The sequence below is a fragment of the Myotis nattereri genome (assembly GCF_964212035.1).
Source record: "Myotis nattereri genome assembly, chromosome: 9".
Classification (NCBI taxonomy): Eukaryota; Metazoa; Chordata; class Mammalia; order Chiroptera; family Vespertilionidae; genus Myotis; species Myotis nattereri.
Genome location: NC_138084.1, coordinates 22,736,955 through 22,809,043, shown reverse-complemented (window position 1 = coordinate 22,809,043; position 72,089 = coordinate 22,736,955).

The window sequence follows — 72,089 nt, the reverse complement described above, 5'->3', positions numbered from 1 at the left end:
TCCCCAAAGAGTAGGACTAGCTGGCTCTAGGCAAGAAGCAAATACAAATATCCCCTAGAGCATCCCTAATTCATAGCCTCAGGATTTCATATTTAAAGTTCAACCAAACATGATCTTTTACCTCAGTTAGAATTATAACTACAGAATAGAAAAAATGTATGAAAAATTCAAAGAACTAAAAAGACAGACTAAAAGAGAAGTAAGCAACAAAATACTATCAAAATGAGTCAGTTGGATGAAAAAGAAAAAGACCAAACCTCTGCTGAAAACAAAAAGAATTATGCTGAAATCTTCTTAAAGATGTTTTGTTTTTTTGCGTTGTTGTTTTGTTTTTTTAATTGAAAAGATAGAAAGGATTTGCAGGGCCAAAATCTAAGCTAGCACTTCTCAACTTACAGTCATCCTATGCCAGGAACCCCAAGACACATTCAGATGGTCTATGAGGTTAGAAGTATTTTCATAATAATACTGAAGTATTATTTTTCTTTTCACTGGGTAGATATATATATTTTTAATCCTCACCTGAGGATATGTTTTTATTGATTTGAGAGAAAGAGAGGAATGGAAAGAGAGGGAGAGAGAGAAAAAAAAAATGATGTGAGAGAGAAACATCACTCAGTTGCCTCACACACCTCAACTGGGATCCAAACTGCAACCCAGGTATGTGCCCTAACAGGGAATCAAACCCACAACCTTTTGGTGTATGGGATAATGCTCAAACTAACTGAGCCACCCAACCAGCACTGGGTTGACATTTGTAATGTTGATACAAAAAAAAAATGGGTGGGGGACAGGTAAACCACTGGTACCTTAGCCCAAATCAAGGTAGTAGCCTCAATAGTACTCAAATTACTGGCATTCAAAAGCCAGTTTCACTTAAGAATACCTTAAAATGGGGGGTAGGGAGGGTGCTAGAGAGCAATCAAAGGGCTTGTATGCATAACCAATGGACACAGACACTGGGGCGGTGGGGGCTTGCCGGGTTGGGAATGGCTGGGGGTGGCGGGGGTTCAAGCTGAGGGGAAAAGGAGACATATGTAAAGCTTTAGACAATAAATTTAAAAAAGAATACTTTTAAATGAATAGTATAAAAAGGTAATAACGTTTAGGATTTTGTGTGATGAAATGGGTGGAATGCATTACGCATTTTTGATGCATACTAAAGTATAATGTTTGCTGAGAGGAAAAACATAATGTGTTATTTGAGCTATGAGCTCTACTAACTGCTTTTTTGATGGATCGCCATTTTTACTTGAAAGAACAGATAAACGATGACTATTTGGACTTGGGTGTTTTCCAAGATTTTTCTTGAAAATGAATGAAACAAGCCTGTCACTTCAAGGAAAGCAAGTAACAGTATTCGTTGCCAATGATTAAACCTCAGATTTAAGCAAAAACTAAAATTTTGGAAAGCTTGTATCTGCTACCATGAGCTTGACAGCCTCTCTATACATAAAGATTTTTCTGTTATCAGTGGTGATATTAACAAATGCAATTTTAAAAAAATCATATACTTTATTTTTTGAGGGAATTTTAGGATTTAGAGAGAAATTGAGTAGATAGTACAGAGAGTATTTATATACTCCCTCTACCCCTGAGTGTTCCTTATTACTAACATCTTGTATTAGTGTGGTACATGTATAAGTTGATGAACCAATATTGATACATTACTATGAATTAAATTCCATAATAAATATTAAGGCTCACTCCGTGTGTTGTAGAATTCTGTGTGTCTGGACAAATGCATGTTAACATGTACCCACATTATAGGATCATGCAGAATAGATTCACTGCCCTAAAAATCATCTGTGCTTCACTTATTCATCCTTTTTTCTCTCCCCCAAATTCATGCTCTTTTTATTCTCTCTTTAATTTTGCCTTTTCCAAAATTTCACTATTGCTAGAATCATATAGTATGTAGATATTTCATACTGGCTTCTTTCATTTAACAATATGCATTTAATTTTCTCCATATATTTTTGTGCCTTGATAGTTAATTTCTTACACTATATATTACTCCATTGTCTATATATACCAGAGTTTACATATCCATTCATTTACTGAAGGATATCTTGGTTGCTTCCATTTTAGGAAATTATGAATAAAGCTGCTGTAAAATCTTGTGTGCAGACTTTTGTGTGAATGTCAGTTTCAACTCATTTGGGTAAATCTCTAGGAGTGCAATTGCTAGATTGTATGATAAGATAATGTTTTACTTTGTGAGAAACTGACAAACTCTTCCAAAGTGGTTGTACCATTTTTCACTCCTTCTTACATGGAATGAGAGTTCCTATTATACCACATCCTTGTCAAATTTTTAGATTATAGTCACTCTAATAAGTATGTTGTGGTATCTCACTGCTTTAATTTGAAATTCCTTAATAATATATGATGTGGAGCACCTTTTCATAGGCTTATTTGTCATCTGTATATCTTCTTTGGTGAAGTGGCTTTCAGATCTCCTGCCCATTTTATAATTGTTATTGCTGCTGTATTTTTTTTGTTGCTGAGTTTTAAGAGTCCTTTGTAATATTTTGAATATAAATTCCTTATCACGTACGTGTTTTGCAAACATTTTCTCCTAGGCTGTGGTATGTGTTTTTTGTTCTCTTAATTGTATTAATTGCAGAGCAGCAGTTTTATTTTTAATGAAGTTCAACATCAATTTTCTTTCAGGGATTGTGCTTATGGTGTCGTATCTGAAACCTCATTGCAAACAGGAGGTTGCCTGGATTTCCTACTCTATTATGCCCTAGATATTTTATAGTTTGGCATTTTACATTTGGGTCTATGATACATTTTGACTTAATTTATGGAAAGGATATAAGGTCTGGGTCTAGATCAGTGGTTCCCAAACTTATTTGGCCTACCGCCCCCTTTCCAGAAAAAAATATTACTCAGCACCCCCTGGAAATTATTTTTTTTTTAAATTTTAATAGCAATTAAACAGAAAGATATATGTATTAATGTTTCTACCTTTTTCGTAAAATATAGTAAAGAAAGGTGTAAATTAGAAACATTGAAGTTTGAAATTATGAAACTATTTATTGAACTCAGAATAGAAAGGTAATACAAAAAAAGTTAAAATAAATGCACCTGTGGCCATCACCGCCCCCCTGGATCACTTCAGCGCCCACCAGGGGTCAGTAGCGCCCACTTTGGGAATCACTGGTCTAGATTCCTGTTTTTACATGTGGGTATCCAATTATTCCAGCGTCATTTGTTGAAAAGATTGTCCTTTCTACATTGAATTGCCTTTGCCTTTGTGAGAGATCAGTCAAGTGTACTTGTATGGGTATATTCCTGGACCCACTACTCTGTTCCATTGATATATTTATTCATTATCCTATATAATAAAAGCCTAATATGCTAAGTGTCTGGTTAATCGGTGTTCAACCAATCAAAGTGTAATATGCTAACGATATGTTAAGGCCTCTCAACCACTCGCTATGATATTTACTGACCACCAGGGGGCAGACAGTCAACCAGTCACTATGACATGCACTGACCACCAGGGGGCAGATGCTCCAACCGGTAGATTAGCTTGCTGCTGGGGTCCAGCCAATTGGGACTGAGCAACACATCCTGGAGCCCTCCTGTGGTCCCTCCTTGGCTGGCCAATCTCCTGTGTCTCTCTCTGGCTCCAATCGTGCACCAGTGAAGTCCCTCAGCCTGGCCTGTACCTTGTCTCAATCCAGGACCCCTCGGGGGATGTCAGAGAGCCTGTTACAGCCAATCTCACAGGGGGAGCACTGCTCAATCAAAAGCCAGGCTCAGGACTGGTGAGCGAATTGCAGTGGTGGAAGCCTCTCCCACCTCCACGGCAGCACTAAGAATGTCCAACTGATGGCTTAGGCCCGCTCCTCGGGGGGAGCGGGCCTAAGCCATCAGTCAGACATCCCCCTAGGGCTCCTGGACTGCGAGGGGCGCAGGCTGGGCTGAGGGACCCTGCTCCCGAGTGCACCGGGACTCTAGTTTCCTATAATTAGCCCACCTTGATTACTAGGATGACCTTCCGAACGAAGCTGGGGCTGCGAGGGAAGCCAGGGTCCCAAGTGCCTGCTGGTGGCTGGAGGGAAGTCCGTGTCTGGTGCCAGAGGGAAGCCCATGCCGGCAGCTGGGGAAAGGAAGGCCTACTCTTACATGAATTTCATGCATGGGCCTCTAGTGGTTTTATAAAAAGTCTTAAAGTCAGGTCAAGTCAGCCTTCCAACTTTGTTCTTTTTCTTCAGCATTCTGTTGGTATTTGAGACTTTTGCCTTTCCATATACATATAAATTATTCCTTTAGAATAAATTTATCTAAATCTACAAAATAACTTCCTAGGATTTTGATTGGGGTTGAATTGATCTATAGATCAAGTTGGGGAGAAATAACATCTTAATAATCTTCCTATCCATGAACACGAAATATCTCTCCATTTATGTAGCCCTTAATTCCTTTCATCCATTTTCTAGTTTTCCTCATACAGATTCTTTACATATTTTATTAATTCTATGCTTAAGTGTTTGTTACCTTTTCTGGTGCTAATAAAAATGGTATTGTATTTTTAATCCAAGTTCAAATTGTTCCATTTCTGGTGTATAGGAAAGCATTGACTTTTGTATATTAACCATATATCTTATAACTTTACTATAATTGTTTACTAAACCCAGGAGTTTGGGTTGTTGGTTTTGAGGGGGTTTTTGTAGTTGTTGTTCTATAGTTTGTCAATACTTGGGATTTTCTACATAGACAACTGTGAACAAAAACAGTTTATTTCTTCTTTCCAATCTGTCTACCTTTTATTCCCTTTTCTTTTCTCACTGCCTTAACTTGGACAACTCCCCAATTATTTAGAGAGCATGCTCCAGGAATGATGAAAAATTGACTATAATGTATTTTATTTCTTAACCAGAAGAGATTTTAAAAAAGAAGTGTTACTATAGAAACTTAATCTTTTGTGATATTGATTTACTTTTGATACAGCTAACTGGAAAAGTTTACAGTACTAGTATATATGCAGCTATAAAGGAAGTTAACTTTAGGGAGAAGGAATTCTCTGTATTAACTTACAATCTAATAGGCTCTGCACTTACCTAACATAGCATCCCAGCATCTCCTATATGATCATACCCTCTGGTAACAAAATTAATGTCACCTAGACATTTAACATAATGCATTACATTGGATTAAATGCAGAGATGGTTTATACCGGGAACTAATACATATGTTTGGCAGCAGTTTTACTCGTATGGGAAGAAACAGCAACTGAAAAATATCAGTGTCAACTGGGTGACTATAACTATATCATGAGATCTCATTTCACAACACCAGAGGTAAAACCGCAGGAGGCTAATTCTGCAATCACAATTTAGGCAAAGCTCCAACAATGCAAATTGCTCAATTCTGTGTAAATAGGAATAGGAAACTCTGTGAGGGGTTTGGAGAAAGAAGGGGAAGCATGAGCCATTATTCCACCTTATAAAATAAAAGGTTTTCTCTCCTGAAAATCAGGAGCAGTCATTGAAGTTGTAGTTACAGTGTAAAGAATGACTTCCCCTAGGAAATCCCTCCTCTTTTTATTCATGAACAGCAGAGCAGTCTTGTTCTGCCTGCCTTATTTCTGTTAATTCCTTCCAGGTTACCTCAGTCAGCAGCATGGGCACTGAAGTATGAGAAACTAGACTGGCAGGCCACTTAGCTGGGTGATCCTGGGCAAGTTACCTAATTTTCTAATCCTCTGTTTCTTCATTTGTAAAGGTAGGAAAATGGGTGGATCTACTTCAGAGTGTTCAAAGGATGAAATGAGCTAATAATGCTTGTAAAATGCATAGTATGGTACCTGGCACATAGTAAGATCTATGTAATATTATTGTTGATATTAATACTAACATTACTGTTGGGGTTTTGTTGTTATTTTAATCTGTCACATTCTCCCTTTTTCTCTATCTCTACCTTGTTACAGACCTGGAGTGTCCATTACCTGGCCCACTCTGAGAGCATCTATTCTGTAGCCTTTCCCTCTGTTTTATTTTACACACAAACGCCAAGTTAATCTCTCTAAAGCATACCCTGTTTAAAACCTTTATTGGGGCCATAATGTCTACAGAAAAGAGTTTACACTTTTTACTCTGGCACTCAGGGCTTCCATAACTTCACCATAACCTTCAGCTCTAAATTCTCTACCCTGCCATGTATTTAAGTTGCAGCCAGACAATAGGACAGCCGAGCTCAGACTTGACTGAGCTTCATAGTTTCCCAGAATGGTCAGGAGGGAAGGCAGCCAGATGGGGAGTGTGAACTGCATCCAGAGGAGCATGCCAAGGTTTAAAACTCCAGAAAAGAAGCCAGATCTGTAGACAAGACCAAGGGCTAAATTGGGGATCAGGAATGATAAATAAAGCCAAGAAGGCCTGTGGGTAATAAAAGCAACCAGACTGAAATCAAAGAACAAAGACAGGGAAAGAAGTGAGTTTAAGATGTTTTATGTGACTACAGCTAGGACTGCCAAAATGTGCTTTCATTCAATTCTGTCTCTAAGATGTGAAGAGTCAGGGTAGTTCAAAATATGACTTAAGTAGGATTGGGAAAATTACATATTGCATAAAAAATTATTACTGTAACATGTAGCAATGGGAAAGTTCATCACAGTCCATTTTTGTAACATAAAACTGGAAAACATATATGTATATAAAATTACTAAGAGGAATATATTAAATGCTTAATATTGGTGATTGAATTTTACATTAACATATTCATATTTATAGATGTAAATATGCAAATATATAACATATTTATGTATTATATATTTATATATGCTTACACATAATATGTATTATATATAACATATGTTTATTGACTAAATATATATCTATGTATGTGTATATGCATGTACATTTAGATATAGATATAGAATAGATATAGATATAGATATAGATACATAGATATAATAGATATAAATAGACATGGATTTACCAAAAATATATATATTAGAATGTTAACACTGGTTAAGAGTAGTATAGGATTATAGGCAATTCAACTTCTTTTTCCATGTATGTAAGTGCCAATTTTGTGAAGGAGTCTGTATTAAGAAAAACAAAAACTGGGTAAACCAAATACCTGTGCCACATAATTAATCAGAAAGAAATTAGTAGTTGAAATTCCCAAATCTGCTGATTACATAACAGGAATTTAAGAAGCAGACTCAGTTACATAAAGAACTCTAGCTTCTGAACAAATATACTGATTCTTAAGTCAAACAGTAACAAATGAATGTGAGAGAATAAAAGACATTATCCCACCTACAAATTCAAATCCATACCTCATATGACTATTACTTCCCTTGGATATAGATACGCAATACGTTTAGAGCACTTTTGCAGACATAGATGCATTAGGTCACAAAGAGAAATTTCAGAGCAGAACTAGGTAACATACAGATATTCTTGTGACTAATATGAGGTCTAATACACTATATAGAACACTTAATTGCTTGGGACTTTTAAAATTTTTTAAGCCAAATAACATTTTATATGACATATTAAGAACATCTGACTGTTTTTGAAGACTAATTAAAAATATTTACAAAGATACTAAATTCTCTACTTTGATTGAGCAGTGTCACCATCTTCTAACAGATAAGGAGCCAAACCAAAACAAAGAACAGTGGCAGGGGCTGGGAAGGGGAAGAATGGGAGGTAAGAAAGAAAGTAAAGAAAAAATTAGTTTGTAAGCAGTAGAGATTCATTTTTAGAGAAAGAAAGGTATTTTTCTTCCTTCTTTACATGTTTTCGTACATAGCACTATCCACAAAATCCACTGTTAATATGACATAAGGGACTAATTAAACCAAGAACTCTTTAGAAGTATTTAAATATATTTTGAAGATAAAATTAAAATTTAAAAACTCAAAACTTTAGAACATGGGAAAAGCATGTGTAAGAGATATTGTACCCAAATATGAATTTTTGCATTGTCACTCGCTAAATCAAACTAGAGAATGTACAATAGAAAATGGTCTGAAAAAAGTGGGGGGAAAAAGGAGAGAGAACTCATTAGAATGGATTGATCGGGTTTGGACTCTGGTGAATTGCCAAACAAAAGAAAAGCAAGCAAGAAACAAGTCCCACATTCCATTTAAAATGATTTATTATTTATTAAAGGATTCTAGATATAGCTGAACCTTCTCTGATTTTTTTTTTTTTTTTTTTTTTTTTTTTGGTCCCTGACTTGAATCCAAAATTGCTCTGATAGATGGATCAAAAGCTATACTGTTTCTGGGCAGTTTCACTTCTATCTCTATGTACTGGGCTATCATTCTGTTTTATTACTCCTACTGTTTTATTGCTCCTTTCAGTAATAATCCTGATTGAATTACAGCAATACCCATGGTACCTTCCAGAGCACAGAGAACTGGGTGTGTTTCCCATATCCTCTAAACGATAAAAAAAAAAGGCCTGGCATTAAGACCAGCCTGAAGCTATCCATGCTGTAAAAGTGCCATGTGGGCTCCCTAAAGTGGACGTTCCATCCATAAGTAAAAACGACAAGCAAACTGTCTGGTTTTCTGCTAGATGACCTCCTATTGATCCCTGCACACATTCTGCCCATTCTCTTGAGTCCAGTTCACATCTCGCCCCTGACCACCAAAGCCCACATCTACCTCACATGGCTTTGAACTCATGTGGTATCTGTTCCATCCATTGGGCACTTCCCTCGTATTTGCCTTGCATTGATATTTATTTTTTCCTATGAACATATTTTACTATTCTCTCTGGACTAGTGTCACCAGCAAGAAACAGGACTTGTTAAGCAGCTTTCTATACAAGGCTCTGCTTAAATGGTTCTTACCTTATCAGGTAAGGCCTGTCTATGTCTGTCTATAACACTATCCAGAGAGGTCCTTTAAGTTATGACTTCATAAATACCAAAAAGAAAAAAAGAATGGTCGCTTGGTCAATAATTCAGCAAATGTTGATTGAACATTTACTATGTACCAGGTGTTGTTGATATGAAAGATTTAGAAGATACAGACCGTGCCCTGAAGGAGCTCAGACTATTGAGAAGGGAGTCACATAAGTAAGGATTATAGTAGAGGATATAATAACAGGGCACCCTGACACCAGGCTTTAGAGCAGCAGTTCTTAACCTGTGGGTCGGGACCCCTTTGTCTGTCAAATGACCCTTTCACAGGGGTTGCCTAATATCCTGCATATTAGATATTTTCATTACAATTCATGACAGTAGCAACATTACAGTTATGAAGTAGCAACGAAAATAATTTTATGGTTGGGTCGCAACATGAGGAACTGTATTTAAAGGGCCAGAAGGTTGAGAACCACTGCCTTGGAGGATTTGACTATATATTGTGACATAAAATGTATGCAGGGAGGTCCTACGTTAGAATCCCAGAGTCTTCTCAATAAAGGGCTATTGAAAAGTAAACCCTTAAGCCACGAGGATCTCATATTGAGTGGCTCTCCCATTGCTGAATCTCTTGTTTGGCCCCCATGTTGTTCTCATCCCATGACAAGCCACATAGGAGTGTTGCTTTCTTATATTAAGGCCATTATTGAAATTGCAGCAGGGATTTTGTTCTCCATCAAAGATTTCCAAAGTTCAGATTTAAAATATAGAAGCATTTTTTCCATGTATCATGTCTCTAGCTGCAACGGTCAGATTTTCTCTTTGCGTAGGGCTAGGTCTCCCCATCTCTCCCTGAGCGGGTTGTGTGCTGGGGCCATTCAGCCCCTCTGCCTCTGAACTTCAGATTTCTCCTGAAGTTGTAATTCCCAATGGAAGGGAATTATTTCATTCTTGAGGAAGAGGGGTCGATGCAGTGGTAGAGTGACTTCATTAGTGTCCTGGCTGCAAAAAAAACCAAACCAAAACAAACAAACAAAACTCTCCAATTCTCTAGAAAAATAAATACTAAAACAAATTCCTTTGTAATACTGGTTTATTTTGTCTTACCGAGCCCTCCCCCAATGCAGCCATTTGTGGGTATTTAGGCTCTTTAGAGATGAAATGATGGGAAAGCTTTATTTTAAACTTCTTTCCAATAACCCACTTTCACCATATCCCCAGCACCTACTACAGTGCATAGTCCACACTTAATAAATATTTGATTGACTGATTTGTAATTGTTTCAATGGCAATTTTCATGAGTCTTTAATGCAAGTTTTTATCATACAAAAACCTATTTTTATGCCCATCATCATCGAGTCCAGGCCTGTACTGGCCAATATGGTAGGCACTGGCCAGTACCTAGGGAGCATTTAATGTCATTAGGGAGCATTTAATGTCATTAGTTCAAGTGGAAATATGCTAGACACACCAACTTTCACAAACTGAGTACAAAGAACATAAAATATCTTGTGAAAAAATGTTTACATTGGTTACATATTGTATGTATGAGAATATTTTGGGTTAAAGTAAAAAATTTACTTTTTTAGTTTTACTGTTTTACAAACATCCTTAGTAGAAAGTTGAAAGCTACATGTGTGGTTCACATTATTTCTCGCCTGGACAGGTCTGGTCCAGATAAAATGAGATTACCTCTTTTTAAAAATCCAAGTAATTTGTTCATTTTTCACAGTAAGCCCCCAAAGAAAAGAATCCAGGTGGTATCCATCTGAAGCAACGCTCAGTCAATATATCAACATGATACAACATCTGGGGAAACTACTGCGTGAAGCCTGGGACCAATTAGGAAGAGACTGCAGAGTTTCCATGAGGATTTCTTACATCTCGTCTGCCATAGCTTTAGTCGGTATCTTAACATCCTGACTCAGAGCCCTACGGGAAATTGTGGTAGGATACACAGTCCTGTTGGCAGTGAGAAACACTGGGGCTTACAGCAGACATGGGAGTTGAGACTGTTTGTTGAGAATGGCCTTAAGTTACAATCACAAGAAATAGAACCTATTCAGTGAAGCAAAGTTAGAGGTAAACCAACTAGGTGAATACGAATGAAAGCTCTCAATAGTTTCAGATTAGCTTGAAGATAGTCATCAAGCCTATAAAAGCATTTATGTTTCACTTCCCTGTTTCATTAACTCATACTTTTAATATTAATATTTTTCATATTTTCCATTTAAAGTTATCTATTTGATAGAGAATTTTCTTGAGCAAAGAGGGAAAAAAATCCCTTCTTTAACTTAACAAAATATTTTGATAAATATGACAATTCATCCTTTATGTTAAACCATTACCCTCTCTTTCTATTTTTGTTGTTGTTAATCCTTAGCCGAGGATATTTTTTCCATTGATTTTTAGAGAGAGTAGGAGAGGGAGAGACAGAGAGAAACATTAACGTGAGAGAGACACAACAATTGGTTGCCTCCTGCACACCCCAACTGGGGCCAGGGAACCTGAAACCAAGGTATGTGCCCTTGACCAGAATCAAACCTAGGACCCTTCAGTCCAAGGCCGACACTCTATCCACTGAGCCAAACCAGCTAGAGCTCTTCCTTAACTAGGGCTCTTTCTTAACTTTGTTCATTGCACAGGTCATCTCAAAAAATGTAGCACTTTACCTTTGAGAAAATTCTAAAGTCTTGCTAATTATTTTCCAGAGTTGCATGGAACAATCACCTTAAAGTCTCTGGCACTGTTTTGTCATCTGTACAGTAAGTGTAGCAACGCTTTCTCTGTTTACATTACTCAGCCATCCAATAGTAAGGGACAGTCTCCTAATAAAAAAGAGGGGAGAAAAACATGGATATTTGAAAGAATTTGTGTTTGAAAGTTAATCCTGATATGAACACTGCCACTTTCTGACTTAGGAAGGTTACCTAACCTCTCTGAACCTTGGCTTCCTTTGTTTTTAAAAAAATGTAATAGTTATATATATCTTGCAGGATCCCTGGAGGATTGATTGAGACCATTATGTGCTCTTAATATAGAACCTAACCAGTAATAGGCACTCAAACCAAAGTAGCTGTTATTTAGAACCCATGTACTCAACAATGAGGCTGATATTCTGATATGTGTGTACACATATATATAGATAACAAATAGGTATTGATTAGGTATAGAGATAGATTAAATGACTGATACTATTCCTACCTCCAGTTAACTCACAGAAGAGAATTGCTAATGGGTCTAGTCTCAATGGCATTTTTTTCTCTTTCACTTAAGTATAAGTAAATTCATTGTAAAACATCATGGGTTAAATGGAACTTTGTGCATAATGCTAGATTTTCTTAAGTGAACTTACAATTGGGAAGCACAAAGGTAGGTCACTACAAGGAGCTGCCAAGAAAAATGTTCACATTCCCTCTGCAGGATTCTGGGCAATGCCCTAGAGGAACAAAAACTTTCACCTGGTTAAAACTTTTAAGAGCCACAGCGTTAATCACATGGACCTCTCCTGGGCTTTCTGAATTAACCAGAAAGAGGTTTCAGTATCACCTCGACTCTTAGGGGAAAAATCACCTCTCTCATGAATACATTTATTATTGTTTCTTAATAGAAAAAAATAAATAAGGAAAGAATAAAAGGATGAAGGAAGAAAGGAAGGATGGAAGGTAAAAACTAATCAAAGATTCCTTTGCTGGGTCTCTATTCAGACATTTCCTATTGTCTTCTTCCTTCACTATGTTCATCAATGACAGTTTAGAGCACCTTAATCAGAATCTGTGCTCTCCCAGTAACATGTGAGTTTTAAAAACAGGTCATTGTTGTTGTTTTTCAAAGGCAGTTAACTTGTAAAGAAATTTTTAAAAAAATAATTAAAAATCCAGCTTCCATGGTTTTGCTTTATCCTGCACAAATTTTTATAAATATGTCCTTTATTAAATTTCTTTAAATTAACCTGATTTGAATATACATCTCCTTCTTGCTGATATCCGAACCAATCCATGGACTAAGTAACCAGCTTTTATATTCTACCTTAAAAGTCTCAATCTGTCACCAACCCTACACCAGTGGCCCAGTGGCGGCCCACTGGGCCATTGCAAAAATTACCCAACTAGTCTCCCAGGCAAACTTTCCAGTGAGTCCTATACCCAATAGCCTGATTAATCTTTTCAAATGACAAATTTGATATTATTTTCCTCTTTAAAGCCTTTAATTTATACCTTTGACCACCTTCTTCCAGTTATAAGATAAATAGGTACTGGGGAAGTAATGTACATGATTATAGTTAACACTGTCACATGGCATATTTGAAAGTTGCTAAGAGTTCACATCACAAACTTTTTTATAACTATACTAGTGGCCTGGTGCACAAAATTCATGCACAGGGGGTGGGTTTCCTCAGCCCAGCCTGCACTCTCTCCAATCGAGGACCCCTTGGGGGATGTCTGATTGCTGGTTTAGGCCCTTTCGCAATCTGGGACCACTGGTTCCTAATCGCTCATCTGCCTGCCTGCCTGATCGACCCTAACTGCCTCTACCTGCCTGATCGCACCTAACTGCCCTCCCCTGCTGGCCTGGTTGCCCCCAACAGCCCTCCCCTGCCAGCCTGATCTTGCCCCCAACTGCCCTCTCCTACAGGCCTGATATCATCCCCAGTTGCCCTCTCCTGCTGGACTGATCTTGCCCCCAACTGCCCTCCCCTGCCAGCCTGATTGCCCCTAACCCCCTGCCGGCCTGATCTCGCCCCCAACAGCCCTCCCCAATGGCCTTATTGCCCCTAACTGCCTCTGCCTCAGCCCCCACCACCATAGCTTTATCCAGAAGGAAGTCGGATGTCTGGAAGATGGCCGGTCAACCCAGTCCAATTAGCATATTACCCTTTTATTAGTATAGATAGATTATATAGGATAAGACTGCTTAAATGGGAAGGGGGGGAGGGACCTTTTTCAGCAGGAGGAGGTGCTCTTGGCAAACAAAAATACATAATCTCTATATCTGGACTGATAGCCAGCCATATGCACTATACTGCCAAACCGGTCATTAAAAAATTGAACCACTTTCTTACACCTTACACCAAACAGCTGTTGCCCTTAAAACCCCTCTTCAGCCCCCACCTTAGGTTCTGCCTTCGCAGTTCACCCAGATTTGGTTCTGATTTGTCGGTTTCTATGCCAGTCAGCATCAAAAGCTCTTCCTCCTAGGCAGCCATATTGTGATGGCATGATGGAGTGAGGGTTAATTTGCATATTACCTCTTTATTATGTAGGATGAGATAGATTACCTTATTGTGTTAATAATTTCAATATATATATCAAGTCATTTTGCAGAACTTTAAACTTATACAAGGCTGAATATCAATTATAAAGATCCTTAGACACTACAACAAAGCCTTTAGTGACATCCTATCTCCTTCAAGTTGAAGTCCATGTCTCTTGCTCGCAAGGCCACACATCTGCCCCTTCATTTCCCTTCCACTTCCCTGCCCTCTTTCTGAACCTACCACACACTTCTGAAACAAGGACTCAGAGGAAGGTGACCTATTTGGGAGATGATCCCAGAAGTGGAAAAAAAGAAGAACAGAAAATTGAGAAAATTATCATAAAATGTGCATTAAAAATTCAGGCAGCTGGGGTCAATGCCACTGGAGAGCTCCTGTGAACATATGGGGATTGTGCCTCAGGATTTCCCCACCAATGGACAGACAAGGGACTAAAGCACTAACCACTGACTGCTGTCTCCCACTGGTAGAGGGCTGCTCCAGGAGTTGTTACCTCTCCTACACTCCCAGGTTGCACCAATCTCCAAATGAGCAAGTGTCTCTGTTGCCAGAGAAAATCCCTAGGCAGGGAAGCAGAGAGACTTGGAATAATATCTGCAACAGCTTCAGGTGAACACAGAGATGAACTTGAGAATATGGGTTGAGGCATTACCAGCATCTACTCTACCCTCTGCCCATACCTTGCAACAACACAACCTGTATTCTGGAAATGCCTAACTACTCCCTGTCTCATGCCCTTCCACCTCTGCAAGAATATGTTCATTCCATTCCTTTGATTAAAGTCCTCTACTCCCACCTCTTTCTCACACAACTCCCAAAGCCCAAATACAATATTACCTATCATTTGTTTATGATTCTATTTTAAAATACAGACACATAAACTATGAGCTTTACATAATATTTTATTCCTCCCCCACTGTATTTATTAAGCTGGATAATCTTGGCTTTAGTAACATACTTGACCCTCAGTTTTTATATCTGGAAAATTAGAAAAATCCATTCCCCATATGTGGGGAAAGTTAAATGAGTGTGCACAGAGTACCCAACACAGTGTCTGGTCCATTGTAGAGGATCCAAAACTTCTAGTTCTTGTCACTCTAACTCTTTTCCTTGATTTCATCTTTGCACTTCAAACACCTAGTACAACCCCAGCATGCAGTAAACACTCACATAGTAAGAATAGCTCAATAGCACTAAACACATGCATTCTCATAATATCTCTGTTATAGTCAAATTAAGGATGATGCATCTTGAAAAAAGTTTACATTTAAAATAGTAGGCAAATGAATATTTTGTATAGAGCAGCAATTGTCAACCTTTTTCATCCCATGGCACACAAACTAATTATGAAAATTCTGTGACACACACCAAAATATATATTTTCTGCCAATCTGACAAAAAAAATAGGTTTAATTTTCATTTATTCACACTGGATAGCAATTGTTGTGAAGGCTGTTGTCATTTTTTATTTGACAATCTAAAGCAAAAAAGGTCAGTGCTACCAACTAAGTATTTAGATACCTATTGCACATTTTAAAATTTCTTGTGGCACACTGGTTGAAAATCACTATATAGATAAAAAGAAAAAAAAAGCAATACAGAGTGTTCCCCAAAATGCATACATACTTTTGACCCATTATTAATTCCAGTTAAATTTGAAAAGAAAGAAACATCAATTGAGCTATCATCCATTAAAGTGTGTATACATTTTGGGGGGACACTCTGTATATCTGTAACATTTGTAAATATAGAGTAGAAACTCTTCTACAGAGAATTTCAATTAGCTGTAGAAATAATAGTCAACTGGATTTCAGGAGTTCTGAAATGACCTAACCTGTGGTGAATTGTTTAAAATATTTTTTTCTTTTAAATGCTCACTTCCTCCTTCTGAGAAGCAATTTCAAGTACAATATGCGTTATCCAAATGGCATACATTTAAAATAATTCAATATAAATATATTAAATAGCTCAGATTGAGTTTCCTTTGCCCTGAGAGTAGGATAAGTGGACATAATGACCTTTTAAAAAACTAAGATTTCATAAAATTTTTGTTAGAAATAAGATGTGACCCCAGGACCTTAAACCATCTTAGAGGAGAGAAACCAAAGGCATCAGGAAGGTTTCAGGAGTCACTGTATTTAAAATACAGCATTTTAATATCATGGCAACCTGACAGCACTCCTAGGATTGTATTGTGTGATCTCTGCTACCCTCACCTCTGAGGGTATCACCTGAGGTTCCCTGCAGCAACCTGGGAGCAATTTGTTTTAGTGGAGAATACAAACGGGGTCTTAGGAGGCCTCAGCCTTGTTGAATGAATGACAATGAAATAAAGGCATTAAGAAAATCATCCTTGACCTTCATGTCTTTGCAACTTAAGGACAGGCTTAGAGGATGATCTCTAAGGTACTCTCAAATGTATCACTTTAAATCCATATCTATGTCAAGTAGACATGACAAGTAGAAAGAGTCTTTCTGTCACTCCAGGTGCTTCTGCCTACCATTGGGAGAGAGGAGGAGGCAGGGATGACTTTTTCTTTCTACAGAGTAAGATTTATTCATGGATTTTGAGGCAAAGATGCTTATCCATTGAATTAAAATCAGAATAAAGCCTGGCCTGGGTGTCTCAGTAGTTGAGCATCAGCCCATGAATCAGGAGGTCACCTTTCAATGTCCAGGTTGCAGGCTAGATCCCCTGTAGGAGGAGTGCAGGAGGCAGCTGATCCATGATTCTTTCTCATCATTGATGTTTCTTTCTCTCTCTCCCTCTCCCTTCCTCTCTCTGAAATCAATAAAAATATTTAAATAATAAAATCAGAACAAAAACAAAGTAAATGATAGATAAATGGAAGTCTGTGTACAGGGCGTAGAATGAACTGACTACACTAAAGAATTTGGTGTTTGCAGAGGATGTAATCCATCAATTACTTATCTAAACAAGTCCCGAAGAGGCAGAAACGCACAGCTAAGCTGTGTTTATGAGAACAGGTTTCTAACTACATCCCTTTGGGTAAATTCTGATTCTGTACCTATTAGCTGGACTGCTGTTAGCAACTTACTTGAACTCTTTTTTAAAAAAAGTATATATTTCTTTATTGATTTCAGAGAGGAAGGGAGAGGGAGAGAAAGATAGAAACATCAATGATGAAAGACAATCATTGATTGGCTGCCTCGTACACGCTCCCTACTGGGGATCAAGCTTGCAACCCGGGCCTGTGCCATTGGCCATGAACTTGGGACCCTCAGTCTGCAGGCCAATGCTCTATCCACTGAGCCAAACCAGCTAGGGCTACTTGAACTCTTTAAGTCTAGTTTCTTCTACTGTAAAATAAAAACAAAAATAGTATGTTATCTAACAGGATGCTTGTGAGTATTCAACAAGTTGACACATATGAATTGGTTAGAATGGTAGCTATTATGTGATGAGTCCTTAATAATGACTGACTATTATTATTTCTCGTCTGGTATCATTCAGCTTCCATAAAGCACAAGGCAAATAAATCACATCAATTTTTAAAAATATATCAGAAGTGATCAATGAATTCAGACTTAGTTGGAAGAATGTGTTTGAGAGTCAACTAGTTATAAATTATTATTATTAACCTTGATGATAATGATGATGATAATGACCATTCATGTATTGCCTGCCTCATCTTATAGGAGCTATCCAAGGAATTTCATAATTGCATCCTACCAATAAACCTACAAAATAAACTATAATTATATAAATTAAAAATGTGAGGTTCAGATATGCTAGTAAAATGTCTTGTAGTTATAAAGTTAGAATATTGAAGAATCACAGCTCAAAACTATTCCTAAAGGATCTGGAGCTCATCCTTTTTCCATTTCAACATACAGAACATTATTCCCATGAGATTAAAATCTAACTAGATGGGCTTCAAGAAAAAGCAATACAGAGATTTTTTTTTTTTAATGTAGAAAATTACCTGATGGGTTAAATATTAAACCTCTCTGAGAATGACCATATATATATATGGGGATATATATATATATATATATATATATATATATATACATACAAATGGGGATATATATATATATATATATATATACACAAATGGGGAGATATATATACATATATATATATATATATATATATATCTACACTAATAAAAGAGAAAAATGGTAATTGGCGTACGACGATACCCTTTTCATTGGCTAATCAGGGCTATATGCAAATTAACTGCCAACTATGATTGGCAGTTAACTGCCAACTAAGATTGGCAGTTAACTGCCAACTAAGATTGGCAGTTAACTGCCAACAAGATGGTGGCTAATTTGCATACATAGGCACAATGCAGGGAGGTGAAAGGGAAAGCAGGAAGAAGCCCCCTGCCACTGACAGTGATCTGAAACCCAGGGGGGAGCTAAGAGCTGGGGGGAGAATCAGGCACCTTTGCCCCTCTGGCCAGTGATAGCAGGAAGTAGGGGTGGAGCCAGCGATGGGAGCTGGACACGGTCGAAGCTGGCAATCCCGGGAGCTAGGGGTCCCTTGCCTGGGCCTAAAGCGGAGCCCACGATCGCGGGGCCGCTGCAGCTGCGGGTCCCCGCAGAGGCCCCAGCCAGAGGCGTTAGGCCTGGGCAGGGGCGGAGCCTGCAACCGCGGGGAGCTGGGGGTCCCCTGCCCAGGCCTGACACCTCTGCCGGAGGCCTCAGGCCTGGTCAAGGGGCCGATCCGGTGATTGGTGATCAGAGGGTGATGAGGGTCAACTCCTCTGGCCGAGGCATCAGGCCTGGGCGGGAGGCTGAGCCGGGGATTGGGGGGATATGATGGTCCCCTTGCCCAGGCCTGAAGCCTGGATCAGAGGCGTCAGGCTTGGGCGGGGGGTGGAGCAAGCGATCAGAGGGAGATGGGGGTCCCCTGCCCAGGCATGATTCCTGGGCCAGAGGCCTCAGTTCTGGGCGGGGGCCAGAGCCAGTGATCGGGGGGACATGGGGGTCCCCTGTCCAAGCCTGACACCTCTGGCGGAGGCGTCAGGCCTGGGCAAGGGGCCGATCAGGTGATCAGAGGGTGATGGGGGTCTACGCCTCTGGCCGAGGCATCAGGCCTGGGCAAGGGGCAGAGCCAGCAATCGGAAGGGTCTGGGGGTCCCCTGCCAAGGCCTGATGCCTGGGCCAGAGGCATCAGGCCTGGGCTGGGGGCAGAAGCAGTGATGGGGGGAAATGAGGGTCCCCTGCCCAGGCCTGACGCCTCTGTCAGAGGTGTCAGGCCTGGGCAAGGGGCCGATCCTGCGATTGGAGGGTGATGGGGGTCAACGCCTGAGGGCTCCCAGTATGTGAGAGGGGGCAGGCTGGGCTGAGGGACACTCCCCCCACACACACACACCCAGTGCACGAATTTCGTGCACCGGGCCCCTAATATATATATATATATATATATATATATATATATATATATATATATATATGTATATCCCAATTAAAGGGGGCGGTGAGGGGAAGGGGGCTGGTTTTGAAGAGCTTACCAGTTACTCCTGTGACTGCAGTGTCTTTTAACTGTGAATGGTCAACACAGTTGGAAGAGACTTGAGAAATACCACTGGATCAAGGGCACAAATGAAATGGGGAACAAAAGGTAGAATGAAAATAGAGATATAAGATGCCTCAGGAAACTAAGGAAAGAGGGTGGGGAAGGAATCTAGCTGGAAGCCAGAGTCTCTGCATCAAATGACTTAATTCCCTAATTAATCAGAGTTTACAGGGAAGTCAATGACATGTGACAGTGACTAGAGTTAGCGTTTTTGCAACAAAAATGTTGAGAATTTTCATATTTGGAATATATATTTTCCAAGTAAATATGCTACAGTTCCACCAGTTATCTATTACAATGTAACAAATTCCCCCAAATCACAGTCTTAAAGTAACAACTATTTTTTTGCTCAAGATTCTACAGTTTGGGCTGGGTTCCGCTGGGCAGTTTTTTTGTTTTTATCTCTCCTAGAGTCCCTCATGGAGCTGTAATCACCTGGCAGCTCAACAGGAGCTGGATGGTACTATGTGGCCTCAGTCACATTTCCATCCATTGGTTATCTGGGGCTGTCAGCCAAAGAACCTTGGTAAACCTTCAGCAAAATAACCTAGGCTTCGAACATGGTGGTAACAGCATTCTAAAGGGTAAGCCTCAATGTTCCAGTACTTAGCAGGTTGTGGGACAGGATAAAGATAACATTGGACTCTATCATGACTGAAAGAACTCCATCTTAGAGGCCTATGACTCCTTGCTCTCATCGCACCAAAAAAATTAAGATACCTAGGAATAAACTTAACTGAGGAGGTAAAAGACCTATAGGCAGAAAACTACAGGACACTGAAAAAAGAGATAGAGGAAGACATAAACAGATGGAAGAACATACCGTGTTCATGGACTGATAGAATCAACATCATCAAAATGTCCATACTACCCAAAGCAATCTATAGGTTCAATGCACTCCCAATTAAAATAAGAATGACATATTTCACAAACCTAGAATGAACTTCCCAAAAATTCATCTGGAATAATAATAAAAAAAAGACCCCAAATAGCTGCAGCAATCCTGAGAAAGAAGAACATAGTAGGTGGGATCTCAATACTAGATATCAAGCCGTATTACAAAGCCACTGTTCTCAAACCAGCCTGGTACTGGCACAAGTACAGACATATAGATCAATGGAATAGAATAGATAACCCAGAAATCGACCAAAACCACTATGCTCAATTAATATTCAACAAAGGAGGCATGAACATACAATGGAGTCAAGACAGTCTCTTCAATAAATGGTGTTGGAAAAATTGGACAGATACATGCAAGAAAAAAATGAAACTAGACCACCACCTTACACCATACACAAAAATAAACTCAAAATGGATAAAGGACTTAAACAGAAGATGGGAAACCATAAAAATACTAGAGGAATCCACAGGCAGCAAAATCTCAGACATATGCCGAAGCAATTTCTTCACTGATACTGCTCCTAGGGCAATGGAAACTAAAGAGAAAACAAACAAATGGGACTACACCAAAATAAAAAGCTTTTGCACCCAAAAGAAACCATCAACAAAACAACAAGAAAGCCCACTGCATGGGAGAACATATTTGCCAATGTTATCACTGATAAGGGTTTAATCTCCAACATTTACAGGGAATTCATTCAACTTAACAAAAGGAAGATAAACAACCCAATCAAAAAATGGACAACGGACCTAAATAGATACTTTTCAAAAGAAGACAGAAGAAAGGCCAAGAAACATATGAAAACATGCTCAGAGTCACTAATTATCTGAGAGATGCAAATCAAAATGACAATGCGCTACCATCTCACACCTGTTAGAATGGCTATCATCAACAAATCAACAAACAACAAGTGCTGGAGAGGATGTGGAGAAAAAGGAACCCTCATGCACTGCTGGTGGGAATGCAGACTGGTGCAGCCCCTGTGGAAAACAGTACGAGTTTTCTCAAAAAACTAAAAATGGAACTCCCATTTGACCCAGTGATCCCAATTCTAGGAATATATCCCAAGAAACTAGAAACACCAATTAGAAAGGATATATGCACCCCTATGTTCATAGCAGCACAATTCACCATAGCTAACATTTGGAAATAGCCTAAGTGCCCATCAGCAGATGAGTGGATTAGAAAACTGTGGTGGTGGGGGGGGGGGGGGAGGTTGGGGGTTAATGGGGGGGATGAGGACAAATTTGTAATGCCTTAACTAATAATAATAATAATAATAATAAAAGAAAACTGTGGTACATCTACACAATGGAATACTATGCTGCGGTAAAAAAGAAGGAGTTTTTACCATTTGCAACAGCATGGATGGAACTGGAGAGCATTATGCTAAGTGAAATAAGCCAGTCAGAGAAAGATCAATATCACAGGATCTCACTCATTTATGGAATATAATGAACAACATAATCTGATGAACAAAACCAGATCCAGAGACAGAGAAACATCAATCAGACTGTCAAACCTCAGAGGGAAGGGAGGGGAGGGTGGGGGTAAGGGGGAGAGATCAACCAAAGGATTTATAGGTATGCATAAAGGGGTAACCAATGGACACAGACACCAGGGGAATGAGGGCATAAGAGGGGGGAGGGATGGGGGTAATGTGGGGATAAGGCCACATATGTAATAACTTAATCAATAAAGAAATTTAAAAAAAAAATAAGAAAAGAAAAGAAAAGAAATTAACCTAACCACAAGTTTAAAGGAAAGAATGTATGACAATAACATCCTTTTTCATTTATGTTCTGCAAAGTAATTGTTTTGTTCATTAAATAATAACTAGAATTTTTGTACAAGTATTATTTTATAGACCCTTTGAGTGGTCCACTGACCATGGAAAACATCTTATGACTACTCCCATCAACCACCACCAGATGATGATATTGGGACAACTGACCTCATCCTTATTCCCAAGACCTACACCCACCCAAAGGCCCCTAAATAAGCCACCCACGAGAACCCCTTGAGGAGCTCAACTTCTCTTTTCTGGTCAATTCCCTTGTGTACAAGCTCTTTTCAATAAACTATCTGTTTGGTCTTATACTGAGTTCAGTGCTCATTTCTATGATATTGAGACTCAAGAATCTGGCATTTAAAGTCCAGTAACAGTTGCTGTTTGTGTCATGTGTGTTGGTATCCTATTGACTAAAACAAGCCACAGGATCAAGCCCAGAGTCAATTTATGAGGAGACTATACAAGGAAATGGTTATTGGTGGGAATAATTAACTGAGTATTATTGATGTATCTAGAGGCCTGGTGCACAAAATTCATGCTCGGGTAGGATCCCTAGGCCCAGCCGACAATCAGGGCTAATCTGTGGGGCAACCAGCAGGGTGATCAGGGGGCCCCTGCTGGCACCCACCTAAGCTGGCCTGGCGCTGCCTGCTCACCACCACCCCCCCCACCCGTGCCACCACGGGTCACCTCTCTCTGCAGGGCAACTGGCGGGATAATTGGGGGCCCCCACTGTCACCTGCCTTGGCCAGCCTGGGGCCTGCAGGCTGGGGGAAGCTCCTGCATCGAGCATCTGCCCCCTGGTGGTCAGTGCACATCATAGCACCCGGTCATTCCACTGGTCGATCTGCCATTCAGTTGATTTGCATATTAGGCTTTTATTAAATAGGATAAGCAACCAGAATGATGAAAAGAATGAACAGAAATCTATCTATCTGTCTACCTATCTACCTCTCTATTTCCCTCATGCCTCCCAACCAAAATAAGTCAGATCATACTAAAATAGAGATATCAACCACCATTAGTCACAGGATTTTACATTAACTTCATTCACTATCAAAAATAAGGTTAAGTGAAAACTATTACCTGCACTGCAATCAGCACAGAAAAGAAAATTACATTATTCAAAGGTCTTTTCAATCCTAGATAAGGTGCTAACTCACTTCGCAATGGGAGAATACCTGAGGGCTTGAACCCAGAAACTGGGACTACTGCCCCTAAGAATGGCAGGTTATGTGTTCCAACAAAATAATGACTTCCTTTGTCTTACTTGAAATACAAAGGACACATTTCTCCCTAATTAATGTAGGGTAAGATAGCAAAGGGGAAAACAAGACATATTTCTACACAAACAAACTTTAAACAATGACTAGCAAATGTTATAAGCAAAATTATAGAGTATTTATTGAGGGGGTAAAGCAATATAGAATACCTTACTTAGTAAAACATTGGTTAGAAATTTTAGTACCATCTGTTTTTGTGAGAAGAAAAATATATTACTGAGTAATGTCTCAAGCTGAAGGAGATAATGACTACTAAAGAGAAATTCAGTCCAAGTAGGGTAAAGTTTGTGAATAAGATTCTCTTTACTCCTCTACAAAACTCTGAAGATCAAACAGCTCCTGCAACTACTTCTCTTCTCTGAATCAAGGTTAGTCAAATAGTGAGAAATTCTGCCTCTGGAGTGATCTAGATGCAGTAAGTACATGGAACACTGGATTTTCCCCCATGGGAAGGGATAGTGTGCTCTGGTTTGGAAAGCAGGGTGCACTGGTTGTAGGAGAGGGGGCGTGTGGTAGATGGGAGTTAGTTTTCCATCAAAGACTTACGCTACCTTCAGTTGTACAGAATCATTGCCAAGAAAGGGCTGGCAGATTCAATACTACATTTTTCAACCTACTCTGAATCCCTGTAGGTAGTGTAATGTGATAGACAACTGGTCAATTCAATGGCAGTGGAAGTGATGTGTACTACTTCTAGACCTGGCCAATAAAAAAATGCCATGAGATTTCTTTTTATATCCTATAATATAATGATTTATAATGAGAAATATATTTTTGGTCTTCAACCCCACTCCAGGCACAGTGATCCTTAAGCCTTTGGAATTATCTGTGATAAAAGCAATACTGTTGTCTTTTGTTATGTTAATGAAGCGACTTTTGCAAAGTCCTTAGGTAACCTTAGGCTTGGGACTGGTGACTAGGAAGTCAACCATGTGATTACAGGGTTTGAACTTTCAGTAACTCTTTCCCCCAACCTCCAATCTCTGGAAAGGGGATTGAATCAAGACCAATGGCCAATGATTTAACCAACCATCACTCATTAATGAACTTCTAGAAAAACCCAGGAGAGGATATAGAAAGCAGAGCGCCTGGGGAAGGCATGGAAGCCATGCCCTTTCCCCATACCTTGCTTTGCACGTCTCTTCTCTCTGGCTGTTCCTGAGTTAGATCTTTTGAAAATAATCCAGTGATCTAGTGAGTAAATGGGTTTCCTGATTTCTATGAACTGCTCTAGCAAATTAATCCAACCCAAAATGGGGATCATGGAGTCCTCTGATCTACAGCCAGTCAGTCAGTAGCACAAGTAATAACCTGGTCTTGCTGATGATGTCTGAACTCCAGGACATGGCTCTTTGGAACTTTAATATAGCCAGTGTGTGAGAAGCTCAGGTAATGAACAACCATGGCTTGTAATTGGCATCTGAAGTGTTGGGATTGGGGGGCAGTCTTATAGGCCTGACCCCTTAAACTGTTGAATCTGACTGTCCCCAGGTAGATAGTGTCAAAAGTGTGTTGAATTGAGTTGCATTCTTGCTCATGTCGAAGAACAGCTTGTTGTTAGTGTGAGAACTCCCCCTTAAAAATTGAATTTGGGCTCAGGAATCCAAAATACATCTTTGTCCCCTAACTGTGCTGACTCATTGACCCTCAGGACAACCTTGGAAGCTATGCTGTAATGATGGCATACCTCCATCAGCTTAGGGCCCTGAATGACAACATAGAACAAAACACCAACCTATCCTCCTCAAACACTACCCCCACTGGGATTTATATGAGCAAATGAACTTTGTGTTAAACCACTGAAATGTTTCATTTTATTTGTTTTAACAGATGGCATTACCTTAAAAAATATGTGGGGATGTCAGGAAATTTAGCCTCACTGGAATTCTGATGTCAAGTGAATTAGATTAAGTGAGTTGGCAAATAGAAGAGCTGGGGAAAAGTGAATGTGCAGTGACAGGGATCAAAGCTTAAAGCAGGGATTTTGGAGCCAGACAAATCTGGATTTGAATTCAAGATTCACAACTTATAAATAAGTAGAGTGACTGCCATGAAGTAATCTTCTCCATTTAATTCCTACGATTGCCAGATAGCGTTTTAAGCGCTGGGGATATTGCAGCAAATGGAATAGAAAATTCCCTATCATTCTGATGTTTATATTCATGTCAAGGAGGTGGATAATACACAGGCAAAAAAAAAAAGTATGGTACAATGTCAGGTAGTTATAGGCTCTATGAAAAATAATGAAGGACAAGGAGATAGAAGAGCAGGGTACATGAGGTAGAATCATATTCAGAGAGGGCTTTCTAAGTAGGTGACATGTGATTAGAAATGTGCATAAAGTGAGGGAGTGAGCCTAGCTGCTATTGGGAGAACAGAGTTTCAGGTGTAGAAAAACTTAAGTATAAAAGACCCAGAAAATGACATCAGCTTAGCATATCAAGAAACAGCAAGGAAGCCAGCAGGACTGGAATCAAATATGTAAGAGGAAAAGTAGTAGGAAATGAGGTTAGCGAGGTATGCGACGATAAGATCATACAGTGCTTTGCCTTAATTCAGGTCTCCTGGAAGCAGAACCTAAAACAAGAATTGGTGTGAAATTGATTTATTAAGAGAGTCCTCTCAAGAGAACGATAGGAATTAAGTAGTATAGGCCAAGAGGACACAAAATAAAACAAAGCAAAAATGTGAGCTCTGCGTTGGCTAGAGACTAGTCTCAGTCCCAGGCCACAGGGAGCTCTGGAGAACTCTGTAGCAAGAAGAATGGCCTTTTGTTCCCTCATGTCATCAGTCACTACCAACAGGCTGCTTCCTAGGTAGGCTGCTCCTCCTGTGTAACCAAGGGCAATGCTCAGGGGAAATGGGCAGCTCTGAGCCATTAGCAGCCACAGTGAGTTAGGAACATTGGCCTGGTAAATGATACATTCATAGCATCCACCACATTCCACCCTTGAACCTCACATATCCACACGAACTTTGGTCCATCCAGACAATATTTGTCCAGAATTCTGGTTGGTCACAATTTCAAGAAAAGTTTATACAAGGAGGGTTAGTACTGCTGCTGGTGGTCCTGTGGATGTAACTGATATTATCACCTCCCTCCTTCATCACCCATTCTAGATTCCCCACTGGTACATCTAGCTCTTTCACTGGACTGCTAGCTTGCCTGACCTACAAGCACAAAGTATCCAAAGAAACCTGATGGCAGTTGTAGCATTGTGTCCCCTGGAAGTACCCTTCCTCTCTGGGACCCAGGACCTCCACAGCAGGGATCAGCAAACTTTTTGTAAAGAGTCAGAGAATAAATACCTTAAGCTCCTGCCCGGCTGGTGTGGCTCAATGGTAGAGCAATGACCCATGAAACAAGAGGTTACTGGTTCAATTCCCGGTGAGGGCACATGCCCAGCTTGTGGGCTCGATCTCCAGTAGGGGGGGCAGCAGGGGGCAGCTAATCAATGTTCTGCTTTCACATCACATGCATGTTTTTATCTTGCTCTTCCTTCTCCCTCTCCCTTCTTCTTTCTCTAAAATTCAATAAAAACATATTTTAAAAAAAGTATTTTAGGCTCTTAAGGCCTCATACATATTATTCAGTCTCTGCCACTATTGCTTTTTTTTTTTTTATAACCTTACTAGAGGCCCAGTGCATGGATTTGTGCACTGATGGGGTTCCCTCTGCCTGGCCTGTGGGGATGGGGCCGAAACTGGCTCTCCAACATCCCCCGAGGAGTCCCAGATTGCAAGAGGCTCCCTTCTCTCTGGTTCTGGGCGCATCACCCGAAAACTACAGCAGCCAAGTCACTGCAGCTCGGCAGCCCCTGCATTGAGCATCTGCTCCCTGGTGGTCACTGCACGTCATAGCTACCGGTTGGACAGTTGAATGCTTGGATGGTCACTTAAGCTTTTATATAGATAAATAAAACATAAAAACTGCCCAGTCAGTGTGGCTCAGTGGTTGAATGCCAGCCTATGAACCAGGAGGTCATGGTTCGATCCCAATCAGGGCACATGCCCAGATTACGGCTTGATCCTCAGTGGTGGGCATACAGGAGGCAGCCGATCAATGATTCTCTCTCATCATTGATGTTTCTATCTCTCCCTCCCTCTCTCTTCCTCTCTGAAATCAATAGATATAGATATAGGTATAGATATAGATATAGATATAGATATAGGTATAGATATATATCGATATATATATATATATATATATATATATATATATGAAAAAAATAAAATGTAAAAATGATTCTCAGCTCATCAGGCTATGGTAAAACAGGTAGTGGGCAGGATTTGTTCCTTTGGCCCTGGTTTGCAGACCCCTGCTCCAGGCCTATCAAGCATACAGTTGTGGGGACAGGAAATAGAAATTACCTTGATGGGTCACTGGGAGTGACCAAAAGCACGGTCACCCTTACTTTTATCCCTAGGTCCTTTGATCCATATACCCTACCTACTGGAGACACATAAATAACACCCTGATGAGAAGGAGCACCTGCTGTTGGCTCTATACATAGCCTTTGACTCTGCCAGTGTCCTTTCCTCATTCATAATCCACTGTGTAAACACTGGGGTCCTGCAGTGATCAGGAACAGATGCTGGCTGATATCAACTGGCCAAGTCATTTCATCCACTTGATTACTTATGCCTCTTTTGCAGTCACTCTTCTCTGGTGGCCTTCAAATGCAATACAAAGACAGTCATATTTTGAATTTGCCCTTCAAATTTGACAATGTAAAATAACTACAGCTTCCCCTGAGTGTTCAGGCTCCTCTATTCCTGTTGTTAGACATTTAGAGGAAGATGAGGGGATGAAGATCAGATGAGAAACTTCAACTCATCGAACTCAAATGCCAGGGTGTCACTCTTCTGTATTTTCCTTACCTTCCACCTGCCCCTCCCTTAGTTCCTCTTCCTCCCACCATGTTGTGGTGGGAGGCCCAGTAAAATCTGACTTTTAGATAAACAAGTAATTTTAGTATGTGTGTGCCCCACTCAATAGTTGTGACACACATCTACAAAAATATTACTTGTTGTTCAGCTGAAATTCTCACTGAACTAGTCATTCTGTATTTTTATTTGCTAAATCTGGCATCCAAAGACCACCACTGCTGCTGCCCTGTGTCATGCCCTAATACAATTTGCCTTTACTGTAGTTCTCTTAGTCATATTTCAAACTCTCTTAAATACTTTTAGTTTCCTTAGCACACTTTCATATCCCTCTGCCTCTGCCTGCTGCTATTTCCTCAGCCTCGAGTCCCCTTCCCCATACACTTCTATACCGAAGAAATCCAATTCATTCATGAAAGCCCAGCTCAAATGTCTGTGAAACCCTCCCCAAGTCTCCCTGTCAAATTCAATTGCTTTTTTACCTTTGCTCCCATAGCATTATTTACCTGTGGGGTAAGACGTACTTCATTCAGCCTTACATTTTCATTAGTTGTTTGTATGCCTTTCTTTTCCATTGGAGTTTCAAGCTCTCAACACCTCGATTTTTTATTAGCTCATCAAAACCAAACAAGCACAGTATCTTGAATAGAGAAAATAAAGAACATTTTCCTGTTTCAATTGGATTAGACCACAATGTGTCGATCTAATCTGGCCACAGACTAAATGTGAAGCATGGTTCTGCCAATAACGATTAGCATCAATTGTAAAGTGACAGTCACTTTGGTTGTGTTTTTCTCTGGCAGAAAGCTTTAGAGACAGTCTAAAATCCATGGCCAGAGCAGGTGCACGTGAGAAGGGCCAATGTTAAATGGGTTTTTAAAAGTCATGATGATTTCATAACTCAGGGAAGACTATTATTGATGTAGATCTGTTTCTAACCAGAAATATTTTTATCTGTGTGTATATAAGCTTTCTATGTAATTGACATCATCCTATATTGTTATATATTTGAGCAATTTCACTTAATTGTATACATAAGTATTTACCCATGTCTTTAGGAGATTTTTGAAAGTGTTTTATTGGTTTATTAAAATATTCTAACAGATAGATGTATATTGGAGGTTTTGGGGGCATACATTTGTTTTAATGGTATTACTGAAGTATGATTGACATATATGTGCAGTAAGCTGCACATATTTAAAGTGTTTAGTTTGGTCAGTTTGACATATGTATGTACCTATAAAACGATCGCCACAATCAGGATAGTGGCCCTAACCATCGCTCCCAAAAGTGTCCTCGTGCCCTTCTGTAACCTCTCCCCTACCTTGCTAATCCCTAGGTAACCACAGATTTGCTGTCTGTCATAGAAAATGTGTATTTTTTTAATGTTATATAAATGAAATCATACAGTATAAATTATAAATTTTTGTCAGAATACTTTCACTCACTATTATTATTTTGAGATTTATCCAGGTTGTTACATATAATCAAGAGTTTATTTCTGTTTATCACTATGTAATATTCCATTGTATGGATATACTGCATAGATATTTTGGTTGTTTCCTATTTGGGGCTAAAGAAATAAAACTATTATGAATGTTCTTCTTTGAGTCTTTGTATAGACACGTGCTTTTCTTTCTCTTGAAAAAAATACCTAAGAATAAATAGAGTGACTGAATCATATGATGTATATATGTTTAAGTTTTGAAGAAATCATCAAACTGTTTTTTTTTTAAAAAAAAGAGAGAGATAGTGATGAAAAACCCTATTATATCAACAATACAATGTAAAAACTCAACATTTAAAAGTGCAACCATTAATAGAACAAAATGGCATGGGAAACACACAATGAAGGGTACGATTCTTTCATAGTCACCTGCAAAACCCATCACACCTCATTTTAGAAACAGTGTTACTGAGGGAAAGTCCTGGGTTTGTCCTCTCTGCTAATGAAACCAGCTTGTCCCTGCTCTGTGGGCTTTGATCTTGCTTAGCTTTTAATCAGTCATGTTAGATACGCCTCCCAATTCTAGGAAGCACAGCTGGAAAAAATTTAACCAATAGTAGCAGGTAGTAAGCAGTATTAAACTAAGATATCAGCACATCTCTGGACAGGTTAAAACAAAAAGCACCAGTCTTAGCATATAAAAACATGGGGCGGAGTCCCATCTCTACTATTTCCTAACTCAATAACGATAACTGGACGACCTACCTAAGGTCCATGAACTTTAGTTCCCTCATGTAAAGTTCATCAGTTTTTCTGGGGATCAAGCATCATGACCTTTAAGTAAAAATAGTGCATGAAAGACATTTTTAAAAAAAGGAAATAGTTGTATTTACAGATTAAATTAATCTATAACAAAAGGGTTTATCATTAAAGTCATCAATCTCAGCCCCTTGGCCCTGGTAATAGTATTTTGATAACTGTGCTCACTACCAAAAATTTCACAACCAAGTAAACTGGCGGGAAGAATGTTTTCTTCCAGCATCTATCCATGGGGCAGTTGGACAGCGAATATAATCAACTGTCACCTTGTGGGCTTAATAGCCTCACTCCTGATTTTGAGAAAGTGACCTACGCTAACCTACACTCCCATTAGCAACTCCCGGGAGCTGGGATGGACACAGGTGCCGGCTCTGGAGAGAGGAGCCTGGTGCCTTTGCCTCCAGCAGCTGCCTGGAGTTTCAGGCCTCGGGCGCTTTGATAGCAAATGGCAGGCCTCCAGCTCTGGAGGAAAAGGGAGAAAGAAAAATGATTCATTCTTCCTTTGTCTAGTAGTGGTAACAGACAGAGGGATGCAGGGGAGGTAGGGGGAGAGGGAGAGGGAGAGGGAGAGGGAGAGGGAGAGGGAGAGGGAGGGGGAGAGGGAGGGGGAGAGAGAGACATTATTTTTCCTCCTGGCTAGGATGAGTTTCTCACAACTTTAATCAGCAGAATGCTTTTTTCACCCAGAGACTTGTGCAACAATAAATGCAGCCAACCACTCAGGTTCAAAATAGGCCATTTCTTTGGTGTAAAATTGCTTTTGGGGTTGCAAAAGGCAGGTAGGGAATAGATTTTTTATGGCAGAAAGTACACTGGGGACTAGCCCTACATCTGCTATTATGCTCTTTTAGAAATTCTGATAATCTACAGTAAGTATCGTCGCACAGATTGGATGTAGCCCCACTCCAGCCCCAGAGCCAGGTGCCTTATACAGCCTGTGGGCTCAATAAATAAGTTGTACAAATGAACAAAAATGAAATAAACAAGCATCACCTAAGAGAGAGAAAAAAATTAAAGACGTATAAGACTCTCTTCTCTCTGGAGGAGACTTTCTCTCCAGGGAAATATCTGCTGTTTCAAATACTGGGGCCTGTCTCTCTATCTAATAAGCTTACCCTCCTTTCAAGTGCAATCCAATCAACATACTGGGCATACAATTAGTGACATTTAATTCTCTTCACTCCTAAATGGTCTACACAAATAGATGAAATAACTTCCACATGATTATAAAAACAATGAATATTCTAAAACAAAAATATAACTGGCTTTGAAATGAATCAAGACACATTAAAATACAAGCACTAACTGTCTCTCTGCAGCCATTGGCTCGTGACCTCCTTCTCTCCAACACACATATAGGTTGACTGGGCCAATACGGATGTGGCATGCCCACTTGTTTGTGCGAAAGAAGTATTCCAGCACTCCTCCACTCAAAATGAGTTCAACCTCGTCTCTTTAGCTTAAGTGCCCTGCACTAAATGCCTCTCATTTCTTTCTTTTATTCTATCAACCCTTATTATCGATTACAGTTTCAGACTCTGCATTCTGCCTTTGGGATAAGAAAAAACGGATCAAGAAACAGCAGTCTGCTGAGGGCAAGCAAAATGATAAAAACAAAATAGAAAAGTCCCTGAGGGCAGATATCATGATTCCCTGGGCTTTGCATCCCAGCGTCTAGCTCAATGTCTGGCACGTGTATCATAAAAGTTGATGGAAAGAAATGCTTCCTAACAAAGATACATACAAGTGCCCTGGGCCACAGAAGAGATTCAGGGTCAGTTTCAAAAAAGCTGAGGCCTAAAGGATGGGTCAGCAGGCAGATGAAGAGCGAAAGGACATGCCAAGGAGTAGTGGCAGGTGTAAAAGCGGGAGAAATGAGAGCTTGGTGCCTGGTGGGCCTAGACCAGGGGTGGGCAAACTTTTTGACGAAAGGGCCACAATGGGTTCTTAAACTGGCCCGGAGGGCCGGAACAAAAGCATGGATGGAGTGTTTGTGTGAACTAATAGAAATTCAAAGTAAACATCATTACATAAAAGGGTATGGTCTTTTTTTTTTTAGTTTTATTCATTTCAAACCGGCCGTAGTTTGCCCACTGCTGGAGAGTAGAAAGTAAGTAGGTGTGGCTTGTGTGCTGGTATCAGCTGTGCTTGTAGTGGTAGTACCAGGACATGAGCAAGAGAGGAGTAGTAGGAGACATACACAGGGGCCTTGACAGTGTTTTAAGAAGTTTGAACTGGCCCTAACCAGTTTGGCTCAGCGGATAGAGCGTCGGCCTGCGGACTCAGGGGTCCCAGGTTCGATTCCGGCCAAGGGCATGTACCTTGGTTGCAGGCACATACCCAGTAGGGAGTGTGCAGGAGGCATCTGATCGATGTTTCTCTCTTATCGATGTTTCTAATTCTCTATCCCTCCCCCTTCCTCTCTGTAAAAAAATCAATAAAATATATTTTTAAAAAAAGAAGCTTGAACTGTCATATATCTTAGGTTAAACCACAATTTCTTTGGGGCTAATGCCTTTGTAAAAGGTCACTTTTGCACAACAGTGCCATGCACAGAAGGAAATCATCTCCTAACCATCGCGGTCACCATCTCCAACATTACCCTCATCTGATATTCTCTGAGCTCTTAGCACGCGCCAGAGCAAATACGATTTTTAACAAACTTTGACTTCAAGTTTTATGCCCCATATACTCTGCCTCTCTTTATAAACATCTGTTGATTTATTGGATTTATATGTTTTCTCTCCCCCTTCCCTCAGTTGTTGCATTTGATGATCAATTTAACTCTAGCTTACTGAGGTCCATTTTCTTTTCTTTTAAGTTAATAGTGTGATGAGGTAGGTGGGCACTGTGAACAGATCACGGCAATAAGCCAGCCTAGTCAGTGACCTTCCAGGACAGGTCTGACCTTCACCCCACCCCACCTCCATCACTCATCATAGACACTTACTCTGAAAAATCAGAAAGGGCAGCAGTCTGACCTTATTGCCTTTCACCATCTTAAATCAGCCTTCTCTCCTCTTTCCCTTCCCCCCAAATGACAGATATCATTAAAACCTCCTCCATAAAACTTTTTAGCAGTTAACTAAGTCCCAATCTCCATGGGAAGAATAAATGAAGACACATTTTTTAAACGTATAAACTGAATCTTCAGAGGTACAGCGTTGGAGGTTGCCATGGAAACCTTTCTCCCTCCTTCCTACTGTTTTTGGCGAGTTTTTCCTTAAACAAAACAAAAAAAAAATTTAAATGCCCTCATTAGCCCCATCTCCATTTCCAACAGAACCAGAAGGCATTCTCCCAAATGTCTTCCGGCCCAAGTCACAATATACTGAACCCTGAGAAAAGTATGTACTTAGTTCCCCAATATTAAGAATCGAGGACTGAATTCCTTCACTCATCCATTCACTGCATCTAATCTAGGACTCTCTCTCTTTATCAGGGTTTAATCTAGGCCCTTTGTGAATACCGATTTGCGAAAAGGCCCTATATTTAAAGGAGTCAACCATCTAGTGCAGTGGTTCTCAACCTTCTGTCCCTTTAAATACAGTTCCTCATGTTGTGACCCCCAACCATAAAATTATTGTCGTTGCTACTTCATCACTGTCATGTTGCTACTGTTATGAATCGTCATGTAAATATCTGATATGCAGGATGGTCTTAGGCGACCCCTGTGAAAGGGTCGTTCGACCGCCAAAGGGGTCGCGACCCACAGGTTGAGAACCACTGATCTAGTGGGAGAATGAAAAAAATGAGTACATGGCTATGATTTAAGGCAGCATATGAGAGAAGTTTAAATGCTACAAGGGTTCACAGGAAAAAGCAATCTTATCCGGCTAGAGCCAGCAGGTAAGGCTTCTGGAAGTGCATTTCAAATGATTCTTGAAAGTTGACTAAGAATTTGAGGGCTGGAAGTCAGGTTTAATTATACTGGGTCTTCGAAGTCAGGCTTAGCTTTTACTTAGCAGAAAGGAGTTTATTAGTATGAGTCACGGTGTGGTATGATATATGATATGATATATCTGGATCATAATTCTGAAAGGGTGGTAAACTACTGAATTGGGAGAGATCCTAAAGGCTTAGGTAGGATCGAAAGGAGAAAAACAGAAAATTTAGAAGGACCAACCACTATGGGGTCATAATAGTGTTTCATTTCGTATATATCAACCTGGAGGTAGAACAAATTGTTTTCCCCCAAAATTAACTGATAGAAAAAAAATCACAGAAACATTTCTCGTAGCAGTGCTAACTGAAATCCTAGCCAAGGATGGAACTAAACCTTTTCTGAAGCATAAAGAAAGAGTTTTAGGAAGAGAGGCCCCATGGTTCTTTCTTGATAAATAATGGCTAAACTTTTCTATATGAAAACTAGCCAGATTCCTCATTTGCCTTGATCATACATTTTATATCACATTTATTTCATGATAGAAGTTAGAAACCAAAAGTGACTCTTAAATAAGGGATGTGTAAAGCCTGCTCTCCCTACATGATCCTTTCATAGAGGCAAAGGGCAGAAATGCATTTGTCTGGCGCCCATTAATTCCTGGCACTTAGCAAGTACCAGCAAACATTTGTGCATTATGGCAAAAATGCTTCTTGAACATTCAGCTAAGATGCTAAGATGCTGACCTGAAAGTATTATTAAAGGTCTCCCCCAACCTTCCCCCCTTTAAAATCAAATCATCCTCTGGCCCCTGTGAACTCCTGAAAGTTAACCCAAGAGCTATGACTTGGATTATGTCTGTGGTTCAGTGGTTCCCAGCCTAAAATTGAATTTTTTTTTTTTAATCAGAGAATAGTAGATTTTCTTTTTGTCACCTGAGGATATTTTTTCCATTGACTTTTTTTTTGCGGGGGGAGTGATGGAAGGAAGGGAGGGAGGAGAAGAGGAGAGAGAGAGAAGAGAGAGAGAGAGAGAGAGAGAGAGAGAGAGAGAGAGAGAGAGCCATTGATGTGAGAGAGACACATCAATTGGTTTTGATGGGGCAGGGATCCTGCAATCCATGTCCATGCCCCTGACTGGGAATCAAACCCACAACCCCTTGGTCCTCAGGCTGACACTCTAACCACTAAGCAAGACTGGCCAGGGCAACAATAGATTTTCAAGAGCAAATTTTTGATATATTTAAAGCCTAATTGAGGTTCTCCATTTGCATATGGTAAAACTAGAAATTTTCTTGCTTTTCACTGGATATAATTATCTCAGGGTGGTCCCACTGCTTATATCTCATGCTGACCAGGAGCTTTATCTGGCAGCTATTTAAGTCCCTGGTTAATTAAAAATTGGAAAACAAAGTAATTATTACTTAATATATGCAGTTGGCTTGATAGATCTTTTAGAACAGCGACTCCTTTATGAGGATATAAAAATAAAAAGGAAATGATCCTTAGGTATGAAAATCTGGGAACCAGATAATTCTTGTGACAGTTCAACTAAGTGCCTGCTGCCTCCATTATCATATTAAGAAGAATTCATCTTTCACAGGCACTGGGCCAGAGGGCTGGAGCAGATAAGCCCCGCTGTAAGAGGGGGTGGGGATGGTGGTGAATAACTACAGCACAACTTGATGTAAGGAGGCCAGGAGTACCTGGGGCGTTGGATTCCTGAGCAGCAAAGCCAACCTGTACTCTTTCAACTTGATTTTAAACTGGCCTTGGTCTAAGGCAAGTACTTGCATATCATTAAAATAGCAACAATACCAAGCACGGCACATAAATGGCTATGACTAACAGATTATGTTCGAAGAAATCTCAGAATTTTTCTGCCATGATGGTTTGTGTCACAGCTTAATAAAAAGGTCTAGTGAACTTCCAAATCAAGCTGAGATATCAATCAGGTCTAATAAATTCTGATCCAGGACTCAAAATCAGGAAATAATGGATTCTCTTAAAAATATATTTTATTGATTTTTTTTACGGAGAGGAAGGGAGAGGGATAGAGAGTTAGAAACATCAATGAGAGAGAAACATCGATCAGCTGCCTTCTGCACACCCCCCACTGGGGATATGCCCGCAACACAGGTACATGCCCTTAACCAGAATCGAACCTGGGTCCCTTTAGTCCCTAGGCCAATGCTCTATCCACTGAGCCAAACCGGTCAGGGCAAATAATGGATTCTAATGGCTGCTGATTTACTGTGTGACCTTAAGCAAGTCATTTAACCTCTCTGTGCTTCAGCCACTCCTCTTATAAAATGAATGCAGTTCATTCTAGTCTCTGAATCACAGGATGCAATGGAGAAAATTTATTCATTGGCTATTCTGAGTTCTGAGCAAGATATTTAGATTCTTCTGGCTCCAAAAGCTAATAGCTTTTTTGCCTTGGGGTATTTATCTTAATTGATATTTCTCCAGCTTTGCTAATACCAGGGAGGCCAGCTATGTCTAGACTTCTTCAGGGCCATTTCATGTTGCTGTTACCGAGCAAAATTATTAAGGCGAATTCACGGTATAAATGCATTACCTTTCAACCATACATTAAAAATCACACCAGCTTCCTTAAATTTATACTGTAATTTTCTTTCAAAGAGCTCTAAGCCCTTTTAGCTCATTTTGACCTCAAAACATCCCAAAGAGAGACTCGTACTAAAATCTCCAATCCCCATTACAAAAGGAGAAACTTAGATTCCGAGATAAATAACTGGTTCAGGGAGATTAAATGAATTTCTAGTAGAAATGAGATTAGGACATATATCTGTTGTCTTTCTACCTCGAAAGAACAGCTTGCTTGGTAGATTCAACTGAGAGACAGAAAGGTGTATCACTCACAAAATAGGTCTCTTATAAGCTTCCTAAAGCATCTAATATTTGCCCTGATCCTATCCTTAAGCTACTACTGTAGCTAATAGTAATTGAGTTTGTGCCTCTTGCTGAGGCAGGAGAGTAAGAAGCTAGGGAAATAACTTGGCAAGTGGTATGGGGAAACTAGCTGATTCAAACTGGCCTCCAGCACCCTGACTCACCTGCCTCCTTCTGCCTGGCACATCCACTCCCTTCAGCATTAAGACAATGAGGTTCTGATCAGCATCAAATAATCTTAAGAACAAAGCCTCAGGTCTGTTGACCACAGAGATAGAGTTCTGGTCAAACTAGAGATGACATCTAGGCCTCTGCTGAGTTTCACTCCAGACCCAGAGAAGCCACAAAACCAGAGGAAGCAATGCTATGGCTGATGTCAGGACCAGATGCAAAGACTAATGACCCCCCTGTCCTAATGCCAATCAGTAAGTAGAGACAGACCTTGAAATGACATACCTGGAAAGCTCATGAATATTCTATTGAGATAATCACCTGTGACCTCTCCTAAAATTTCTGCCTTTAGAAAACAGATAAAAACTCTTAAAGCCCTGGCCTGGCTGATGGTTAGAGCATCAACCGCCACACCGAAAGGCCTCAGGTTCAATTCCTGGTCAAGGGCACATACGTGGGTTGCAGTTTTGACCCCAGCCTGGGTGAGGGGCATGGAGTCCGGCTGGTGTGGCTCAGCAGTTGAGTGTCAACCTAAGAAACAGGAAGTCACAGTTAGATTCCTGGTCAGGGCACATGCCCAGTTTGTGGGCTCGATCCCCAATGTGGGGCAGGCAGGAGGCATCTGATCAATGATTCTCTCTCAGTCATTGATGTTTCTATCTCTCTATCTCTCTCCCTTCCTCTCTCTCAAAAAAAAAAAGAAAATCAATAAAAACATAAATAAATAAATAAATAAATAAATAAATAAATAAATAAATAAAATGGGAAAAATATCCTCAGGTGTGGAAAAAACACACGTTTAAGTCAAAAGGATCCTGTACACACGTTATGCCTGCACCCTCCCTCCTTCTTGCCTCAGGCACATATATTTCCTTTTCTTCCCTTAAGCTCTAAAGGTTTTCAGGATATTTACAACTAGGGGACCAGTTCATGCCGAGCTAACTCCCAAGTCTGTCTCTAAGGGCCCTTCTTTTGCCTCTGTAACTTGTTTCCTGAGTCCACACAGCCCATCTGGCTCACTTCTTCTGCCACTATGACTCTTTCAAAAGGGCCAAGGCAGCCAGGCCTACACTCCACTATTCCTCACATTTCCAAAGCTCAAGGCAGCTCCACCTAGGCTCACTCCTGTTGTTAGGATCTTGCCTCTTCTATCTTAAGCACTTCCTTCGTCCCTCTTTCATAAATGCACTCTCAAAATCACCTGGAGATGTTTTCTGAAATCTTTCCTGCACTGAGTCAAGGCCGAAAGCCCATGTCACCTCTAATAGTGCCAAACATTCACAACTCGTGTAATTCTTACAACAGTCCTAGAGATGTGAAAAATGACATGTAGCAAGGTTAAATAAATTCCCTTGAGGCCAGACACCTAGTGGGATAGGCATTAAAGGTCTTTATTAAAGGGCAAATATGTGTCTAGGTAAGTTGACCTGTATTGGGAGTGGTAGGGTGGTTTGCAGGAGAAGGGTGAAACTCTGAAGTCAAGTAGATCTGAGTTCAAAACCTAACTCAGCAGTTCATGAATCGTGAAACCTGTGGCATGCTACAGGTCAAAGCAAAATGAGAACTGAATCATGTTACTCCCTGCCTGAAACATTTTTGATGTCCCATTGCTTTAGGTCCCTGCATGTTTCAAAGTTCGTGTCTCTCCCGCTTCCTGTCCCATCAGTGTCCTCCTTGCTCCCTGGGTCAGATCATACACCACCACCTTTCAGTTTTTCAAACAGGCCATAATCCCTCTTCTATCTCAGAGCATTTCACTTCCTGTTCCCTTTTACCAAAATGTATCCTCCACTCCACCTGTCACCTTGCATCAACAGGTGAGCACCCCGCTATATACACCCCTCTATGTATCAGGGGACCTTTACCTTGGTTAAAATTTTGTTATTCCACAACTCTGTATGGCACACATTATTTTTAATGCATTTTAGACAAGGATACATATAAAGTATTGTGATAGGGAATGCTCATGGGACAGGGGCTACTTTACATAATCTCTTCTTGGAACCTGGGACTCCCTGAAGAATACGAAGAAGTTTCTTCCATATGCAAAGATTTGGAGGAGAAAACTGCAGCTGGAGAGGATTATAAATGCCAATGTGTGATTGAGTAAGGCATTCGATGTGATCAAACTACTGAGGAACGAGATCAGGGATGTTTATTATGAGGGTTGGAGAAGGACAGTAAAATGAGAAAGCATTTATTCAGTCAGTTAAAGAGAAATGGCTTTACTTATGCTTAAAGCCCATGATCCCAAATCTAGATTGAATACCTGACCTAACTGCTGTTTCAACCTTTCCTAGAACTATAATCTTGCTCAATCAGTGTGGAATTTTCTGGTCAGGCCCCAGTAAGGTAACCTGACACATGGGCCCTCTCTTTTCCCCTTACCCACCATAGAAAGAAGAGGCACCCTGCATGATAAAAACTCTTGAGGTTCCCTTTCCTGGGGTAGGGGCTGGGGGCGGGGGATGGGTCGGCCTAAAAATCCTATTTTCTTTGGTTAATAGCTCCCTTGCCCCACCCTTCTTCCTACAAAAACCTTCCATTTAGTACAACCCTGGAGCACTCTTCTAGTTGCTGGGTGGGATGCTGCCCGGTTCAGGAATTGCTTAATAGAGCCAATTAGATCTTCAAATTTACTGTATTGCATTTTGGGTTTTAACAAGTTATTCACACACTTTTTCTGAGCACCAACCATTTGCTAGGCTGAAGATAAACGAATGACAAAGACAGAAGCCCCTGCTGCTCTGGGGTTGACACTCCAGGAAAAGTTTGGAGCAACAGGCAGGCTTCAATCCTTAGGGGTTTTAATAAGGCACAGAAAAAAGTTTGGAGTTTATTCTAATTGGAGCGTAACCCCGAGAAATAACTTGAATGATGAATATTTTAACGGCTCACCCTGGTCTCCTCTGTGTGATGACAGCCAGAAACCTCTAGAATTGTTGTTGTTGTTTTGACAATTATCAATAATAGATACCCTGGGTCTCTCTTGCTTATATTTTTGAAGACAGGAATCTTGTCAACGCAGTGACAACAATTTCAAACCACTAGAGGGAATCGTTTACAAAAGGACGCCAACCGAGCTTGGTCTTCTTTGCTCTCAGAGCGATTTCCTCCAGATAATTTCTAAGCTAAAACTAATTATCATATTAGCCAATAATGCTTTCAAGGCAGAAGCCCCCTGAGGTAATTTGGAAGGGAGTGGAAGAAACAGTGCCCATCTGTAAATATAGAGGTAATTTGTAATCAATCGTATCTCCCTAAGCTTTTACAATCCCTTTCTAATCACAGACTACTTTAGAAAGTGAGGAATAAACAAATTCTATTTGATTCTTTAATGTAAGGAAACAGGCAGCTTTCACATCCTCTTGCAAGAAAGTGGACTAATTCCCTGCCTCCTTTGCCTTTGGGAAATATGGTTCTCTCCTGGAAAGAGTATGGGTTTGGACTGTAAAGTCCTTATTCATATCCCAATTTCAGTATTATCTATTGAACTAGGGTGCCTTACTTAACTTCTCAAAAATGAGGAGTTGGAAACCCATTTAAACTAAAACTTGTACATGAATGTTCATAGCAGCACTATTCACAATAGCCAAAAAGTGAAAATCACCCAAATGTCCATTAGACGATGAATGGACAAACAAAATGTGATGTAGCCATATAATGGAATATTAGTTGGCTGTGAAAAAGAAATGAAGTATTGAGACATATTATAACATGGATGAAACTCAATATTATGCTAATTGAAGGAAAGCAGACACAAAAGGCCATATTTTATATATTTTAATTTATATGAAATATCCAAAATTATTAACCACTTAGAAACAGAAAGCAGAATAGTGGATCCCAGAAGTTGAGGAATGGCTAAGGAATCACAGCTTAATGGGTACAGGGTTGCCTTTCTGGGTGATGAAATGTTTGGGTATAAGATAGGGATAATGATTGTGTAGCCTTGTGAACATACTAAATGCCATTGATTCGTATACTTTAAAATAATTAATTCTGTGATGTGAATTTTACCTCGCCTTTTTAAAAAAGTGGGGAGTTCCAGGAGCCTTCCCCAATTTTAATAGTTATAGCCTAAATTTGGCACAAAAGTTAGGTTTGGAAACTGATTCACTGTTACCTATAGTAACTCATGGCTCTTGGTGATCCTGGTACAACTATTTCTTCTGCTTTATACCTTGATATTCCATGTAAGATTTAATATCTGTAGGGTTCTATGAGGGGATTTTCATTTTAATCCCATAGTTATCTACTCTTAAACCAAAGAGGTTACTGAACAATAAACTAAGGACTTTAAGATGGGAGTCTATATTTTATTTTATTTTATTTTTTAATATATTGTTATTGATTTCAAAGAGGAAGAAAGAGGGAGAGATAGAAACATCAATGATGAAAGAGAATCACTAACTGACTGCCTCCTGCATGCCCCCAACTGGGGATTGAGCCTGCAACCCAGGTAAAATGGAACCCAGGACCCTTCAGTCCATAGGTCGATGCTCTGTCCACTAAGCCAAACCAGCTAGGGTAAGAGTCTATATTTTATATTTAAATGATCTCTGTTTAAAGTAATTTGACACTTGAAAGGCTCTAAGAAATTAGCCCTGTGTTCATTGAGTAATTGGTGGTTTGTGACTTCAGTTTGAAAGTATAATGCTATTTAATCTTGGTAAATAATTTCAGATTCACCATATGTAATCTGTTAGTTTTTCTGGAATTGTGTGGGTATTTGGGAAGGTTTGGGTTGTTAGTCATAAATTTGAACTGTTTAAAAAAAGAAATAGAATAAATAACACTTAAAATATTTGAGTGAGCTTAATAGACCAAGTTTGTAAATGAAACTGAACTAATCAATGATCATCAAAATTAACTTGAGTTATACATAGAATAAGATGAACCAAGAAGCTGGAGGAAAAGTAAAAATAAAATTTCTGAATTTATGTTTAATAAATTGAAAATTACTTTTAAAAGTAGGTGGGATTTCAATACCAGATATCAAACTGTATTACAAAGCCACTGTTCTTAAAACAGCTTGGTACTGGCACAAGAACAGACATATAGATCAATGGAATAGAATAGAGACCCCAGAAATCGACCCAAACCACTATGCCCAATTAATATTCGACAAAGGAGGCAAGAGCATACAATGGAGTCAAGACAGTCTTTTCAATAAATGGTATTGGGAAAATTGGACAGATACATGCAAAAGGATGAAACTAGATCACCAACTCACACCATACACAAAAATAAACTCAAAATGGATAAAAGACTTAAACGTAAGACGGGAAACCATAAAAACACTAGAGGAATCCACAGGCAGCGAAATCGCAAACATATGCCGAAGAAATTTCTTCTCTGATAATGCTCCTAGGGCAATGGAAACTAAAGAGAAAATAAACAAATGGGACTACATCAAAATAAAAAGCTTTTGCACAGCAAAGGAAACCATCAAAAAAACAACAAGAAGACCCACTACATGGGAGAACATATTTACCAATGATACCACCGATAAGGGTTTAATTTCCAACATATACAGGGATCTCATTCAACTTAACAAAAGGAAGATAAACAATCCAATAAAAAAATGGGCAACGGACCTAGATAGACACTTTTCGAAAGAGGACATACAGAAGGCAGAAAGACATATGAAAACCTGCTCAAAGTCACTAATTATACAAGAGATGCAAATCAAAACGACAATGTGTTATCATCTCACACCTGTCAGAATGGCTATCATCAACAAATCAACAAACAACAAGTGTTGGAGAGGATGTGGAGAAAAAGGAACCCTTCTGCACTGCTGGTGGGAATGCAGACTGGTGCAGCCACTGTGGAGAACAGTATGGAGCTACCTCAGAAGACTAAAAATGGAACTCCCATTTGACCCTGTGATCCCACTCCTAGGAATATATCCCAAGAAACCAGAAACGCCAATTAGAAAGGATATATGCACCCCTATGTTCATAGCAGCACAATTCACCATAGCTAAGATTTGGAAACATCCTAAGTGCCCATCAGCAGATGAGTGGATTAGAAAACTGTGGTACATATACACAATGGAATACTATGCTGCGGTAAAAAAAAAAAAGGAACTCTTGCCTTTTGCAACAGCATGGATGGAACTGGAGAGCATTATGCTAAGTGAAATAAGCCAGTCAGAGAAAGATAAATACCACATGATCTCACTCATTTGTGGATTATAGAGAACAACATAGACTGATGAAAAAGGACAGACCCAAAGACTGAGAAACAGCGATCAGGCTATCAATCCCCAGAAGGAAAGTAGGGGAGGGCGGGGGTAAGGGGAAGAGATCAACAGAAGGACTTGTATACATGTATATAAGCCAAACCAATGGACATGGACAACGGGGGGATGGGAGCATGAGTTTGTGTGGGGGGGGGGGAGGTTGGGGGTTAAAGGGGGGGATGAGGACACATTTGTAATACCTTAACTAATAAAAAAAAAAAGGAATAAAAAAAAAGAAAATTACTTTTAAAAATAACCAAATATAGCCTTATCTATGCATATAAAAAACCTTCACTTTGATATTTTCTATTCAATAAAGCTAGCCACACACTCCCAATCTTCTCTCACCAATGCACATATATGTCATCTTCCTTATCTAGGACCATACTTAACTTTTTGAACTTACCTCTCAATCATAGTTAGTATAGTCCAGCAATATGACCCTGTACTCATGTGTCTGCATGATTTTGTCACTTTTTCCTCATAAAACAATTTAAGCAATCTTTGTTTCTACTTGAAGGAATGCCAAAAAAAAAGTGCTTCCATTTCTTCTCCTCTCAGACTCAGAGCAGTCACCATTAATTGATCACAGTGCACGTTTCCTGCAGAGCTAAGCGATTGCCTCTGAATCTTTCTCAAATAGCCTTTTACATAACTGCTACCAAATAATCTGAAATAATGCACCAAATGAAATCTGTTTATCACTCACAGTCTTCTCTCCTGACTTATTTTTTCAGCTCACGTCTACATCTTATACCCATCTTATTCTATTTATGCAGAATAAAACCAACATTCTATACCACATCTGATCTGATATATGTGGTTGCCTGGACAGGCTCCACTAAAAAAAAATAAAAAAAACTGTTTGACAACTCCTCTGTTATATGCTCAAAATATATTGCTAGGCACAGAGCTGTAATACTCTCAACAATAACAATTTTTAAAAATGGGGCGGTGTTCTATGGAAAGTAATCTCACAGGGTGATCTGATGATAAATTCCTAGCTGGGCAGGTCATGGTGGGTAGTCATGCCCTAGGCCTATAACTTCTTTAGTGAAGGCTTTAAGCCAGCCCTATCCATTGTTCTTGTGCACCTAGGATGATGCACCTTTGGAATACCAGAAGTAATACTCTCGAAGGGGGTACGAAGCCTTAGGAGAGCATACAATCTTGTTAACTATCCTGTAATCCAATCCCCACCTTGCTTTATCTCACCTCCACGTACATTCCCTACTTAATTTCAAAGACATAGAAGAAGCTGAAACTATTATTCTCTGGAGCATTTGAGATCTTGCTTCCCAGCATATGTCATTAGTTTGGCTCAAATAAATCCATACAAATTGGATTTTTTTTTTTTACATCAACAGAACCCATTCAAATTAATTCCTGAGAATATCCAAAGTTAGGCAGCAACTCCAAAATAGGCTTTTTCCTGTTTTGCAGGAAAATACTAGTATATCATCTTCTCCATGCTAGGCCTATCTCTAAAATTTCCTATGTCTAAAAGATGAAACAGTCCCTCATATCATTGCACTTTCCAGACTTATTAAATGGAATCATCTTTAGGACCTATTGTTCCCTAGACAGTCCCTCTGGAGGAATATAGTATAAAAGCTCTACTCCAGTGGATTATTATGGGGTGTTAATCTGTCATCAGGATGCATTACCAGTAATTCTTTCAATACATTAGTGACTACATGGAGGTTTACTAAAGGTCATTCACTTCATCAAATAAGTTTCCAATGGACAGGATCACTTAAAATTATAGAACAAAGAGTCCAGAGCAAATTCATTAATGGATTTTATTCTCAAGATAGTCCCACCCATGGTTCCTAGAACACTTAACTAATTCTATGCTGGAATTCAGACACTTGCAGATTCACATTTCTTCAGCACTTAACTCCTATCCCCAGTACACACACACACACACACACACACACACACACACACACTTTTGTGTCTATTTCTGGATGGTTTTTACCTCGAAGTCTCTTTATTTCATAAAGTCTTTTATATTCCGTGAGTCTTTTCACATTACACAGTATGAAGTCGTAGAACCAGGACTGTGATGAGGTGATCCAAAAAGCAGAACAGATTCCAAAGTTACTTTCTAGAACCCCTGTACCTATGACAGTGCTTTGTTTCCAGCTCAAAGGGTCTCTTTAAGAATATAATGTTGTCTTTATACAATTTTATCTAGTGTTTATTGTATACAGTTTAAAAATAGATACATGGAAGTGGATTTCAAATGACTTTAGCTGGAAAATTGCCCTTTAAAAGTCAGAGATGTTTGCCTTGAGCCATGATGGAGTAACTGGTACAGAGCTTGCCCTCTTGCCGAACGCAGCTGGAAAACCAGACAAAATGCACAAGAAAGGCAGGGCTATGAGCATGAACAGAAGGAAAATAGCTGAATCCTAGAACCATCTAGGCTTTCTGCCTGGTGGAGCTTTCTGGTCCATGGATCAGGGAAGAGAAATTCAGAAAGATCTCCACATTCTCACTGAGTAGAGGAAACAGAAGGCAGACTTGGGGGGTGGGGAGGAAGGAGGCTGAGATGGCTGGAAGGAATGGAACTGAATACCAGAAAAGAGAGCACTTCACAAAGCAAGACCTATAGAGAGCTTCATAGAAATTCCCTAGAAAATCTGGCTTAATGCTAAGCACTCCTGCTTAGGTTAATCCTCCGTGATGCTGGGCAAAGAATGATAACTTGAGGAGTACAGGATTGGCACAGAGTGGGATGACATTGGAGTTTCCAGCAGCCAGAGGAGAGTCCTCATTCAACACACCGGTCACATCGTGAAAACTCTGGACAGCTCAAATCTTAGTATTATGACTAAAGCATCTTTAGAATAATCTGTCTACACCTGCCATACCCAAGATTAACAATTAGCCTTGAAAGAATAAAATTGATTAGCAAGTAACTTATTTGAGGCAATAGTGCCTGAAAATTTTCAATATTTGGTGAAAATTAGAAACCCACAGTTGTAAGGCTCTCAATGAACACCAAGGAAAATAAACCACTGATAAAGAAAAATCTTAAAAGCAGCTACAGAAAAAGAAACTAGATACAGGGGAAATCAATAAGAATGGTTGAATCTGGCTGGTATGGCTCAGTGGTTGAATGTCAACCTATGAACCAGGATTTCACAGTTCAATTCCTGGTCAGGGCACATGCCTGGGTTGTGGGCTCCATCCCCAGTGTGGGGTGTGCAGGAGACAACCAATTAATGATTTTCTCTCATCATTGATGTTTCTCTCTCTCCCCTCTTCTCTGAAATCAATGAAAATATATTTTTAAAAAGTTTGACATCACATCAGAAAAAACTGCAAACTATAATACATTTAAATATAATTAATATAATCTCTATAAAAGCCTAAACAACCGTTATGACCAGTTGACTGAACAACTGGTTGCTATGATGTGCACTGACCACTAGGGGGGAGATACTCAATGCAGGAGCTGCCCCCTGGTGGTCAGTGCGCTCCCACAGCCAACCTCCCACGGTCCCACCCCCCAGTGAGACAGCCCCAAAAGGCCCAATCACCTGTCAGGCCAAGGTGCCCCACCCATCATGAATTCATGCACCAGGCCTCTAGTATAATATATAAATGATATATATAATTATATCATGCTAAAATATCCTTCAAAATAAGGTGAAATAAAGACTCTGATAGATAGATGGAAGGTGAGAAAATTTGTCGCAGATTAACACTATAAAAAAAGTCAAAGGAAATTTTTCAGCAGAAGCCTAAGGAAATAATACCAGATAGAAATTGAAATCTATAAAAAGTAAGATATAGTGACCAAAATGATAAACATGTAACTAAATAAAAGAACTATTTATAAGTATGATATGATCCCAATAAGCATTCCAGCAAGTTTTGTGTTTTTGTTTGTTTGTTTGTTTTGTTTTAGGAATTGACATGTAAAGAACCTGGACTAATCAAACTAATTTTGAAAAATAACAAAGTTACATAACAAGAACTATACTTGTTAATTTTAAAACAATATAAAACTACAATAATCAAGAGAGTGTGAGGTTGGTGAAAAAGTAGAAATCTAGATGACAGGATAAAAATACAGAATCCAAAAAATAGACTCATGCAAACATGGTTCAGGTTGGTGTTAGAGAACTGGATATCTATTTTTTTTGGCGGGGGGGGGGGGGGGGGGGCGGTGGGCAGGAAACTTGACTTTGATCTAAATATAAAAACTATATTATAACATTTATAGAAGAAAACATGGAAAAATCTTACTACCTAGGGGCAGGCAAAAATTTCCCATGAAATAAAATGAATTACCCAGAAAAAAAAAAAAAAAGATAAAGTAGATTTCTTTTCTTTGTTTTTTTAATCCTCACCTGAGGACATGCTCATTGATTTTTAGAGAGAGAGAGAGAGAGATAAACATCAATGTGAGATGAGAGAGAAACATCCATCGTACACACCATAACCTGACTGGGGATGGAACCCACAACCAAGATATGTGCCCTGACGAGAAATCAAATCCCTGACCTGTCAGTGTACGGGACGATGCTCCAACCAACTAAGCCACACAAGGCAGGGCCAAAGTAGATTTCTTTAAAATTAAATGCCTCTGTTCCTTAAAAGACACCTTTCAGAACATAAACAATCAACCCCACACTGGAGAAAATATTTACAATGCATATATATAAACAAGAGACGTAAACCAAATACACAGAGAACTCTTACTACTCCATATTAAGAAAACAAATAATCTAATAAAAAATGGACAAAAGATTTGAAAAGGCCTTTCATATGGCTTGATATACCAATGGCCATTAATCCTGTAAAAAGATGCTCAATATCATTAGTCATCAGGGAAATTCAAATTAAAACTATAATAAGATAACTCTGCATACCCACTAGGATGACTGAAAATAAAATACATCAAGTCCTGAGGAGAATTTGGAGCAGCTGCAATTGGTGAGAATATTAGATAATAAAAAAAACTACTTTAGAAAATTTGTACAGGGTTAAACCTATAATTACCATTTAACCCAGCTATTACACTATTTACCCAAGAAAAATGAAATAAAAATACCTCCACATCAAGACTTTTACACAAATATTCATTACAACTTTATTCATAATAGCTAAAAACTGGAAACACTAACGCCCATGACTAAGTGAATGGATAAATACATTGTGGTATGTCTATACAATAGTTTATTCCTCACCCATTAAAAAATACCGATACATGCAACAACTTGAATTAATCTAAAAAAAAAAAAGTCAGAAATAAGCCAGCTACAAAAAGTGTATCCTGTTTGATTTCATTTATAAGAAATTCTAGAATAGGTAAATCTCATCTGCAGTGATTGAAGGGTGAAGCGTGTTTTCTGAAGCCAGGGATGGTGAGGATTGACTGCAAAGGGTTTGAGGAAAGTTTTGAAAGTAATGGAAATGTTCTCTACCATGACTATGGTGGGGTGCTGGTTATATAGCGGTGTATATTTGTAAAAACCCATAAATTGTAAACTTAAAATAGATGCATTTTACTGAACGTAAAAAAAAATCTATAGATATTAGTGTTAAGTAAAATATTGCTTAATCTTTTGTGGAACCCCAATATATAAACACATGAAAGCAGAGCTTCAATATCTGATAAGGGATAAAAGGCTTACAGACCTACCTACTGGAATTTCCCCTGACACAGTGAACTTTAAGAAACCTTAAAGGATCATGAGGATCCACTGACTACAAAATGAAAACCCACCCTCCACAGTACCTACTTAAGGAATGGCCATAAAGAAATTTAACTGTATATTTGTTTTATCATTTCTATATTTCTTTTCATTTTTAATAATTAATAGCCTATATTATCTAATCATAATGCACTTAACAGAAGAATAAGTTTTCAAAAAGGCAATGTCAGAAAGATTACTTTCTGAAAGTATATGGAGTGATGCTAAAGATCAAGGTATCTGCCTGCAATGTTTTCTCAACAAGTGAAATCTGAGCTATGACAGTCGTGGCATCCAAGGCAAGCAAGGCAAGGGTACTTACAGAGAAGGATATACTTGTGATGGAAAGTCTTTCATTTAAGGGTGAGTGAAACCTGGAACACTTTCCTGGCTTCTTCTTTCACAATTGAATTGTACCAATGTCTGGCCTTCACATTTAATAAAAAATGTAGTTTTGTGTCTTTCCATTTATTTTCGATTGAACAAGAGACAAGTTCAAATAAACTTGACACAGGCCAAAGCAAGGAGAGTCGTGCCAAGATTTTTAAAAGATGCAGAAGTTCACTAATGTCAATACTATTTGGCTTTTATCTATTTGTTGCCAGAACTAAAAATTCCATTGATGAGTAAACTCTTTGTATCAACTGTTGGAATGAATTAATATTTTTTTTCTTTCCATCAAAATTCTTCAGTTAGAAGCGTTTAGTTGCAAGGAAAAGTTATATATAAAATAAATATCAACCATGATGGAAATATAGCAAATATACAAATAATATGTGACTCAAAAATTTAAACATGTATTTCCTTTCAGCTGAAAGTATTTTCTAAGTGAAATATATTGTTCATTAAATATACCAATTATTTCCAAATTATTTGTTGAATTTTATAAATTGTTAATGTGCTTTTGATGGGCACAACTTTCACTAGCTAAGTCATGTCCTTGTCTGAGACATAATTCATTGTGGTGAACCACATCGACACTTTCAGCAACTTCTCCAATTATTTGATAATTATTCTATGAATAATAGTCTTCATAAATAGGGAATTTTAGTAAACCCACTAAATAAGTAAACCCACTATCTCAGTTGCTCTCTGAACCTTAGTCCACTGCTCTCTACAGCAGGAGTCTAAGTTGAAAGAAAGGAGATGAAGGAAAAGAAGGGCTCATTGAGGGAGAGGCCCCATTAGTAGGTGGGTTGGTAACAATATAAACACTGCCTGGCCTGCCCTGTAAGGACAAGTAGGTGAACTCTGGTGACATATCCTTGTGTTCTAGGCCATCTCCTGTAAGATGGCCCCAGCAGTGTCAGAGCACCTGCCCCTCACCCAGCCAGCCTCAGTGGATATTGAACCAAAGAGCAGAAGCATGGAAACTAGATGATGTTTTGAACTCCACCACCTTCTACTCCTATGTCCAGTGTGAATCAGGATCAGGAAACCTAACTTTCAAGACTGTTTCGGCTGACTAAGGACCACTCATTGCCTTCCCTCTGCTTATCTTGAGCTCATTCTTTATTCCTAATATATACCTGTATTCCAGTCTGACCAGATCAGTCTGACTACCAGTGCTATTTCCTTCCCCTGAGTGTTTACTGTACTCACTGTTCTTAGCACTTGTCTGACCCTTATTGTATGTACAAGCCCCTGAAGCCTTCATTTGTTATAATCTTAAAACTTGCACCAGTTATATTTCTATTTTCCTCATTAATTTATAAATTAAATATAATCTTGGACACAGGTTTATTTTAAATTTGTATGAGAGTCTTGATTTTACCTTTCTAAAAACATCCTTTAACATGATATTATTAAAGCCAATCTACATCAGTACTGTCTCTCACCGTGAAAGCTTCTCTTCTCTCCCTGCTTGGACCTGCCACTTGGGTGAGAAAAACACAGGGGGGCAGAAGCTGAGGACATAGTGGACTCTTCAATACTTGCCCATCTTCTTCCTCTATTTCTCCCCCTTATCCAGCAAAGCTCCTCTGGCTTCTCCAGAAGTGGAGTAGGCAAGGGAGACTGTAGGGTCAGGAGAAGCCTTACTATCTGACGTAGTTACATCTGCATTGAGGCCCTCAGAGTTGGTCAACTGGAAGCTTGTTTTACATCTAGGCATTTGGGGGTCCTCAGAGATCCCCTGACTGCAGCTTCTTTGATGTAGGTGACATCTTCTCTTCTGTCCTCAAGTGGTCCGCCCTCCTGTGGGGCCTCCTATCCCTTCAAGTGTTCCTGTTGGGTGGCGTGCCTTTGGAGAAGCCACTCCTCCTGCCTTCTTTTGTGGGTTTACCTATGCACACATCCATTTCCCGCAAAGCTCTAAAAATTCAGGTCTACCTCTTTCTCTGCTGCCGCAGACCACTTCAGGCGGGAGTTACATGCCAGGCTTTGCATCATAAAAATACCAGAGGACACAAGCCAGGTTCTCTAAATGATTCTCTTAAAGAGCCCTTCAGCTGGCTTCAGGATTAGGAAGGCCTATCCCTCACTGCTTCACAACAGGATGCAGGAATCACTCAGTATACTTACAAGTCTCTCCCAAAATAGTCACATTCTGGCTGCTCTAAAGAACTCTTAGTTTTCTAGGAGTATATTATGTAGTCTAGACTTAATATGGGAAATAAACTAATCCTGAGAGGGATTATTATTTTTTTTACCACCCTATTGACTATCCTATATTGACGGTCAAGAACTTCAATTGAGGTATTTAACAAAAAAAATCTATTCTTCTCATTTATGAGAACTCAGCTAAAACTCCAAGTCAAGACCATTTTAGCATCCTTTCATGCATGCATAAACACACACTGTTTTTAAAATAATGGATATCCTACATATGGTTCTGCAACCTGTTCTTTTCACTTAACATGCTTTGCATGTCTTTCCATATTTCATATTCTCTTGGTCAATAAATTTAGATATAACATAGTGCTGTAATGATTTGTGGATATCAACATACATATACCTCTCTAACCCATATATTAAAAAATCATTAGAAAATTCGGCAGACTTCAGGAGAGCTTTTCATTTTTCATAGTGTAATAAATGTCATCGGTGTGATTAAAAGTTCAGCTATTAACTGTGAATGTCATAATTATCATATGAGTGACAGGAGAAAAAGTTGTAAAAGGTTGCATTAAGACAACTGAGCGTCTAGGACATAGTGAGCCACCCTGTGCAGAAAATGTGAACTAAGAAGCAAAGCTGTAGATTTCAAAAAATAATACCTAGATTGTGCATGTTCTAAATTGCAATAAAATGGAATGGAGAAATAGTGGTTACTACTCTCAAGCCACGATGCCAAATGTCTTGTGTATATTATGTCAATTAATCCTTCCACCAGTCAGTTGTATTCTTGGATCTCATCTTCTCTTGTTTGCTTCCTCATTGCATGGCTCCAGCCAAACCAACATGTTCAGGTCTTTGCATATTGCCAATCCCTCTACCTGGCATGCTCTTCCTAGAGAGATGCAAGGCTCCTACCTTTACTTCATTCTTGTATTTGGCCACTGTCTCCTTTATAAGGCTCTGTATACAATAGCACTTCTGGCCTCATAGCACTCACTGGTCCTTTACGTAATCTTTTCCAGGCAATTTATGACTATCAGAGGGAAAATAAAGATTTCCCCCTGTATTTTCTTAGGATAAGAAAAAAAATGATAAATTTTTTGTTAAAAACTGATCAGTTCCTGTGGTCCTACGTGACCTCTACTGGGATGTCCCACTTTCTAGGGCAGCGGTTCTCAACCTGTGGGTCACGACCCCTTCGGCGGTCAAACGACCCTTTCACAGGGGTCGCCTAAGAACATCCTGCATATCAGATATTTACATTATGATTCATAACAGTAGCAACATTATAGTTATGAAGTAGAAATGAAAATAATTTTATGATTGGGTCACAACATGAGGAACTGTATTTAAAGGGCCAGAAGGTTAAGAACCACTGTTCTAGGGTGTTCCAATTGACCTCAGAGAGGCTGAGGTCTACATCCAGGAGAGTAATAGTAGCCTCAGCTTTATTTTTTAAATTCTTTGAGGGCATGCACACACATTAGAATTGGGTTCAGGGACCTAATTTAGGCTAGGTAATCAATGGACGCCAAGTCATCAATTACAAAATCTATAAAAGTTGGTTAAAGCACAGAAGACCCAGTGTAAAGCAATTTAAATGTTAGACATTAATGATCTCATATGTTAAGAGCTCTGGAGATAGAGAAATTCTAGGGCTGATGAAATGGCTCTGCAATACCATCAAAGCCCAGGGTTCCTCTAACTTATTGCTCTGCCGTCCACAATAAGACTCTGCATGTTTGAATTCTTCCCTCAGAATTACTGCCAAGCCTCTGGGGCTCACATCCTTGTAAGTTTTGCCTCAAATATCTTTTATTGTTATACAATTTTGTTGGCTGAAATACTTAAAAATCAGGTTTGGTTAGCAAGGAAAAATGGTGGGAATGACTGCTGGATAATAAGACCTGCTGTAACCAATGTGTAGGATTGTATCCTTATCACCAAGTTGTTTTCAATGCCTAAGGATCTAGAGCAGGGGTGGGCAAACTTTTTGACTCGAGGGTCACAATGGGTTCTTAAACTGTACCGGAGGGCCGGAACAAAAGCAAGGATGGAGTGTTTGTGTGAACTAATATAAATTCAAAGTAAACATCATTACATAAAAGGGTACGGTCTTTTTTTTTTTTTTTTTTTTTTAGTTTTATTCATTTCAAACGGGCCGGATCCGGTTTGCCCACGGCTGATCTAGAGCATCTAATCTTTGTGGACAAAGGATAAGGACTATGAAAATGAGATCATTTTTCATGTAGGTAAGATGATTAAAGCCACAGAGATACATTTAAAACAGAAGCATAATTCCTTTTTCAAAATGGTACAGAATGTATGAAACTGAAACTCTAGTAAAATATAGAATTTTTTTCTGAATCTATATGGCAATAATTGTAATTAATTGGGTTAATTTATTGAAAGCCACTGAAAAATGAATGTGGTGTCAGAAAGAGATGAGTTTATTGGATTAATACTTTCAGTCTTGACTAATTTTTATTATATTAAATAGAGGACTATCCTGAGTAATAAAAGGATGCTAAATCAGGTTAGAGCACTAACATAAGGTTTTAAATAAGGTCCTATCTACTCTGGCCTGGTAGCTCAGTTGGTTACAGCATTGCCCCGATATGCCAAGGTTGTAGGTATTTCCCCAGTCAGGGCATATACAAGAATAAACCAATGCATACATAAATAAGTGGAACAACAAATCAGTGTTTCTCTGTGTGTGTTTCTCTCTCTCTCTCTCTCTCTCTCTCTCTCTCTCTCTCTCTCAAAATTAACAAATTTTAAAAAGTTTAAATGAGGTCCTAGCTATATTAACTTGGAAGTGTATAATTTTGTCTCTTGTTCAAACCTAGCCATTTCCCCTCAATCTGAGATTTTGTTTCCACAACAGCCCCCAAAAGTAATTTGTATAATTTACATATTTGTACACTATACAGAAAAACTCACTTTTTCAGTAGAAATTATCCTCTCATTTTCAGGATTAAATAGGGCATATTATAGGAGAATGCAGATTCATAAAAACTTTAAGGACTCTTCTTCTGAAGCTTGCATAGAGAAGTTAGACTTGGTTAAATAAAGGGACTTTTAATTATCTTCAAAGACATAAAACAGTCACTTGGCTCCACAACAGGGAGAGATGCCTCCCCCCCCCCCAAAAAAAAGTCTATATAACATTTCAACACTTGAGAACCTTTCAAAAATACAGTGTGTGACATTAGGAAAATGTGATCCCTGCTCTACATTAAAACAGTTCATATGCCAAAAATTTGCACACAAAAAAGGGAACAGCTCAACTTAAATTTATACCCATGTTTCAATATAGTTGCTCTATCATGGTCCCAAATATTCCAACAACTATTACGCAATTGGTATAGAAAGCAATATGGCCTTTATGCAAACTGTTTATTGATGATGGCAAATAAGAAAAAAAGGAAGACTAATTTTAAGAACTATGAAAAGTGTCATTGTTTTATACTGATATCAATTTCTGTCACATATTTAGAGTGTATCAGTTAGAGTCCAGTTACAAAAATAGAAACTATTCTAGGCATCTTAAAAAATCAATTATAATACAGGGGGCTGATTACACAGATGCTGGAAGACTTAAAACATAAAAAGATAAAGATAACTATAGAAAACAGCGATTACTGCCTTGGATCAGGAGAGAAAAGAGTAGATTTGGAGTTATCAGAATCTAGCATTTCAAAGGAGGACCCTCACACATCTGGGGCTCAGACTTCTGAGGAGGGGACACTGCCCAGGCTGTCACCACCTCAGGAGCTCAGGGGAGAAGCTTGTGGGATAGAGAGTCTTTTTTCCCTCTCTAACCCCTTCACTTTTCTCTCCCACCCTTTCTCTTCCTTTCTTTCTTGTCATATTCATTATATCCCATAAAATATCTTGGAAAGATTAATTCCAATATGAATCTTTTCTAAAAAATTTATTTTAGGGAGGGAGGGGGGGAGGGAGGGAGAGAGAGAGAGAGAGAGAGAGAGAGAGAGAGAGAGAGAGAGAGAGAGAGAGAGATGAGGGAGAAACATTGATCAGACTCGACAGCCACCCTGATCGAACCTGACAGGCACCCTGACACTCCAACCAACTAGGCCACACTGGCCAGAGTCCCAATCTGAAATATTTAGGATATAATATCAATTCTAAAAATCAAGTTCATTTATTTCATTCAAACTTCTCTCTTTGAGAATGTCCAGCATGAAATCAATTAAACTGAGGCCCTGATCTTTCCATTCCCAACCCATGCTTTCCCTTCACATACACAAATCTGCTCCACTATGTTCCCCTCTCGGAAATGGATAATTGCATTCCTTCCATTGCTCAGGCCAAGAAACTTGGAATTATTCTTGACTCCTCTTTTTCTCTTATACTCTGCATCAACTCCATCTGGAAATCCTAGAGCCACTATCTTCACATCTATCTTCAAAATATATCCCTTGTCTTGACTTGTCCTTATCATTTTCATCGCTACATCTAAACCACCATCACTGTGTTTGGGATTACTCTAGTAGTAAGGTTGTTTACCTGGTTTCCTCCTTGCCCTCATGAGGCAGAGTGAGCCCCTGAAGATGTGGGGCAGATGACACCTCTCCTCAGGTCAAAACCTACCCCTCTGTCACTCAGTGTAGACGTCAGACTACAATGCCCACAGCCCTGATGATCCTGTTCACGCTCCTCCTCACTCCTTTCCACCACAGAGAATATTTGTTATTTCTCAGACTCACGCTCCCACCTCACCTCCAGTGCTGCTCATTTGCTTCCTTTAGCTATAAGAATCATCCTCTCCTAAGTATCTGGTTCCTTACTCTTCTGCCTTCTTTAGTGTTTGCTCAGATGTCACCTCCTCATGAAGCCCTCACCTGATCACACTATTAATATTGTAGTTATTTTTTATTTTTAAGAACTCATATATGTTATGAATAATAACCATTTTCTGCAGGTATGTATATTAGTCTTTATCTGTGTTCCCCTCTCCTTATGATATCTATTAATCTGTACAAAAAATTTTTAATCTTTTTTAAATCAAATCTGTCAATGTGTTTGTTGTTGTTTTTTTTTTCCTTTTTTTCTTTATTGATTAAGGTATTACATATGTGTCCTTATCCCCCCATTGCCCCCTCACCCCTCGCCACTCATGCCCTCACCACCCCCTGTTGTCTGTGTCCATTGGTAAGGCTTATATGCATGCATACAAATCCTTTGGCTGATCTCTCCCCCTTCCCCCACCCTCCCCTACCTTCCCTCTGAGGTTTGATGGTCTGATCGATGCTTCTCTGTCTCTGGATCTGTTTTTGTTCATCAGTTTATGTTGTTCATTATATTCCACAAATGAATGAGATCATGTGATATTTATCTTTCTCCCACTGGCTTATTTCACTTAGCATAATGCTCTCCAGTTCTATCCATGCTGTTGCAAATGGTAAGAATTGAACTTCTTGTACTTACAATCACATTCTTCCACCCCCGCCCTCCGAGGACTTATCACTGATAAATATACTATATATTCTATTTTTAATTAAATTTATTTTCTGACTTTACTCACTAAAATGTTGGCTTTGTTACAGAAGGGAATTTTGGATAATTTTTTTTTTTTTGTCAGTGCTATTAAAAGTACCTACTGGTACAGTGTCTGGAAAATCTACAATTGTTAAATGTATTAATCAGTGAACAAATAAATAGGTAGAAATAAGCATTTCTATAGTCCTGTTTTCATTTCAAACAATTCAAGGATATGCTATTGTCCAGTCTTTTAATTTCACCTTTTTTGCCCAACCTCCAACAACTCCATTTTTTATTTATAAAATCATTGCTAGTTTAGATGTATCTCTGTGTTTCCTTTTTTTGTATGTATATTTTATCACATGTATTTATGTCTGTATGTACAGTTGACCCAAATAATGCAGGGGTTAGGGGCATCTACCACCACTCCACAGTTGGAAGTCCACGTATAACTCTGACTTCCCCAAAATTTAACTAGAGTCACCCCTAGGTATCCATACACAGGGTATTTGTTCCAAGATACCAAAATTAGCAGGTACTCAGTCCTTTATATAAAATGGCCTAGAACAATGCATATAGTGAGTGGGCCCTTGGTATATGGAAGAAATTCAACTATAGATCTGAGGATGAAATCTAGGGATATGAAGGTCCAACTGTATATTTATTGAAAAAAATCTGCATAAAAGTTGACCCATGCAGTTCAAACACATGTTGTTCAAGGGGCAACTATATTTCACTCAATAGTCATTCTTGTTTTTCTTCTGTTTTTTTTAGTCCTCACCCAAGGATATGTGTATTGATTTTAGAGAGAACGAAAGGGAGAGAGAGGAAGAGGGAGAGGAGGAGAGAAGAGAGAGGAATTGATGTGGGAGAGAAACATCTATCAGATGCCTCCCATAATACTCGCCCCAACCAGGAATGGAACCCACAACCTAGGTGTGTCCCTTGACTGGGAATTTTACCCATAGCCTTTCAGTGCACAGGACAAGGCTCCAACCAACTGAATCACGCACACCAGGCTTCAACAGTTATTCTTTTTTCTCAAACCTTCTTTCTGAGATCAGTTTCCTTCTTTTTAAAATATATCTCATTTAGATGATGTCTATTATGTAAAGTGAGTAATAATCTTTCCTCAAAGAGTTTCTGTGTGTTTTATGAAATTCTTACTGGCAAAAAGTAAGCACTCAATAAATATTAGTTTCCCTCTCTCTGAAAACCAAACAATAGAGATAATATGTGTATTATAGAAGGGAAAGAGAAATATATATAATAATAATAGATGTGCCTTTTCAAAATATAACAGATTATGTTCTGGTTTGTAAGTGCATTTTATTTCTAAAATTTCATTCAAACAGGATTGCTTGGTTTTATTCTTTAATGGTTCATGTGTATTTAACAAATTATTTCTAATTAATCCTATGTACTTTGAGCCAAATAATTAAAATAGCTGAAAGGAGGTCTAGCTACACAAAACTGAAAGATTTCATTTTGAGAAACTCAAAATTATAGCAGAAAAGATAAGTTGTTGGGTTTCCTTATAGAAGTCTGCTAAAATTAAAGGATGCTATGGAAATTGCCCCAAAATAGAATTTCATTTTTAATACGTAACAGTTCATAGAACATTTTATTATATTAGTCATATGCTTTGTAAAGAAGCTGGAAAGTAAAAAAGTGCTGTTAATTAAATAATAGAATGTATAATTTTGGAATTATACCTTGTCAGAAAATATACCACACAGTTGTAAGTACTTTGCACATTATGGCACAGACAGGTTCCATAGATGTCACCATTCTGAAAGTGCAGATTTTCCATTAAATTATTCCTAGTATAGCTAATGCTCTATTCAGAAAGAGTCATGATGGATGTAGTAATCAAGTTGAGTTCATTCTTCCACCATGATTTTAAATGTACTGTAAAATAATTGATACCAAATTCCTCATTTTAGTTTTATTGCCTTGAGTGTTACATTTTTTATTTGACTCTAACACCATACTTAATCTTCAATATTCAATGTCAAAAAATGCAAACATGAAGAATGGAACACTTACGCCAGACTCATCAAGAAAAAAAAAAGAGAGAGCCCATGTAAAATCAGAAATGAAAGAGGAGAGATTACCACTGACACCACAGAAATACAGAGGATCATTAAAGAATACTGTGAACAATTATATACCAACAAATAAGGCAATATAGAAAATATGGATAAATTTCTAGAAACAAACAACTTTCCAAAACTAAACCAGAAAGAAATGAAAAATCTAAAGAGACCAATTAAAAACTCCCAACAAACAAAAGTCCAGTTGGTTGCAGAAGTGAATTCTACCAAACAGTTAAAGAACTAATATGCATCCTTCTCAAACTGTTCCCAAAAATTGCAAAGAAAGAAACACCTCCAAACTCATTCTACAAAGCCAGCATTATTCTGATACCAAAACCAGACAAAGACACTACAAAAAAAGGGGATCAGATTGGAATTACAAGCCAATATCTCTAATGGACATAGATGCAAAAATTCTCAACAAAATACTAGAGCATGTTGAATTAGAGCAGTTGAGGGAGAATCTGCTCTGACAAATCATTTTATTATTTTTTAATTACAGAGAATTATATAAATAAAGTTCTGAAAAATATCCTGCAGAGTGACAATCTTTAACTGCAACCCACACCTGTCTAAATCTATCTGATAGGCATAAACTGCAACCCCCACGTGAGTGGCCATCTGTCTCATGCAAAGAAATACAGATATTAGCCAGAAGACAAAAGCCATTCCCCAAAGAAGGGATCTGACTCCTCCCAGATTTAATAATGTGTAAACTTCCCAAGCTGTGATTTTACCAGTGCTGGGTTGTGGGGATTTCTTATAAAGATGGAGTATGTTCTTGGAGGATGTTTTCATAGACTGTGATTCTGTGACTGGTTGCTTCTTAAACTAGTGCCATGCATCATTTTTATGAACCAGTGGGGTTAAAAATAGAGTGTTGCACCCTCTACTTGCCAAAAATAAACCAGACTTGTTATTTGTATTGGTGAAAAGTAAATCTACTGAATTCTAAATCCAATGGATAGGACTAGAAATAACTCAAAGTGCATGTCTGCTGAAATAGGCAATTAAAATTGATACAAAAACAAAGACAACTCTTTCAAACAATGCATTAACTCTAGCAATTCTGAATAACCACACATTCATGCACATATGCAGGCTTCTAATACTAATTTCCCCAAGATAAGAAGACAAAATTCTCAAACATACTTATATTATAAGCAATTGGATTCTGTGTACCAATATCCCATTCAAGGTCTGCAGAAACTTAGATTTTTGATGAGGGAGTCAGAACGTTACCCAATGTAAATTGATTTTATTTTACAGGGGGGAAAAAAAAACTTTTATAAACTGACTTAGCATATCCTTAGACAAGACAATAGCAGTTGGATTCCAGATGCCCTGACAAGGAACAAAATGGAATTTTTAGGGAAGGAATGTTTCCTTAAACCTATTCTAATATGTGTTTCTCTATTTTAAATTATACTGTCATAAACTGCAAGCATTTCTGGGTAAAAACATTGCAACTGTAAGCAAATAGCCACTTCATGCAATCTGTGCTGATAGGTAATCTTTACATATCTCAACAGAAAGGATTCGGTGTTTTGTTGTTGTTGTTTAATAATTCACATAAAGTTAATGGAAAAATCTAAGCCCTCCAACCAAAGGAAATTTGGGGAGACAAATGAACTTTTCTTTTCTTTTAAAAAAAATCAAAAAGTAAAACTTTTTTTCAGTTATATCAGATTCATAGGATTATTTCAACTTTCATTTTTCAAAAATATAAATTATTGTCTGTATCTTTGTGTGGAAGAGCTGAATATTGCAACCAACACAGTCTTTATTTAATAGCGAATACCCCTTTGTCCATTTGATGTATGAGGAGAGGGTTGAATTTCTCTGGTCAATATAAATCTTGGCTTTTATTACCAGACACAAGAGTTGTATCAAAAACCCAAATACAGGGGTTTGGCATTAGGATGTTCCCTTTACAACTAGCAAGGGGGAAAGTTGCATTAGGATAATGCAATTTTGACTTTTCAGAGTACTGAGAGAAAAAAGGATTCATTTATTCAGCCATTTTCTATCAAAACTTCTTTCATAGATGTTAAAGACTCTCTCAGCATTAACTAACGACTTTAAGAACTGACTTAATTAAAGGGAATGAATCTAGGCCTAAACTCACAGGTGATTAATTCATTGAGGGTCTACTTTTGCCAAAATATCAAAGTAGGCATGTGTTTTCTTCTTAGTAGAAAGGCAGCTTAATATCATAGAAATAATATTGGTATTATGGACTGATTTGTGTGTCCCCAAAATTCATGGGTTAATTCCCTGACCCACAATGTGATAGCATGTGGAAATGGAGCATTTGGGTGATAATTTAGTCAGGAGTATAGAATCCTCATAATGGATTTAGTGCTATTATAAGAAGAGATGAAGATTATATATATATCTTCTCTCTATGAGGACACAGCAAAAAGATGGCCAACTCTAAGTCAGGACAGTGTCCTTACCAGGAACTAAATTAATTGATGCCTTGATATTGAATTTCCTAGTTCCAGAACTGTGAGAAATAAATACCTGTATAAGTTACACAGTTTAGGGTATTTTGTTATAACAACCTGAGTACACTAATATAGTATTGGGCCCAAAAATATTTTAATTAAAATTGCAACAAGGCTTCTTAATAGCTTCATGAATAAGCAAGCTAATTCATCTCTCTGAAACATAATTTCTTCATTGTTAAAATGAAATGAGTATTTTTCAATGTTTAAATGAGAGTATATATCAAACTACTTAGCAAAATATTTGTTGCCTACTAGATGATCAGCAAATTTTAGTTTTCCTCCCTTGCTTGACATTTTCAACCTCTCTCATTATACCTCCATTCAGAAGACTCCTTTTCTACCTTTATTCATTTTGTCTTTATTCAAGAGACAATACAATCAATTGCTGATGGCATAACAATTTTTAGTAAAATTACTAGTATATGTTTATATGTTCTAGATAACATATTCGCTTTTTAATAACAGCCTCTGAAACAATGGCTAAAACACAAAACAATGGTTTACATTTTAAAAATGGGTCAGTGTTCAAATATTTGGGGGGTAGTTGGACCTTTGAACATCTCATAGGTTTTACAATGTAGATAGTAGTTTTATTGCAAGTACATGGAGAAAAGCCATTGGGTGCAAAACATAGAAATGAAGCAGTCATTTGGATCATTCATGATTTGATCATTGATTTTCTCTCCCTGCCTAATGGTAATGAAAGCTCAATAAGATGAAGGACCTCATCTGTATTATTCTCTGCTCTATTACCCAGTGCCTTGAGTTTTGTCCAGAATCACAGCTGAAATCACTTAAGATTTTATTACCAAAGTTGGATAAAAAATGAACAAACTTAGGAAAAAATATATAAATCCTATCCTAAACATGACCCCAATTCTTCCCTCACAAAATACACACAGACACTTCTGTGTTCTATAGGACCCTACATGAACTAATCATGACAATTTCTCTGATTCATGTTGCATTGCTCTCCCTCTCATTCACTGTATTCCAGCTACCAGTCTTCTAATTGTCCTTCAGGCACACCAGACACATTCACTTTTAGGGCCTCTACACTTACTCCTCTTACATGTTAGAAGTCGATAAGTGCTATGGAAACAAAATCAGGGCAAGGCAATCAGAAGTAGAGGATTACAATTTTGATCATTAGAAAGGTGACATGTATGCAAAGATTTGATAGAGATGAGAAAATAGTCATTCCCGTGTCTGAAGGACTAACATTCCAGGTGGGGGAATCAGCCAGCATAAAGCCTGAGCCTGGAGTATAAATACTAAAGGAAATAAAATAGAAATAAGGGGCAATGGGAAGTCTGGGAGACATGGGATTCATAACAGATTTCCAACTGAGGATTAATGTGATATAATTCACTACTTTAAGAAATTAGCCTGGGTGTTGTGATCAGAATTTATGAATGTTTCTCAACTGGCACTATTGATATTCTTGGGAGAATAATTCCTTGTTGGGGGTTGTCCTGTGCATTTTAGACTATTTAGCAGCATCCCTGGCCTCTACTTACTAGATATCAGTAGCAAATACCCCCTACTGTCCCACCTGAAGGTATCTCCAAATACTCTCAAATGTTCGAGGGTGGGGCAAAATCATTCCTAGTTGAGAATCATCACTGTAGGAGAAAAGAGTGGAGGCTCAAATGTCCCCCTACAAAGGATGACTCCCTTGTCTGCCCAATCTAAAGCAGCATCCACCAGCCCCCAGCCCCCTCCATCATAGCACCCTGCTTTGTTTTCTTCACAGCACATATCAGACTCTGAGAAATTATCCTAGCTTTTCATTGATCTACTTTGTTTATTGTTTTTCTCTCCCTGCCTAATGGTAATGTAAGCTCCATAAGATTAAGGACCTCATCTGCATTATTCACTGCTCTATTACCCAGTGCCTTGAGTTTTGCCGAGAATCACAGCTGAAACCACTTAAGATTCTACATTATTTTTCTATTGCCTGAGCAAGCCATGTACACACACTCTTCCACAAATATAGAATGCTATGATTCCATGATGAAGATAGAAAGAGATGTGGACTGCATTCTGATGGCTCATAAAAGAGTATCAAACAAAATTGGAGCAAACTTTACTGCTTGGGGTGGGGAACAGGGAGAAGAAGGTAAATATCAGTCAGCATGATGATCAGTTTGGCCCATAATTTTACCCTCCAGTTATTTTTTAAAAATAAAATTTATATTCCATGGAGAATTTGAGTACCTGAATAATATTCTATTGCTGAGTAATATTTTATGTTCTATTCTACATTCAGATGTTTGTAATCTTTGTGTTCACCTTACCTTTTATAGATCCAGGCTAAATTTAGAGATCTCTGGGTTCAGAACAGTAAGGCTGGAGGCAGGATGCCGGCCCTGCAAAAATCCATATAAAAGGAACACTCAGCTCTTTATTGTCCAGTGAAGGGCCTCAGTAAATCAGGTCACCCCAGGCAAGACTCTTGAACAGTATATTATAGACTCTCTATCTTCAAGCCTCACAATAGCACTATGGTGACTCCAGAGAGAATACCAGTAACAAACTAGAAATAAGAATATTGGGTTTTACTGTCAATCTCTTTTCACAAGAATCATAAGAGGTTGAGAAATGAAAGGATTCACTCATTAATTCATTCACCTTAAAAATGTCCACTGAGAACCTCCTTGTTCCAGGTATTAAGTGAAGCACTGAGCAAAACTGAAGGTCTTGTGTAGTTAGTCTAGTCAGGGAATTATGAGTTAATTATATAATTAAACGTTCTGAGGAGTGCTATAAGGGGAAAGTAGGATGCTATGAAGTTTATTAGGTAGGCTAAATCTAATTTCAGAAAAATCAGGAAAGACCTCCCTGAGTAAATAACATTTGAAGTGAAATCTACAAGTTGGACAGGAGCTAAAAGGTCAGAATGGGGGTTCCAGAAAGAGAAGTAGTCATATGTCATAGTAGTCCCATTCTAGAGAAATAAGGGAACTTCATCTGTTCTCTATAAATAAAAAATATTTTAGTGTTTGTCATGTGAGTTTAATCAGTTCACTTACTGATTTTTTCAAATGAAGAATCTGGACAAAGCTTTAAACAGGATTAGCTTTACCTTTATTAAAAGCCCATTAAGTGCTAACAGGATTCCTGGAATAAGGAGATAGAAACTCAGTAGACATTTGTAAGATAAGGGAATTAATAAATGAATCCTTTCATCTCCTGGTCTCTTGCGGTTAATGCGAAAAGAAGTTGGTAGTAAAATCTAAGATTCTTATTCTTACTCTATTACTAGAACTTGAGGCCTCTCTGGAATGAACATGGTCATATTGTGAGCTTGAAGTCAAGCAGAGAGTCTACAATACAGGGGTGCTTTTCCTCAAGGGTCCTACCTCACTTGACCTGATGTTTGAGATACTGCCTATTAAATAGCGGGTATCTTTTATATGAATTTCTGCACTACCAACATCCTTGCTCCTACTTTTCTAAACCCAGATACGATATCCATAGGTTTAACCTTGACTTGTGAAAGATAAGGTGAACACAACAATTGCAAACAATCTCAATACAGAATGAAATGTGAAATGTTACAGAGCAATTGAGTAAAGATAAGAATTGTGTTTTTGGAGATTAATTTTGCAAGATATTAAAAACATAAATTTGAATTAGGGAAAGACTGGGGTGGTGGGGACAGGGAAAAAAGGGTCTACTGGAATAAACCACAGAGAGAGAAGGATAACTGAACCTTTGAAAGTGAACCCAAATATAGGGGAAGGGATAAATTTTAATAAAACCGAAGAACTAGAGTTAATATAACAGAACAACTGATTGGCTAAGATGAAGGAAGATTGCAGATGTTTATTTTAATTACATCAATTTGCTCTTTATGTGGTTAAAAAATTAGACCAGGTTTTTAAAACCTGCTTCTCACCATTCCTCACCATCTCCTAAAACCTCCCCTTCACAGAAGTAGAAGGATTATTGAGGGGAAGTTGCCTGGTTGTTCTCTTGAATCAGATTAATTTTCTTCATCCCCCACATGCCAATCGTTACACAGCCTGTTCTAAATTTTGATCTGGTGCATTATTGATGAGCTCTTAAAAAGATTAGAACAAAGATCTCCCACTCTCTTTCTGGAAGAAAAAAACTTTCTGCAAAAAGAACTGGCAATTTTGACTAACATCAACCATCTAACAAAGTATGCTAACCATAATTGTGACAATTTTTTTTCAAAATCTAATATTAATTTATTGGATGAGTGTCTTTGAGGACCTACTGTGTAAAGCATTATGCCAAAAACCTGATTTACTTGACATTTGATTAGATTTATAGTAGCATTCCATGACTGGCATGTTGTGAAAAAGGAACAATTTGCCCTTAGCTAATCTTAGTTCTAAAGATGTTTCACTAGCACCTAAAACTGAGCAAGTCTAAATTCCTTTCAGTAAAGAATCTCACAGTCCAGCACATCTCTCTTTTGGGGGTGCAAGGGATTTTCATTTCTCAATATTATTTTTTATTTGTAGTTATTTCTTGGTAAAGTAGAGTGTGATGTGGTTGTTTGTTTTTTGTTTTTTGTTAAACCTCACCCAAGGATAATTTTCCATTGAATTTTAGGGGGAGTGGAAGAGAGAGGGAAAGACAGAGAGAAACATCCATGTGAGAGAAACAAATCGACTGGTTGTCTCCTGCATGAGCCCTGACCAGGACCCAGGCCAGGAGGAGCTGCAACTAAGGTACATGCCCTTTACTGGAATCAAACCTGGGACCCTTTGGTCCACAGGACCATGCTGTATCCACAGAGCCAAACCAGCTAGAGAGAATGTGTTCTTCTTTTCATTAAACTCTCTATGCCTGAATTTGAACACTTGGATTTAGAATTGAAGTTCTGTATTGCCAACGTAACAAACTGAACAAGTAACTGATTTGGAAGTGTACAAGATGTAATCCAGATTGTTCTCATGTACCATATCTGCTAACAGACAGGCATGACCAGTCAAACTTCAGGGGGAACAATGTTTATGTTTGTAGAAATAATCTTAACTGAGTTTAAAAAAGTAAACATTAATTCCTTTCAAAATCATTTTTCTTGTGAGGGGGTTGTGGGGAATAAAGGGGGCCAAATATATGGTGACAAAAGTTGGTTTGACTTTGAGTGGTGGGCACACAATGCAATATATAGATCATGTGTCATAGAAATGTACACTTGAAATTCATATCATCCTATTAACCAATGTTATCCCAATAAATTTAATTAAAATGCATTTAAAACATTATTTTTCTAGATGTAGTGAAGGTTTTTTAATTATGGTATTTTAAACTCATTGATGACAGTTTAAAGTTTAATGCTTATAGTAGAACATTTTTAATAAAAAGGGAAGAAGGAGAAGGAGAAGGAGAAGGGGAAGGAGAAGGAGAAGAAGAAGGAGGAGGAGGAGGAGAAGAAGAGGAATAAGAGTACTAGTACATTCACTATCACAGTACTCAGAGGGAGTTACTGTTTTGGGTTCTTTCAAATCTATTTTTAATGATAGATTTTTTTCTCCAAACTAAACTATAATCATATTATACACACTGCTTTGAAACCTGCTTATTTTCCAAAATAAAACATTCATGTCAGGCAGTACTCTACAACATACTTTTTAGTGATTAAGTTTTAATTAGAAATTATATATAATTGTATACACTGTGATTTTTGTAATCAATCCCCAAGACTTTGGCACATTGTTTCTAAAATATACGTTATAATAAATATATTTGTCCTTATGCACTTGCAATTCATTTGAATGTTTTCTTAATAGTCAGAAAACATTGTCCCTATCTTAGGAGCCTTTAACCTGTTTCCAACTGTTGCTACCTGCATCTTTATGGCTGAATGTTTTTTGCATTACTGGGGAAGTCATTCAGCCCCAGTCCATAGCAGGCTGGGATTCCAGGGAATTAACACTTGCAGAAGCAACTCTCTACTAGTGGCTCAGAGCTGGTGTAGAAGTACCCCAACTCCTCCCTTCATCCTTTCTTGGTTATTTCATAAATGACTTGCATTTGAATTTTTCTTTCTTTTTAAACTGAGAATGCTTCTATGTATATTTATCTAAACGTGAGAATAGAGTCCAAGAAATGAGATTGTTAATTAGAAAGAAAGTATACTCTGCCCAGTCTGTGTGACTCATTGGTGGAGCATTGACCAATGTGGTTTATCACAGTGCGATTCCTGGTCAGGGCATATGCCCGGGTTGTGCGCTTGATCCCCAGTAGGGCGTGTGCAGGAGGCAGCTGATCAATGATTCTCTCTCATCATTGATACTTCTGTCTCTCTCCCTCTCCCTTCTTCTCTGAAATCAATAAAAATATCCTATCTAATAAAAGAGAAACATGGTAATTAGCGTATGACCGCTACCCTTCCCATTGGCTAATCAGGGCAATATGCAAATTAACTGCCAGCCAAGATGGCGGCTGGCAGCCAGGCAGCTTGAAACTAAAATGAGGCTTGCTTGCTTCATTGACAGAGGACTCCAATGTTCCCCACTTGCTGCTGCAGGCCTCTGAGCTGCAACTCTAAGCAACTATGTAACAAATATAGAAGCTAAACAAAAACCCCAGAAACCTGCTTTAGTCCATCGGGCTTCAGCCAGCAGGATCGCAACATTGTAAACAAAGGCCAGAAACCACTTTCAGCAGCGGAGGCCTAAGAGCTGAAGGCAAGCCTCAAAGCTAAAGCTGGACCAGAATTAAAAAAAAAGGAGCGGTTGGGAGCTTCCGTCACCTGCCAGCCTGAAAAAAGCCCTCAGCCCCTCACCCAGGCCTGCCAGGCACCCCAGTGGGGACCCCCACCCTGATCCAGGACACCCTTCAGGGCAAACCAGCCAGCCCCACCCATGCACCAGGCTTCTATCCTATATAGTGAAAGGGTAATATACCTCCCACCACCGGGATCAGCAGAGCCGCGAGGCCTCCCGGCACCGGGATCAGTGTGACAGGGGGCAGCGCCCAAACCCCCTGATCGCCCTGCGGCTCTGTGTGTGACAGGGGGCGGGGCCACAACCCCCCAATTGGCCCTACCCTGAGCGTGACTGAGGGTGGCATCGCAACCTCCCGATCCACCCTGCTCTGTGCATGACAGGGGGCAGCGCCCCAACTCCCCAATCGGCCCTGCTCTGAGCCCGACCAGGGGCTGCACCTAGGGATTGGGCCTGCCCTCTGCCACCCAGGAGCAGGCCTAAGCCAGCAGGTCATTATCTTCCGAGGGGTCCCAGACTGCGAGAGGGCACAGGCCGGGCTGAGGGACACCACTCCCCCCCGAGTGCACAAATTTTTGTGCACCGGGCCTCTAGTATTTAAATATATGTATATATATATATATATATATATATATATATATTAAGATTTTTTATATTCATTACTAAGATGCCCTCTTACATTAGTCTCATACAATCTAGCCAAAAGGTGAATATATCATTTTTTAAATGCCAATTTTGGTAGGTAACATAGAAACTTAAGTTTATTTTATTATTAACTAGAAGCCCGGTGAACGAAATTTGTGCGGGGGAGTTGGGGGTGGTGGTGGTGGTGGTGGTGGTGGTTCCTCAGTCCAGCCTGCACCCTCTCCAACCCAGGATCCCTCGGAGGATGTCCAACTGCCTCTCGCAATCCAGGACCACTGGCTCCTAACTGCTCTCCTGCCTGCCTGCCTGCCTGATTGCCCCTGATCCCTCTGCCTGCCTGCCTGATCACCCCTAACCACCTCTACCTGCCTGCCTGATCACTCCTAACTGCTCCCCTACTGGCCTGATCGCCCCTAAATACTCCCCTGCTGGCCTGATTGTCCCTAACCACCTCTGCCTCGCCTTATACACGGGACCCAGGATTCCCTCCTCTGGCTGGTCACAGGCACCCGGACCTGGGCCAGCTTCACCTGGCGGGCTGTAGCTGCAGGGGACCATGGGTGGCAGCTTCACCTGGGCCATAGCCACTGGTGCCCAGGACAATCCGGCGGGCTGCTTGTCCCTCTTCCAGGCTGCAGGTGCAGCCGCTGGTGCCGGGGACTGCAGAGCAGGTGGCTTATCCCTCTTCTGGGCGGCAGGCGCAGGTGCAGCCGCTGGCACCCAGGACCACAGGGCATGCGGCTTGTCCTTCTCCCGGGCTGGGCCCAGGCACAGCCACCGGCTCCTGGGACCAATGGTGGGCGGCTTTTCCCTCTCCCAGGCTGCAGCCTGGCTGGTCCCCATTTCTCTCTCTCTCTCTCTCTCTCTCTCTCTCTCTCTCTCTCTCTCTCTCTCTCTCTCTCTCCTCTCTCTCTCACTTGTGCCTGGCTGGTCCCCATTCTTCTCTCCCCAGTGTTGAGTGTCTAAGCCGTATGGTATGACAGCATGAGAGCTGAAAGCATGAGGCCTTTTGCATATTAGCTCTTTATTATATAGGATAAGACTGTTTATCTTTTCGTAGATGTTAAGAATATTAACTCTTTTCTTAAGATACATTTTAAAATGAGCTAGTTTTGATTTTTTGCAATCACATAGCATCAACCTTACAACCAGCTAAAGAATTAATCTTCATGTGGGCTGTGTCTTGCACATTGTAGGAAATACACGTGTTTACAGACAAATCTTTATTAATAAATGGATTTCTTGGGGGGAGGGGACTGCTACAGTAGTTCAGTTCTACTGTGAGAGTTTTAGAGAACACACCTGCTAAATACTGAATTCTCTGTTTGAAAAAAGACCGTGTGTTCTCATTACTCGGACACATGGATGCATTCATTGTCTAACTCTGAATTACATAAAATCTCTGCATTTCTACTGCCTCATCAAAGGACCACTATTATCAGGTCACGTTTCAAATACCAATAGACATTCCTAGGAATAAATTAGCTTTTTATTCTCTCTAACAATTCAGCCATTCTGACTAATTTTGTGATCCCTAACCCTGATTAAGACAATTTCAGACATTATGGCTTTGTAAAAGCATTTCTACTGATGTATCATATTATCACCTCTGGGAACTTTAAAAGGTTTCTGACACACATATGTCACTGTATGCAACACAGTCTGAGTTGTGTGAATATCCTCATTTATGGAGCTGGCCTGCCTTTGACTTGGTATTTCTGCATCAATGACTCTGGCCAGGCCTACTGTTTAGACCATTTACTGTATTAGTGCTAATCCGCTCTCCTCTTTTAACTGTCACAATAATTTCTAAATCTTGGCCAACTGCCTCTCCACTTGGGGCCAACATTCTTCACCATAAAACATGCAACAGATTAAGCTTCAACAATTGGCAGCACAGATAAGTCAAAGGACTTGCAGATTTATCTGCTCATTCGGGACCTCACCTCACAGCTCCCTGAACTCTTCTCCATCAGGGGCTTGTACACAGGCTTAGTTGATCTTATCATTGGCAGCGCCTTAAGTCTCAAAAGGAAGCACACGTTTCAGAGCTGTGTGGGACTACACATCCATCCTTGATGTGTATTCAACCCGTGATGTTCAACCTCAATGGAAGCCCAGCAGGTCAGAAGGGGAAGCTTCTGTCTGTCCCATTTGGCACTTGTGGGACTAACCAGTAACATAAATAAAGCTGATGACGATATACTCTCACAACTGCTACCCAGAGATTGTGCTAAGCATTTTCCAAGTATCATCTCAACTAATTCTCACAATCATATGAGGTACATAGTATTATTACTTCCAATGTATAAATGAA